The sequence below is a fragment of the Sceloporus occidentalis genome, unplaced genomic scaffold (genome assembly GCF_023333645.1).
Source record: "Sceloporus occidentalis isolate IW3139 unplaced genomic scaffold, rSceOcc1.0.p SCAF_63, whole genome shotgun sequence".
Lineage (NCBI taxonomy): Eukaryota > Metazoa > Chordata > Lepidosauria > Squamata > Phrynosomatidae > Sceloporus > Sceloporus occidentalis.
Genome location: NW_028317043.1, coordinates 1,242,301 through 1,314,389, shown reverse-complemented (window position 1 = coordinate 1,314,389; position 72,089 = coordinate 1,242,301). Strand labels below are relative to the sequence as shown.

The 72,089-nt window shown below is 40.4% G+C and overlaps 1 protein-coding gene across 2 annotated transcripts; it reads left to right on the top strand.

Annotated features, from left to right (window-relative positions):
• Positions 1–26,190: 26,190 nt before the first annotated feature.
• Positions 26,191–69,265, top strand: LOC149287174 (cyclin-Y-like). 2 transcript variants are annotated; one of them, XM_089493164.1, is made up of 10 exons: positions 26,191–26,344; positions 62,164–62,238; positions 62,592–62,626; positions 63,202–63,302; positions 64,411–64,446; positions 64,766–64,823; positions 65,334–65,453; positions 67,824–67,990; positions 68,782–68,944; positions 69,149–69,265. In XM_089493164.1, the coding sequence occupies exons 1-10, from the start codon at positions 26,191–26,193 to the stop codon at positions 69,263–69,265; spliced, it is 1,026 nt and encodes a 341-aa protein (XP_089349290.1). The 2 variants fall into 2 exon arrangements, with proteins under 2 accessions (XP_089349290.1, XP_089349291.1); XM_089493165.1 differs by lacking the exon at positions 62,164–62,238.
• The last annotated feature ends 2,824 nt before the right edge of the window (positions 69,266–72,089 follow it).

Sequence of the window (72,089 nt, the reverse complement as noted above, 5' to 3'; positions counted from 1 at the left end):
TTATTTTGACTGATATGTTTCCACTACTCAAGGGGGAGGTCACTTATGGTACACCGTCCCTCTGCTTATACCACCTCTGGGCCGGCTTGGAAACTCGAGATGAACTGGGAAAGGGTATAAAATTAAGGAGAGAAGATTGGTCAGTGTGCTTACTAGGGGCCAAGATCTAATTTTGAGTAAGTCGCCATTTTTCCTTGCCGGAGCCCTACGGACAGAAAAACTGTTACTTGACCATTCAGTGAGTAGTTAGGTTTTCTGTAATTTTCTCCTTTTTATTTTACCTGTTGGTGTAAATAATCTGTTTATCATCTTTTTTGTATGCACTGTGATTTTTTTTATTCATAATAAATATTCCTTTATTAAGTTCTGCCTTTGTCTGGTAAAGACTTGCGTTACCTGAAGAGACTGTTTTATTGGTAATTTTAAATCACATAATTTTTGGGTTAAAATATACTGTGTGGGTTTTTATAGTCTGATTCACTTGGGGTACCAAGACACCCCATTTCTAAATTGTCTTGGTGGTGGCAGCGTTATTTTGATATTTGTTATATCATTCTAGTTAATTGCGGGTGGTATTAAGGGTGGATATTTGTATTTTTATCACTATTTCCGGTCTAGTGCAGACAGATAGTGAATTTTAACCCTTTTACCACCAGAACCAAGTCACGCGCACGCTTGGAGTAGAGTGCGTTCGTGACACCTACTTTTATTAAACATGTGAGTTTTTATTATTATTTTTAAAGGTGGGGTCATTTTCGGTTTTGGCTAAGTGAACCCTGAATGTTTTGGTCCAGAATTTTCATTTTAGTTCATCCCTAGAATAAATCTAGGGAATCCTGAATTTGTAGTCGCAAAACTTTCAAGGCCCAGAAATCAGTGAGAGGAAGAGTAAAGGTTTTGTGTCATTTTACTTTATTTTAATCTGCATATTTTATTAAAGGCCATATTTTTTGTCACAGTGAAAAATGAGTGCGGCCCGCGCACGTATACAATTCTGATGAAGTGGTCCACTGCAGAAAAAACTTGGACACCCCTGGATTATGCCCTTTGTACATGCGCCCCTTTTTCTTTGATTTTTTTACAGATATGATTCAATATGTAAATTGAATTTGTTGAAAAAAAATTGTTGGGTTCAAATCATGTTTTTTGGGGGGGCCCCTTAACAGATTCTCGCACCCGGGCCCTGAGGCGTCTAGTTACGCCCCTGTCCAGGGCTCATCGTCTACTTGGTCCTTCTTGGTAGCAGACTCCATGGATAAAAGTTACTGAGTTACTGCATTTTATGCTGCTATGATCCTCTATGACATCATCAGCCATGAGATAAGCTGCAATACTCTGCTCAGCACCAAAAGCCAGTAGTGTTGCAATGCTCTGCTGAGCCTTAATGCTCAGTAAAAACCGCTGCAATGCTCAGCCTGCTGTGTCCTAATACTAAGTGTCACTCCTTACTTCCAGTACCAGTAACCCCGTCACTTCTGAGGATTACTACTCTCATCACAACAAACCAGCCTACTACCAGCGGATGAGAGTTATAATTCACAGTTATTTTCTTTAAAGAAGAAGCCAGCCCGTTGCAGCGCTCGCGTCAAACCCTCACTCACATCCGACATCACAGCCAAAATAAACAATAAATACATGAAAATCCAGCTCTAGCGAGCGGATCTGTCACTTCTCCCGGAGCCTACAGGTCGCCGTCGTTGTTATTCGCAGCGAATAAACCCGGTTACTGGGTTTACAGATTAAGCGATAGGTGAAGCAATAGGTGCTTTTAGTTAATGGATAGGAGTCAGCTAAACATACGCAGAATATATATATATATATATATATACAATAGATTGCAAAAGACCTGCTGCGCTGATTAACAGCAGAGAGTGAAAATCTGGCCTCATTCAGGATAATGCAAGGAGGTCTTGTCTTCTTGAGGGTAATAGATAATTAGCACGGCCTCCCAGCAGAAGTGGTAGAGGCTACTACAGTGAGGGAATGTAAACATACATGGGATGGCCATATGGCTCCTGAATGTAAGACAAGACCAAAGGCTGATTCATGTCTAAATGTATAAAGCCCTGACCTCCGTTATCATCTCCCGACCCGTTAACAGCCCCAGCAGCACCCCTATTACCGCCAGCTGCCTGCTTTACCCTCTTACCGTCAGCGTTCTCCCGGTTGCTGATGTGCTGCAGCTGCGGTGTACCCAGTAAAAGATTCCGTCTCCCCAGAAAATCCTCTTATAGATTGTAAGCTCTTTTGAGGTGGGTCCTCTTCAACCAAATTGTCCTGCCATGCAGGGCCGGCCCTACCATGGAGCAGAGTGGAGCAATTGCTCCAGGCGGCACTTTTGAAGGGGCAGCACTTTGCCACCACAAGCCCTTTTTTTTTTAAGCGGAGGTGAGAGAGGGGCGCCGAGTGGTTTTTGCTTATCAAGTTGTCAGTATCCGCTAGGCACCCCTCTCCTCTGCGAGCCCTCTAGCTCGGTCTCGGTGCCGGCTTGTAATGCTGAGCGCCGGAAGATGACGTCATTTCCGGCACTCAGCATTACAAGCCGGCACCGAGACCGAGCAGGGAGACTCGCCGCAGGACTGCTGAAGGATAAGTACAAAGGGGGGTAGATAATAGGGAGGGAGAGGAAGGGTAGATAATAGGGAGGGAGAAAAGGAAGGGTAGATAATGGGGGGGTGGCAGAGGAAGGGTAGATAATGGGGGGCCGCAGAGGAAGGGAAGATAAAGGGGGCTATATAAGTCAATCAACAGGGGAGTAACTAGAAACCACAGGGCCCTGGTGTGAAAATTGCCCCCTCACTAACTCACTAACACATACATTCAAATACACACGGAATTAGATCCAAGTCGGAAGGGCCGTTTCTAAACTATTTTAAATCGGTACCGGGAGACAGGAAAAAGGGGGTGCAGGGGTCACCCCCTGTAGTTACGTCAGCGTCTATCATTAATGATCCTCTGCTCTCCTCAGTGGCAGGGAGGGCAACAAAGAGTTTAAGTAACGTCATTGTTAAAAACTACTTTCATTCAACATTCAACTAAAACCATCAACAGAACAGAGATTTTTATGTAATTTAAATAAATGTCTAATCAGATACCGAAACATGAGATTATTCGCCGTCTGTTCATCTATATACAATGTATCTACGCATCCCGGCGATCATCATGAAGAATAATTTCATTCGATACACTTTGATTACACTGAAAATTCAACAAACGAGATTGCTTTTTTTTTTTGGTGGGTGAGACGAGTTGGTATTTCAGGAGCCGTTTCGGAAAGGGGGGATCGCGAAGATCAGGACCTCTTACTAACCTCTCGACCAGAGATCAGATGGCCTCTTTACAGGAACATGTTTGGGAAATGTATACTACGGGGCTTAATAAAAATCATTACTGGGCTGAATAATGCATTTGGTAACAGTCTCAGTGGATTAAAGAGTCATCCAGGTAACGCAGCCTTAAGCAGTTTCTCTCCTTTGCCCTTCTTGAGGTTGAGTGGCCTTGGCCTTACTTACCTTCCAAATAGTGAATTGTTACTTATTGAGTACTGTGTACCTAGCCAGCCAGACCAGCAGATGGCGCCAGTGAGCAACTATGTTTTTTAATTTGATCTCTTTTGCCATGATCCATATTATCATCTGTTAACCCCTTCACTGATCACTGTGTTAAGTCCCCCTGCCTTACTCTGATTGCAAAGCAGTGAGAGAGCGAGATTCTATAGTTTTAAACATTAAAATATTTCAAAATATAAACAAATACCTTAATCATATGTCATATTTTACCCTACTAACAATTCGATCTGGATTACGGTAGTAGACGAAGATGAACATGTGTTGTGTGTCTTCGTCTACGTGTTAATTTTCTTGTTCGCCGAAAAACGAATGCACAAGTCTACAAGTTACGACCCCCCCGAAGCCATTTGTGTAACTAGCGGCCTTTAAATTCCTACGTTCAGCCTCTTTACTCTAACTCCAAATCTGCGTGAACTCGCCAACACCTTCTACTCTCAGAAACATGTGAATGCCCATAAAATCTGCATCACCGTAAAAAGTTACTTATTCCCTGGATTGACCACACGGACCACAGAGGAATTGCCCTAACCCCTAACTTAACATTTATTTAAGAGCTGTTATAACAGCTTTTGTAACAACTAACTTAACAACTAACTTAACAAGTAACTTAGCAACTAACTTAGCAACTAACTTAACAAGTTACTAACTTAATTCTAAGAACAGTCTCTGTCTGTTAACAGTCTAATAACAGTCTCTCATCGAGCTGATTGTTCTTTAGCAGCCATGAGAATCTTCTGCAAAGCTTTTTTGCTCCGTCGCCCGTTAGATGTCACGGTTGTGAACATCTGTTTCAGTTTGTCAATGGTGTTACATGGCGCGAGCGTGTTTGCAGAACGTGCGGGCTCTGTCTCACGCGCACGTTTCTCAGGCTGCATCACAGTCGCACGTTGCGCAGGCCGCGTCCGCGGTTTCCGCTGCGCAGGCTGCGTGCGAGGTGTCCGCTGCGCAGGCATTGTCCATGTCGCCCGATGCGCAGGCCGCGTCCGCGGTTTACTCTGCGTGGGCATTGTCCATGACGCCTGTTGCGCAGGCTGTGTCCGTTGTACGGGTGTCACAGATGGTGTTCGGCGTGCGGGTCGCACAGGTGGTGTTGGGCGTGTGAGTCGCACGGTTGTTGTCTGAGGTGGAGGTCGCGTGGTCGCTGGCCGTGTTGGCTTTGGCCGCAGTGGAGGATATAGAGATGACAGCCGGAATGGTGGTCTTGAAGCTTTGTTACCACTCAAGCTTGGGGTGACAGCGGCTTCTTTCAGCGCAGGAGATGGGCCTCTCATTGTCTTGAGGATCCACTCACGGTAGAACTGAGTGTTGGAATACACTCCTGGCTTTTTTGATTTTCCGCAGCCCTGACCCCAGCTTGTCACTCCGATGACGTTATACGTGGAGCTGTCCGGGTCCATGCACATAAATGGTCCTCCGCTGTCTCCCTACAGTAGTAAAGTATAGAGGAAGGTTAATGACACTTTTCCTTGGTTTGTAACAAACTGCAGCCTCAGCTGCGCTTCCTCAGTAAAAGCTCTGCGGTTTATTCACTAAAGAGCGAGTTGCCCGGGGAGTTTCTAAAAGCAGAGCCACAACCACCCGATGTCTGGATATAATGACCGTTCTGTGACACGGTGGCCTAAATCCCAGAATAATCACCAGAACATGACATGCTGGCCCAGATTGTCTCTTTTTATCTATTGTTTGCTATTATATCCAAAAAATCCACAAATATTTGTATCCAGTCGGCTTAAGGGCTCTCCGATATCCCAGGGTATGGTCATAAACCCCCCACCCCCCGGATCTCTTTGTCGGAGCCATGTGACTGGTTTAACCCGTCTTCGTTCCAAGGCATATGGTCTTCCTCATCTTGGTGCCACAAACTTTTTCTACTATTGTCCTATTGAACGGCGCATGTTCCTGGGGAGAAGATCTGCGCAGACAGATTTGGTTTTATAAAGCGCACATAAATAGAGATGTGTTTTCTTACCTGGCAGCTGTCGATACCACCCTCCTCGTAGCCGGCACAGAGATTGTAGTCATGGACTTGGCCGTTATACCACGCTGAGCCGTTGCACCTCTCCAGAGGAATCTGGTTGACTTTCGCCTCTTGGAGGATGTCTGCCGTTTGGATGGCTGTCAAGACATCAAAGATTAAATGAATTAATATCACTGGCTGCCGAACGCACAGACGCCAGCTATGGATAGGAGAAGAGTGACTTACATAAACTAGTCATGGAGTCCATGTAAGAGTGATGTGTGTGCGGCTGAGTGTGGTGTGCGTGACTGGGAGCAGTTAATGGGGTGAGTTTTGGTGAGGTCGGTGTGTTTGGGTTTACATCCGTTTGGCTAGCCGTGCAACGACCCCCTTCTGAAAAAACTATTCCCCGTTTATATCCCCAAGAGGAGGATTCTCCCCTGTAAAAGACACAGAATTTCGGGACATGGGAGAGAACCAGTGACACAGGTTGGTCTCTGTGTCCTTTGCCGATACTGAAATATCAGACCATCTAGGGGTATATAAATGTTATTGCCCCTAATCTCAAACCCAATCATAGATTTATCAGGGGCAGACTTGGTTTTGGCAAGCCGTGCCCAAATAAAGCTGAGTAATATTGATCCTTGCCGTCAGATTGAAGCAGTCGGCAGAGAAGGTTCCAAAGTCCCATTGCGGACATTCCGGAACACACCAGGAAAATGTGTGTGATGCATATCAGTCTGTAAGGGGTTAAACTACCATTCCCGGGGTGTCTGGGGCTCTAAGTTACTCACATTTATCTTTGGTGACGCCCCAGCCGCTGATGTAGCAATGATCCATGGCGCGAATGTCCGTGGCGGCGCTCGGCAGGCAGGCCGGCTGCACGAAGTCGGTGTATCTCACGGGCTGGTTCAGTTTGATGAGCGCCACGTCGTTCCGCTCAGTCCGAGGATTGTAATGCTCGTGCTGAACGTACGAGTCGATGGATCGAGTCTGGACGTCACTTTGTGATGGTTCCGACAGTTGGAATCCTCCAAGTATGAGTTGCCATTTGGAAACGACCCTGGATAATGAGAGACAGACGTTAGCGGACATGCGGCTTAGCGGGAATACATCCATTATCATTCTTATCATAAACACGTTGAGCTCTATTTATAAAGAGGAATTCTGGGGCAAAGATGTGAAATCGATAAACAAGGAGGAGATGTAACATTAACCAGGCAGAAGTTTACAATGTAACGTGGAATGGTTTTGCCGGGTAATAGTGAGGGTAAAGCGATTGGTAAAATTTCTGCCCCTCGCAATCCCATTATGCACAGCCAGCATTCTTACGCCCCATCCTTACCTCTTCATGGTCTTGAAGCAGTGAGCCGCTGTTAGGACCCACTGCTCATCGATTAAAGTCCCTCCGCAGGAGTGGCGATGTCCGTCTCCGGAAGGCACTTGGATGCTGACCAGCCATGGCCAAGCACCAGGCTGAGCATCTACTCCTCCAATGATCCGCGAGCTGCCATATTCTGACATCAGCGGGCGTCTGCCGCAGGCTGAAAGAGAGGGACAAAAAGGGGCAAAAATCAACAAACCGCGTCGCACAGGAGACTGTTATGTAAGACAACAATGTGTTTAAAATATATAAAGACATAAGACAAAGGGTTAAAACCAGTATGGGGCGCGGAGGAGTTACAGGGCCATTCTCCCGTCAGGGCGGTGATGGATGGGAGTGATGGGTGTACTTACTGTTTGAGTCAGATGGATGCAGGGCGGTGAGGATTAGAATCATTAGAAGTTGGAAACGATTGATCTGTTTTGAAGCCATCGTTGCTCCTTCACTTCTACACTGAACTACTGCTGGAATGTCAGGGCCCTTTTTAGACTCCGTGACATCATCACCTATTGTGATGTCACATGTGTATTGTGACATCACACAGGCAGCAGCTGTTAGGAGCAGGAGGCTGCATACTACTGGAGTACTAATACTAATAATAGTAATAATAATATATATAATAGGTATTTAGTGTTATATTAAAGAATATACAGCCTGTATGGGCCTATATCTGCTGTATTAACCCTTTAAGGGTGAAAGCTATTGTATCCTTTTTTACCCTTTAGAGTTGAAGGGTTTTGAACCGTTTGTGATGTATTTTTCAGCCGGATCTTCCCTGTCTCCCATTTATTTTCCCACAAATGTTATATTAGGTTTTTCAGGACATGCAGGGACTTTGAAAGCCTCCATATAACGATCATTTAGTAACAACCAATACAATGAGAATCCTAAAATAAACACTCTTACATCATACATGAAGGGATTAGTGAGGATGTTAATGATAATGTTATCTATTTGGGTGAAATAAACTTAAATTCCCCTTTAAATTCAAGATTGGATCCTGTCATTCAAATTAAAAAGGATTAAAACCAGTATGGGGCGCGGGGGAGTTACAGGGCGATACTCCCGTCAGACACCTGTCTGCACTACACACAATAAAAGGATGGTTTAGTGGCAGTGATGCAGCAGGGCGGTGATGGATGGGAGTGATGGGTGTACTTACTGTTTGAGTCAGATGGATGCAGGGTGGTGAGGATTAGAATCATTAGAAGTTGGATACGATTTATCTGTTTTGAAGCCATTGTGCTCCTTCACTTCTACACTGAACTACTGCCGGAATGTCAGGGCCCTTTTTAGACTCCGTGACATCATCACCTATTGTGATGTCACCTGTGTATTGTGACATCACACTGGCAGCAGCTGTTAGGAGCAGGAGGCTGTATAATACTGGAGTTCTAATACTAATAATAGTAATAATAATAATATATATAATAGTTATTTAGTGTTATTTTAAAGAATATACAGCCTGTACGGGCCTATATCTGCTGTATTAATCCTTTTGGGGTGAAAGCTATTTTATCCTTTTTTTTACCCTTTTACCCTTTAGTGGCAGGGCAGTGATGGATGGGAGTGATGGGTGTACTTACTGTTTGACTCAGATGGATGCAGGGCGGTGAGGATTAGAATCATTAGAAGTTGGAAACGATTGATCTGTTTTGAAGCCATCGTTGCTCCTTCACTTCTACACTGAACTACTGCTGGAATGTCAGGGCCCTTTATAGCCTCCGTGACATCATCACTTATTGTGATGTCACCTGTGTATTGTGACATCACAAAGGCAGCAGCTGTTAGGAGCAGGAGGCTGTATAATACTGGAGTACTAATACTAATAATAGTAATAATAATAATATATATAATAGGTATTTAGTGTTATTTTAAAGAATATACAGCCTGTACGGGCCTATATCTGCTGTATTAATCCTTTTGGGGTGAAAGCTATTTTATCCTTTTTTTTACCCTTTTACCCTTTAGTGGCAGGGCAGTGATGGATGGGAGTGATGGGTGTACTTACTGTTTGACTCAGATGGATGCAGGGCGGTGAGGATTAGAATCATTAGAAGTTGGAAACGATTGATCTGTTTTGAAGCCATCGTTGCTCCTTCACTTCTACACTGAACTACTGCTGGAATGTCAGGGCCCTTTATAGCCTCCGTGACATCATCACTTATTGTGATGTCACCTGTGTATTGTGACATCACAAAGGCCTGCTGCAAGGAGCAGGAGGCTGTATACTACTGGAATACCTACAAAACTCAATTATTTATAGATAGTTTTTGTAGGTATTCCAGTAGTATACAGTTTCCGACTTTCATGCGCCTATTGCCTTTGTCCCATTTATTTACCCCTTCATTTTTTAAGTCATGCAGGGCTTTTGGAACCATCCATGTAGTCATGTACACCAGTTCTTATCAATGCCGCCTCCATGGACTTTGTCCAGCTAGAAGGACAAAGATTGCCCTGCATTATTGTTACTTACTAAAGTATCCAGATGTGGGAAGTAATTTTTGGTACATTGTTATATTGCGTGATAAGTGTTACTGTACATTGTAGCTTTTTGGGGGGGGGGGCAGTTGGAGTCCAGTATGTCTCTTGCCCTCCACGTTGTGTAAATTGGAACCAATCCGGCTGAATGTCCCCCTTACATTTTCAGGTAATTCTTGTGTATCTGGAGGGACTTCAGCATCAGGACATCTTATGCCGTGACAGTATATCGATCGCAGCTCACAAGGTGAAGCTACGGCAGGAGAAGCCAACAGGCGACGGTCCCGGTGGTTTTGTTACAATGGTTCCCACGATGCCGAGATGGAAGCTTAGAATTTGACGGCAGATAAGAAACACTCTGCCCCTCTTTTCTGCCCATTTTTCCTATGTAATTAGGTTCCGATCATAATCTAGTCATATCCCATGCATGCTTACATTCCCTTGCTGTATTGATCTATCACCTCTACCTTCTCAGTAATGTAGAGGAAGAAGCCCCCCGGCTCCAGCTCCACAGGTGATGTTAACGATCTCTGGAAGACACCAGCACTGCAGGTCTGCAGGTCTACAGGGCGATGGTTGGCGTGCATGTGACATAAGACGTACAGTTCAGTCCTTGGGTTCTGCTATTCCAAAAGAAGAAGAAGAAAACAGAAACTAGAACAAGATGCCTTAATCTAGAACTAGAGGGGGACAGGCTTAAATTCAATGTAAGGCTGGTTTACTTTACCGAGTGGGTGGTAGATAAGTGGAACAGCCTCCCAGCAGAAGTGGTAAAAGGTAATCCGGTGAGGGGATTTAAAAATGCATGGGATAGACATACGGCTCCTGAATCTTAGACGGGACCAACGACTGATTAAGGTTTGAGTCTTTACAGCAGGAGAAACGGGTGACTAGACGGGGGCCGAATGGGGCCGATCTGTCAGCAGATTCTAGGTTTCATTTCTGGCAGTGTCTGATTTTAGATACTGAGCCCAGAAGAACGAAGGGTTAACAGAGAACCATCTTATACGTCATGTCATTTGTCCTTATTTGGAGCCGTCTAAAATTTGACGTATTAAAGTGATATAAAGTACAATAAACAGATCTGGAAGCCGGTCCGGGGCAGTAATGTGATAATTACCCCATTAATCCCGCTGTGCTATTTAAACACAGACGGCGGAAATCAAAGAGAGAAGTACTTTTGTCCTTAGCGTTGGTTTGTGTTATGAGTCGAGTTAAACTTGAAATCACCGGACCCTGTAAACTTCTCTGTTTAGTAAATTCGTTGGCATTTGGCAAACTATAAAAGCTCTTCATTAATGAGACTGTAATAATGGAGATGATACTAATAGTGAGCTGTTTTTTGCAAAGCTGTCTGTTTCATTATGGTTTGTACATTGCATACTTCCCAAGTGTCCCGTGTTTCACCGGTCAGTCCTGATTTTCAGGCACTGTCCAGGGATAGATGCCCTCACCTGAAAACTTTTAGGCTCTACCTACTTGGAGCCCTCTCTGACTCTTGCTGACATCACTGGGCGGTCCTTCTGACATTGGAGGGCGTGGTTGAAGAGGAAGTAGGCAGGGACAACACCGGTGACCCAGAGAAACAACGCTTCACCCGGAGTCTCCAGAGAGTTCTCAGCTAGTAGATACCCCATTGTCCCACCTTTGGGGATGTGAGCACTCTGGATTATGGCAGCGTGGGGCTGTAAGGTGATAAACACCATTAACCCTTTGAAGCATGACGTGGCTGCTGAATTGCGTTTGATGTTGTTTACGGATACATCTCCTCCAAGGAACTATTCGATCCCACCAGGAGATGGCAGGACAGAACTCCAGAAAGTTCCTTCCGCTTCCTAGAAAGAACGCTTCATCTGTCCGCTGAAACCCAATGTCTTCTCTCGCTGTGACCCTCATGACAAATCTCTCCAGCTACAACGTTAACCCACCCCTACCAGATCTCTCACTCTCATGCTAGTCAAAGACCAGTCCATATCAGAAAAAGACCTTGGAGACATCAGGTGTCTTGAAGCCTTCCGGGGCGTTGATTTGGTAGCCCTTCCTGGTGGGCCGGTGATCTTTCCCTGATCTGCTTTACTGAGCGGTCAATCAGGTCAATAACAATGGCATCAATCCAAATCCCAAATCTCTTATAGGCAATTGCTTAGTTGCTTTTGCCCTTCCTCTTGTAACTTGGTAGTCATCATGAATTATCTCCTGTGACCGGACCTGGTTGCCATTTGACTACTCTTTTGATTTGCTTGATTTTGCCTGGATTGACCCTTGGACAGACTATCGGGTTTGATTCATAGCTGCCTGCACTACGGAGCTGGTCCAGGGGACTGGGGAGCAATTGCCCCTGTTTGTATGCATTCGTCATTAGCAGGGCTGTATGTGGGATCAGAGTTCAACTTTAATGCATTCAATGGATTTGGAGACATTTCAGCATAGAATGTTTGTGTGTTTGTTCACTGATGAACATGTAATAAAAGCACTGAGATTGACTCTAAATGAGAAGCATTCATAATATTTATCCCAATGTAAAGACTCAATCGTTATTCAGTCCTCGATCTCGTGTAAGATTCAGGCAGTGGAGACAGCAGGGGGGGCCAGAGGAGGCCGTGGCCACCCTACAGCATGCTGTGCCCCTCCGTATGACCCCCCAATTGAAACGCCGTCCTTTTTTTAATTGTGTGTCCAGCCGCCGCGAGGGAGCACTGATTGACGCAAAGGAGAGAGAGGGGAGCCAAGCGTTTGCTCAGGAATAGGTTTTCAGCAACCGCCCGGCACCCCTCTCCTCTGCGAGGCCTCTGCCTTCAGTGTCTTTGTTGCGGTGCCAGCATTTCATGCTGAGCGCCGGAATATGACCTCATATACCAGCGCTCAGCAGTGAAGCTGCGCACACTGTTGCAAAGCAGTGAGACAGAGGCCTCGCGCTCCCACTGCAGGACTTCTTCTGGGTAGGTAAAGGTAGGGTAGATAGTGAGAAACGGGGGTAGATAGTGAGAAGGGGGGAGAGTGGGTAGATAGTGAGAAGGGGGTAGATAGTGAGAAGGGGGAGAGTGGGTAGGTAGTGAGAAGGGGAGAGGGGGTAGGTAGTGAAGAAAGGGGAAAGAGGGGGTAGGTAGTGGAAAAATGGGCCGGTCGCATCATTTTAATTACTTAATTGATTTTCCATTCATTTATTTATCATACCTGCAAACCAAGGAACCGGCAGGGGTAACAAAAATGTTATTTTAAAAGGGGCACGCAGTTGCTGGAGGGTCCCTTTACTTCTCTTTAAGGTTATTTCTATTCCCCAGCTCTGATATAACAGGATCTGTCTCTAAAGGCACAACCAGTTAACCCAGTTACAAAACTGTAACATTCTCATAAAAAATAAAAGTAAAGAAATTATGTACAAAAAAAGCCACACGCTACTTTACCAACATGACATTCATTGACAAGAAATACATACCCAGGTTCTAAAATATCTTACAAATCTTGCGGAGTTGTACATTCTTACAGCCGTTGAGTGACATCATACATAAAGAAGTGGCATTAGTCTTATGATATTTAATATTTTACATTAAGACCCGAGTGATGGTCGGGCGCAAAACATTTTTTATTAGAAGATTCATATAAATCCAATTTAAATATCTTACAAAAATAAATGTGTTGCGTATAAAACAGTCCATGTTACATGATGTAGGAAACACTATAAAAAAATGTGCAAAGTTCCCAATTAAATAACAAAATATAAAAACTCCATATACTCATATGTAAAAAAATTTTCTCGTAAATAAACTATTTATTTATGAACAATTAAGGCCAATATATATAGCGTAATCGCTTATAGCGTGACAGCTTGGATGGTGAAAGTCTGTCGTCTCAATGGTTGGCGGCCATCAGATTGAACGACGGGCACATATGCCGTTCTCGACTCTTTCTAGCCCCTCCAAAAGCTCCTTATTCTCAATTTCCAGTAAGGCCACGAGACATTACAGGTTTCTCACATACTCGTTCTTCCTGCGTCGATACTCCTTGGCGGCTTTTCTGCAGGAATAGAAATGCGAACGGCGAATAAGTACTTGTGGAAATCTTACAAGCCGAGTCATCTTACAGAGAAATCAGATGATAATCACTCCCGGGAGCAAAGTCATGACTATTCCAGGGCTCATCGTCTACTTGGTACTTCTTGGTACCAGACTCCATGGATAAAAGTTACTGAGTTACTGCATTTTATGACCATAGAGTAGAGACTTTGACAGACGATTCACTTTAAAATAAAGAGTCACATAAAGAAAATATGGACAAAATGTGAGATTCTATGTGGTCCCTTCACCATTATATACCTTCATTTATTCTTACCGTTTTTTAATCAGCTGCATTTCCTGCTTTCGTGTGGCTTCTTCAGCCAGGTCTTTAGGGCCACGCATGTTGGCCGGTGATGTAGCCACTGGATTATAATGGGCCAACTCCGATGGGATGCGGATCTTGTATGTTGGAATGTCTCCGCTGGCAGCTGCAATATTAGAATATCTATTAATTTACTAACGTACTGATCACAGCAGATCAGCTGGGTCAAACAAGTGCAGGACACCCACAAACCCCCCCCCAGCACTAGAGAGGGGCAGCGACCGCGGACATGTGACCCCAGACTCTGTACCTACCGTAATGGGCTTCTGATTAAGTCCGAAGGTGCGATCTGAGAGGTAACTCAGAGATGCTCAGATCTGCTGTGTCGAAACACAAAATGAAGTGTTGATGTGTCCTTCAAAACAACAAGGTCTGCTGCTATGATCAGCTATGACATCATCAGCCGTGACATAGGCTGCAATACTCTGCTCAGCACTAACAGCCAGTAGTGTTACAATGCTCTGCTGAGCCTTAATGCACGGTAAAAACCGCTGCAATGCTCAGCCTGCTGTGTCCTAATACTAAGTGTCACTCCTTACTTCCAGTACCAGTAACCCCGTCACTTCTGAGGATTACTACTCTCATCACAACAAACCAGCCTACTACCAGCGGATGAGAGTTATAATTCACAGTTATTATCTTTAAAGAAGAAGCCAGCCCGTTGCAGCGCTCGCGTCAAACCCTCACTCACATCCGACATCACAGCCAAAATAAACAATAAATACATGAAAATCCAGCTCTAGCGAGCGGATCTGTCACTTCTCCCGAAGCCTACAGGTCGCCGTCGTTGTTATTCGCAGCGAATAAACCCGGTTACTGGGTTTACAGATTAAGCGATAGGTGAAGCAATAGGGGCTTTTAGTTAAACCTACGCAGAATATATATATATATATACAATAGATTGCAAAAGAGCCGCTGCGCTGATTAACAGCAGAAACTGAAAATCTGGTCTCATTCAGGATAATGCAAGGAGGTCTTGTCTTCTTGAAGGTAGTAGATAATTAGCATGGCCTCTCAGCAGAAGTGGTAGAGGCTAATACAGTGAGGGAATGCAAGCATACATGGGACGGCCATATGGCTCCTGAATGTAAGACAAGACCAAAAGCTGATTGATGTCTAAATGTTTACAGGAGGAAAATATTCCTGCAAACAAATAACCGTATACAGCCCCGACCTCCGCTATCATCTCCCGCCCCATTAACAGCCCCAGCAGCACCCCTATTACCCCCAGCTGCCTCCTTTACCCACTTACCGCCAACGTTCTCCCGTTCGCTGATGTGCTGCAGGTTGTGGCCCGTATCCTCCCTGCTGATGTCGTGCTCGGGCCGGTAGGACTCCAGCCTTGAGTGGGCATTTCTCCGCAGCTTGGGGCTGGAGGACACGCAGCAGGATGCGGTGTTGCCCATCGTCACAATTCATCCTGAAATAGGATCCGGATAGCAGGCACTCAGGGCCTGCCCAAGACATAATGCTTCCTGGGGCGAAGTTTAAAATGCCGCCAGGGGTCATTATCTACCCTTCCTCTCCCTCCCTCCCTATTATCTACCCTATCCCCCCCTTTGCACTTACCTTTCAGCAGTCCAGCGGCGAGTCTCCCTGCTCTGCCAAATGTTTCCAGGGCTGCTTTTCAGTCCCAGTCCGGCCCTGTTTGCGTGATGGTTAGATGTGAATGCAGCAGGGGAGAGGGCAGCCAGTCTTTTTGGAGCCAGAGTTTTTCCATCCCAAATTTGTGCATTTATGTGAAGATGTTGGGGAAGCAGACTTAAAGTGGAAAACGTAAGTTATGAACCATAACTTTCTGTATCAAAGCCAGTTTCTATAGGACATGTGGACATTTTTATAGAACACACATGCATTTCACTTGTAAGTGGGGAGCTGCCTTAGACAGTGACGTGCCTAGGGTGGCAGGTACAGGGGCAGCAGTCGCTCTGCCACAAACGCGGGGGCCAGATTGCCCTCTTGGTCCATCATGTCCCCCGTTTGCCGTTGCTCAGTTGGCTGGTTACAGGATAGATCTCCCCAACTAGTCCAATTACACCATGGAGGCCTGTGCCAAGCCAGTAGTCTTCTATGTGCTTCCTCTTCCTCAGATCTGGCGATCTAGGACAGCCAAGCTAAAATATGTCATTCCTACAAATGCTCTACAAAAACAACATTCACAGCAAGGCAATTCGAAAAAGTTCTAAAAACAGAATTTTGTGTTGCATCACTGGTTACAAGGTAGACCTATGATCTCCCCAATAAGTAATATGGCATGCCACCCTCAGCCTATAACTAATTGGCCTAAGCAGCTGGTTGGTGATCAGTTTATTTGAACTGCTACCCTGTAGTTTGGAGGATGCACATCGCATAATACATGTGAAATTAATACGTGTCTTAGAAGAAATGGCCAAATGATCTACCGAGGTAGGGGTAGGAAAGAGACAGGATCCGCATTCTCCTACAATGTAGGAGACACAGAGACATATAATACAGGTAGCACGGACCCGTCTTGTGTCGTCGAACAGGTGACTTTCTCGCCTTACAGTAGGACTAAAAACAGTATGAAACTTATTGTTTTCAGTTTGTATTACTAATTATTAGAGCCGAACCACTAATTATTAGAGCCGAACCATTTATTGTTGACCTTATTTGCATGTGCCTACCCAAAATCCCTTGTGGTTGCTGCAGCACCATGAGATTTCTGAGGGAAAAAAAACAAGCCTTCTGGCTTGTCTGGTGTCTGTAGATGAGTGTTTAATAATGCTTCTACTACCTAGGGTTTTGCATCACGTCTACCCACCATAACTTATGTAATGATATTTCTTGGCTATCCCGAGCCTCAAGTATTAAGCCAGTATCACAACCTCATGCTGACGAGTCCTGTTAAGGATGAAACAGCTGTCCGGCTACTGCATCTCTAACCCGAGTTTTGTCTAAAGGCTGTCCTGTACAGCGGGGCAATTACTTTCAAGGGATCTGTGTATAAAGTGGATATAGAAGCAACAGGTGATCATTGTTGACCTTACTTGCATGCGCCTACCCAAAATCCTTTGTGGTTGTGGCAGCACCATGAAATTTCTGAGGGGAAAAGCAAGCCGTCTGGTGTAGATGAGTGTTTAATAATACTTCTATTACCTCCTTAATTTTAAGTGGAAGGATTTTCCATCACCTTTACCCACCATAACTTATGTAATGGTATTACTTATATTTTACTAATGCAGTGGCTGTGCATCACTGCAAATAAACACTAGAGGGAGGCAAATAGATGGCGGTGAACAAAAAAAGTCTCTGTGTCCTTTAGTGTTACAATTGTTAAATAAACAGTTAAATGCCCCAGACAGCCTCGCCAAAGAATGCGTATATTAAAGTAATTTGTCGTTCTTTAATATTTATATTTAAAAAAAACCAGTTACTTCAGGGTGTCTTTCAAGCCTTCTCAATAGTTCAACGAAACTGGCTGCATCAGTGGCAAGTTTCATGAAGCTATAAATAATTTCACCTATTTGTATGAGTTCTAGCTCTGTTATCTTAGCCTTATCATACTGCCGTGGTAAACACAAACCTGAGAACGTCCCAGGCTAGGATATCCAAGCTCTTCCTCATCTGCGGCAGAAGCTTTGTGACGTGGATAAGCATTTTATAATCTTCACTCAGTTGATTAGCGAACCCAGCATGGTTGCCTTCTTTGGAAGAAATAAGTTCCTGGTTTTCTAAGGTTTGCGTTTAATTAAAACTTCCATTTCCTGTTCACAATTATAAGCATCAATGAACACACATAATCCAAAAATGTGTAATTAAAGTGCATATTTAAGCCTATTTTAAACCTACTATATCCCATGAATAGCAAAATATGGCCAATTAGTAATGATATATGAGATTCCTCTTTAAGTTATCTTATTGTTATTGCTAGTTTGTCATTGAGCATAAAATCCAGTCCTGTGTACAGGCTCAGCAATGTAGGTCGACTTTGACAAGAACCTGGTTTTATCTCTTTGTGTTCCAATAAACTGGAGGCTTCCGTTGTTGTCAGTTATGTTATATTTTGGGTCAGGGATATAGCTAGAAACCAATATATCAAGGGACTGCTTGAGACAAATGCGGCACAGTGTTGCTTGGTACCACCTTTGCCCCCAAACAGCTTTTAAGTTCCACCTGTGCCTCAAACAGCTTATCTGTGCCACCTTTGACCCCAGACATGCACTCTGGCACACATACTGTATATAAACACACATACACATGCTAACACATACACTTACTCATCCCACACACACACCACTTATATACACACATATGCACATACGCATCCTTTCTAAAACACTCCATCCCATGCCATTTACAATACACATACTTATAATGTACATACACGTATACATACACATTCATGCTTGCAAACACTTACACATACATGCACACACACATACAAACATACTTACACCCTCAGGATTCATCACAAGTTTGGAAAATTGTAGCTGAATGGGGATGTCATGTTAGTGGAGTGTATTGTTAAAATTACATTTTGTATAGAATAGTATGCAGTATATTTATGTATGGTATTTTCCAGAGATTTGTTAAAGAGCTATATTGGGAGATCTTACACATGGCTACTGTGTAAATACATAATAAATAATTTGCCTTCTTGCTAATACTAGTACAATACGGCATTCAACATTAGAACTGGAAAGGCACAATAACAGTAAGAATGATAAATGGGAAAGATAACAGAAAAGGACAAATCATGTCTGGGAAAAATTGGCAGAATTTATCAGCATGAAACATTGTGCAATATAATTCTAGCAAAGATGGATGATTTATACACATGTGTATTAAAGCCTCCTCACATAAACTCCATACAGGCCTATTTATCAAAGTGTTATGAGTAGCATGGGGAAAGGTCACGCTGCTCTAGCAGCTGTATATCTTCTTTGTGACACCTGTAATAAAGATTTCTTTACATTTTGTTATATTTGTTTAATACTCAGGCTGTACCACTATGGGACAAAGGGCACCGCAATGTTTGCTAGTTCCACTGTCCCTTGTATGTTCAGCGTTCCTGCATACAGAAGGAAAATGCTTGTCAATGTTGCTGCTTCCTCACTTAAGTCTGACATCAGCGGCAGGCATCTGCGCACGCAGGAGTGAAGTCATTAGGTATGGGCATTCAGATAATCCAAACACATCCTAGAAAACGGGTTCAGGATTGGACCCGTCGATGTTATTGGCATTCTACATGACTAAATGGGCTAAATTGTGGAAGGAAAAACAGGTTGTGTTGCCCATGCTGGGCACATAGAAGCTATTGGTTGGAGGGGAAGGGAGCTTTATTATTCAGGTATAAGGAAAAGCGATATATAAAAAGTAATATAACTACATCCAGTGGCGTCGCTACAGGGGGGCAAGGGGGGGCAATTGCCTCCCCAGGTTATTCCTTGCCCCCCCTGTTGCCCCCCCACCGAATTTGGAGCCACCCAGGACAGTCCCGCAATGGGACTTTAAACCCTTGACTGCTAACGACGGCATGGTGCCGTCGCTAGCAGTCCCAGTCAGGTGCTAACGACGGCACCATGCCATCACTAGCACTATCTTACCTTGATGGAGGTCTGTGGAACTCCATCACCACCTACCCCGGCGATCTGCCCCTCACACTGAAGGGCATCATCGGGGCCACCCGATCTGCCTGGTGACGTCTCGCGCAATGACGCGATGACGTCACCGCGCAACTTTATTAACAACTGACAAGTGTCAGTTAAAGAGGTATGGGGGCATGATGCTTAGATGCCTGTATCTCAGGCATCTAAGCAGCTACATACCCCCAACATCGACTCACCTTTCCAACGGTATATAGATTGTAAAAAAAGAATAAAAAATATTAAGTTAAAAAAAATAAAAATGTAAAAAAAAATGATTTGGGGGTCTCTAAAGGCAGATAAAAAAAAGATCAAAATTGCCTAGAGACCCCCAAATTAAATTATTTAAACATAAAGTAGTTTAACTTAAACATAAAGTAGCCAATGTTACCACAGCGATCATATAGCTATAAAAAGTCACATTCCCTTTTTAAAAATGGCCGATACTAATTTTTAATCCTATGATCCCTTTGATCATGGGGTTAAATTTAGCCAACGGTAGAGGGAGGCAATTTTTTAAATCCTGATGAACTGCAAATATTATTAAAATCAGCCATTTAGCCTGTGCGGTACGTGAGTAACCATCTCATCCCTGGAGCGCCATGCATTTTTACTGCAAAACTTATTTTTGCTGTAAAAGTGATTTTTTCTTCTCCCTTTACCATCATTTCTTTGGGATTGTAAGGGGAAAGAATGGTGTGTGCTTCTGTGAGTAAATGTATAGAAAGAATGGCGTGTGCTTCTGTGAGTGAATGGAGATATGAAAGGCGTGTGAATGATCAGTAATTAGGGTTTAAGCCTTGACGTGGCATTACTGCTCACGTAGGAAGTTAAATTATGGCACAAAAAGTACACATTTGCAAAAACGACATCCCTTGGCGCATCAAATGAGGGGCTGTATGTGTTTCTAGTACAAACCTGGAGTGTGCAAGACACAAATGAACATGTCGTTACGGTTAGAAAAAACATATTTTCAAGCCAAAGCGACATATTCCATCATTATTTGTGCACTCAACTTTTGTCCTAGAAATACATGTAGCCCCTCATTTGAAGCTCCAAGGGGTGTAGTTTCTTAAAATGGATGAATTGTCTGAATGAGGGAGAGCATGAGTTAATATGTGGATGATTTGTCTGAATGAGGGAGAGCATGAGTAAATGTGATTGTGTGTATCATAGATGTATAATTGTGGAAGGGCAAAGATGGCACTAGCAGGATGTTTGAGCCTTGGAGAACAGGATGGCACAGGCAGGGTGTATATGGGACAAAGATGGCAAATCTTATGTGTGTTATCTGGGTGCTGGCCAGGTTCTATGTGGGCAGCGTGGTTGGGGTGTGCAACCTGTGATCTATCCCTGTAATTTAGGGGGTTTTAAATATACCTTTAATGCCGTGTTTTTATGTGAATTCCAATTGATCTGTACCTGCAAAGCTTGGTTTGTGTGTTCTTCTGTAGATCCATATCTGCTATGCTATGTTTCCATACATTATTTATGTATACCTGCAAATACAGGGTTTGTATGTCTTGTTCAGTTGATTAATGCCTGCAATGCTGTTTCCATGTATTGATTTGATCTATACCTGCAATGCTACATTTCATATATTATTATTGTATACCTGCAAATACAGGATTTGTATGTCTGATTCTGTTTATTTGATATATACCTTCAGTGCTGAGATCACAAGTGAATTTCAATTGATCTATACATTATTATTATTATTATTATCCTTTATTTATATAGCGCCAACAGTTTACGCAGCGCTTAATACAATACATAAATTCAAGGGATATGACAAGACAAGAATTGACAGACTAAGACAAACCGATACATTTGGTGGAGAGAGCCCTGCTCGCAAGCTTACAATCTAGAGGGAAATGGGGTGACAAACATAAGGCATAGAGAAAGGGTGAGAGGTATTGTGGGGGTTGTATCGATGACAAGGAAGTTCTAGCAGCTAAGATGGTATGCTTCTCTGAAGAAGTGGGTTTTTAGATGTTTCTTGAAAGTTGGGAGGGAGGGAGAATGCTGAAGGTTCCTTGGGAGTAGATTCCAGAGATATGGGGCAGCTCGAGTGAAATCTTGTAGACGGGAAAAGGAAGAGGTGATGAGTGAGGAGGAGAGCCTTAGCCCATGGGAGGAACGTAGGGATCGAGTAGGAGAGTATTTGCTAATGAGGTCAGAAATGTACGGAGGAGCAGTATTATGGATGGCCTTATATGTCAGTACCAGGATCTTAAATTTAATTCTAAAGGTAATTGGGAGCCAGTGGAGGGTTTCACAGAGGGGGGAAGCAGAAGAGGAGCGACGTGCAAGGAAGATGAGCCTAGCAGCGGCATTTAGGATAGACTGTAAAGGAGAGAGTCGAGACAGTGGAGTGCCAACATGCAAAGATGGGTTTGTGTGTTAATGTGTTGATCTATACCTGCTATCGGCAGCAGGGTCTAATATTTATATATATATTTATATATATCGGCAGCAGGGACTAATATTAGGCCCTGAAATCATTTAGTGGAAAAGTTAAGGTATTGTGTTTAAAGGATTTCAAGGATTAGTCGTACTAAATTGTGGCTTCAGGCTTCCCATATTGAATGGTCAAGTATTGTATTGTCCAATAACAAAAGTATCATTCCATAGCACATTACTTTTGGCAATATATGTGTGTTTTTTCAGTGGTATGATTTAATGGTGGAACTTATTAATGCCCCCCCAGTTTGACTGTGGTATCTTGTGTGCCCCCGCTATATATTGTTTCTAGAGTCACCACTGACTACATCACCTACAAGATCTGAGGAGCACCGCCTGTCCCAGCTAAAGCTAGTAAAATCAGAAATCCACTAGGGGGCGCTCGTGTATCTCAACAAAAAATGAAAACAGAACAAAAACAAATAATAGTGTAGATGTAGAGATATATATTGCAATCAATATATCCCAAATTTTGCACTCACACTCTGTCTGAGTCGATCAAGGTCGTAGCTCAACCATCCACCAGGTGGGTTATGGATGCGGCATATATAAGACAAAATACATAAAAAGAGCCAATAGTGAAATATTGCTTTTAGGTGGAAAAAACCCAAGGATGGAGTTACACTTACGCTTAGGTAGAATAATTTGTGCCCGTAGTGTCAAGATGTTCCTCCTTGTGGTTGGATTCCAGATAGCAAAGGGGTTCTCCACAAATGAGGATACTACACACCGAAGATGTAGTAAAATGATATTTTATTATTTGATTTCTTCAGAGTCCTTTCACCATGTATAATGGAAAAAAATCTCTATTACAAAAAACAGCTTTTAAAAAATATTAAAAAATACAGTATGGGGCTTTTACAAAAGCCTTTTTCTAAATGAAATAGAAAAATATATATATATGATGCAATGAGCTTTTAAAAAAGCTGTTAAAAAGTCATCCAAAGTCCAGATAAGATGAAAGGTAGTCCTAGGTTTCAAACTCAACGCATTTCGCCTTGTTTGGCTTCATCAGGAGTATTTTGGAAGTATGTTGCCGGTGTCTTTTTAAATTTTCGCGCCGTCTCCACGTCCCGTCTGTCCGTGCGTCTGACGTAACGGTCCATCGGTGCGTCTGACGGCACGGCGTATCAGCGTCTGGCATAGCGGCTTCTAATCAGGAGATGCCCTACTTCCGGGTTTCGATCGGCATAATTCTCGCCGATCCAGCATAGTGAGATGAATGAAAGAAGCATGTGAGTATACAGGATGATCTATGTATATGAATTAATTAAGGAGGTTATGAAAAGATATAGTAAACTGAGTGTATATAAACGGAATCTTGTATGTGTATATATGTGTGAACTGTACTGTGTGTATATGTATATAACCTGAAAAGAAAATATATAAACTATAATTTGTGTGTTATGGTATGAAGTTGAAAAATAAAATAAATGTCTGAAATAAAGGAAATATTATGATTGTGTACAGGTCTAAGGATATATAAAATCGGTAGTGTCCATAAGTTCTATGTAGATGTATATATGTGTTTTGGGGGATCAATTGCATGAACTGAGTTGTAAAATATATTGTTCATATATAAATGTAATCAAAAAAGATAAAGGTTTGAATTGTAAGGTTGATGATTAAAAAAGATATAAAAATACGTATGAATGTAAAAGATGGCAAATAAATGTATAAAAATGGTGTTTGTGAACTTAATTAAAAAACATGTAAAAATAAATAATAAATAAATGAATGTTCAGTCAATGTGTGGTTGTCATTATTTAGGGTTAGGGTTGGGGTTATGGTTGGGGTTGGGGTTAGGGTTGGGGTATGGTTGGGGTTAGGGTTAAAAAAAAAAAAAGCTAAAGCTAGTAAAGAAAAAAAATATATATAAAGCAGGAAAAAATTTATTCCCATGTTGGGCTACAGTAGCAGCAGAAGTGTGTGTGTGTGATATTAGATACATATTAGGGGGACCAGCTTTTACCAATAACTAGGGTCTTGTGAAAAAAAAATATAACACAGGTGAAATGGTCAACGCACAATAATAATCCAACGGAAGAATAACATGGATGGTATTTATATCTGAAAAGGTGACCCTAAATGACGCAGTAAAAAATTATCTCTATCCTGTTCACAGTAGAGCAATGCGTCTTTCTCCTAATGTGTCAGACGCCTGTCGGGAGGGGGGGGGGATGCCGAAAGCCAGGCTCGATGTTCCACGTTTGGTGGGAGTGCATTAAAATACATCCTTTCTGATTGTTTAATAGAATATTCTCCCGATCCCATCCAAACTTTGCACTGTTGGATATGCTTCCTAGTGAGATTAGTAAATATACTAAAAAAACTGGTAATGCATCCTTAAAAGCATCTAAAGCTCTGATTGTGCTTCGTATTGTATGATCTAACCATATCGATGATACCGTTTATGATTTTAGCTCTAGTTTCTATGTATATTTTCTGTTTGTTATTTATTTTCTCTTATGACAGCGTAGAGACAGGTTTATGAACGCTGTGCTTAGGAAAGCTACTATATATCTGTAGTATGTACCGTATTTCTTTCTCCTTTTAAAATTTAGCGATGAGTTGCAACAACGCAGAACTAAATACTGTAACATATTATGTCTATATGCAACTTATCTCTGATGCCGACATCAATAAAATAAAAATACAAACGGAGCCTGACTTTCATAGCTTTGGCATACAGATCCGGATTTACAGAAAACATTTCTGATGCGTGCAAAAAAAAAAATCTACTGAATAAACTGGTACTTTGACAGCAGCGGCGATTCGCCAACCCAAGGCAAGTTCTCTCTGGTGCTGTTAAGAATGAGGCGAGGTTAAGGTGTGTGATCTTGTGGTAGTAGTGCGGCAACTTGTCCTGCCAGCTGTGTTAAGGACAGGCTGAGGCTTCACAATGGTATGCTAGTTTGGTGACGTGTGTGTGTGGTTATGTTAGTTTGTGTTTTTTAGTGTGTCTGTGTGGTTTGGTTATAGTAGTGTGTGCCTGAATGTGTGAGTTTCTCGTTGTTTTATAGCGTGTGTCTGGGTATCTTAGTTTGCGTGTTTGTTAGTGTGTGTCTGGGTATGTTAGTTTGCATGTGTCTGGGTATGTTAGTTTGCGTGTTTGTTAGTGTGTGTCTGGGTATGTTATTTTGCGTGTTTGTTAGTGTGTCTCTGGGTATGTTAGTTTGCATGTTAGCATGTGTCTGGGTATGTTAGTTTGCGTGTTTGCTAGCGTGAGCGTTGTGGCTGGTTGTGTTGGATGAGTGGGTCTGTGTGCCTTAATGTGGGTATCACATAATAGCTGTGGGCGTGGTTATGTGTGAGGGAGGGGCAGCATTGTATTCTTGGGCTGGCCTTGGGGAACTTGCAGTAGGAATAATATATAAATGGTTGAGTTTCATCGTATTCTGTCTGACGGCAGCGGCACCAATATGACCCTCATGGATTTTGCCTCTGGGATCTCCTCAGTTGGGGGAAGTTTCTAGAAAGATCACTGAGGAGAATAGATGGTTATTATTGATTGATATATATAGCACCACCATATTCCATAACGCTGTACAACTTGTGGACAGGACATAACAAGTCGGGCACGCAGGATAATTCCGATTTACAGAAACTGACGAGGACCCGGCTCACATGAGCTTACAATCTATAAGAGGTTTTCCTGGGGAGACGGAACTTTTTACTGGGTACATCGCAGACCCCCAGTCGTGTATTTGGGGCCCCTGGCTTTAGACACGTTGGGAATGTCTGTGTCCCTCCATATATACCGGGATCCCCGGGCTGTATGTGGACCCTCTCAATGGGCAAAAATAATGACCCGGAAACTCCTTCTGTTAAATCCAAGTCTATGGCGGCAACATCACTGCTCTCCGAGGCTCTGACAAAACCACCCAGCCGCCAACACAGGAAGGAGCGGAACTTCAAAGAACCTGAGCAGAAACCTCCGACCGTCACAGTATCGCTAACCGGTTCCCCGTCCAATCCAGGCAGTTGGTTGTCCCTCTTACATCCTTCCTCCTCTCTGTTTCCGCCCCTTTGAACCGGAACCTTTTGCAGGGAGCAGCCCCGGGCTGTGTGCGGATGGTGCTGGGGAGGAGGCGGCTCTGCTGTGTGGGAGCGCAGAGAGGCTTCATTAATAAAGGGTCGGGAGACAAGATGCCCGAGTGCTATCCCCGGGGGAGAGGCTGCCATTCCCGGACAGCAGGATATAAAGGGGCTCCATCCCTCTAATACCTCACCTCTCCGTGTACCGCCCCATGGATCTGCCCCGTTAGCATCCCACTCAGCTCTTCTATCGCCCTTGCACCCTGACCGCTTGGAGCAGCGCAGGCAGGTGGGTCTGGGGCACGGGGCAGCACGATGGGCAACACCGCATCCTGCTGCGTGTCCTCCAGCCCCAAGCTGCGGAGAAATGCCCACTCAAGGCTGGAGTCCTACCGACCCGAGCACGACATCAGCAGGGAGGATACGGGCCACAACCTGCAGCACATCAGCGACCGGGAGAACATTGACGGTAAGAGGGTAAAGGAGGCAGCTGGGGGTAATAGATTGTAGTGGGCGGCAGGAGATGCTGCTGGGACTGTGCTCGGGCTCGTAGAGGGGGTGTAGGGGTTTGTTGATGTTGGCAGGAGATGCCCAGCCCCCCCATTGCTTTGAAAGGTTGTAATTAGGAAGCGCTGCTTAACAGGGTGGATGCTGTGGCAGCCCGACTGCCTCCTTTTATTATTTACCAGGATAAACCCCATTGATCGGCTCCCTGACTATATAGAAAGGGTTAAAGCAGCACTGGGACCTAGAAGCTGATAGCTTTGATTGACTCTTCCAGGCTCTGTGGCAGTTAAAGGGTTATCCAGCTGTGTGCGGTTTCTTTTGTTACCCAGAGGCTGCTGGCGTAAAGATCTTCCATTAGAAGCCTCTCCATCCCTGTTTGCCTGCTGCTGGGATTGGGGTTAGCGGCATATAATAATATAATGCATTAATATACTGCTGGGCATTGTTCAGGGGATTGTTAGAAACCCTAGATTGCGAGCCGAGCCCTCTGTTAGAAGAGCTGTGGAAATTGGGGCTATATAGCATAGCATGTAATGGCAGGTTTTGCGGTATCTTTCTGCGTGTTTGCTGTCATACGTTGAGTTTTTGATCTCCTTATTGTTTATGGTTCTCGTTCCTGGCATCATGTATTCAGTTTCGCTGCCTGTAATGCGCATACTGTACTAGAGGCACTAAGGCACCGTTAACCCATACAATAATTGAGATGACCTGTAATCGATTTGAGTTCCTCGCCTTTTTGTAACCTAGATCATTGTTTTACAGCAGAGCGTTGTTACCTTTTTTTTCCACACGAAATACAGAATTTGCTGAGACCAGGCACTCTCTTGTTCGGCCAAATATTGCTGTGTTTTAGTGACCTAGAAAAATTGCCTTTCAGATTTATTAGAACTTGGCAGGGATCCACTGTTTCTATAAAACTATAAATCCATAGTCCGCAGAATCCTACAGAGTCAGTGCAATAAAACAGATCCGTATATTACATCATACCTACTGATAATGCTGCAATATATGCATTTACCGGTCAACCCGGGGACGCCGAATCAGCGGCTCGGTGGACTGTTCTCAAATAGATTCTTGAAACTTTGTTCAAAAAAATAAACAATAAAACGCAACCATTGACAAGTTTTGCAACAAACTCAAAATATTTAAAAAATATTCTTGTTGCGTGTCAATTTAGGTTTTCTTATTACTATTACTAGTGCTGCTTTAGGGTATTTTTTGAAAGGGTCAGTTTGCTGTCCCCCGACAGCTCCACTCTGGGGAAAGGGGCAAATCGTTTATGGGGGGGGGGGGATTTTGCAGACCCCTCTATACATTTTTGTAAAGGGATACCCCAAACATTTGAGGGTTCTATTTAAGCCCGTTGGGACGCTTTCTCCATATGTGTGTGGGGGGAGTCTTGTTGGAACTCTTGTGGTAGTGCCTTAGCTGGCTGAAGGTGGGCAAGAAGGGGGTTTTCTGGAGCTGAGGTTGGGGAAAGCGACAAATGTTGGGGGGGGGATGGCAAATGCATGATAGAGGAGGTGGGGGGCTATTCTCAAACAGTCCATGTATTTGCATGAGGACATACTCCGCTATCATATTTGTGATTGTTGGGCTGTCCCTTTAATGAGACATGTCATGTTTTGTTTATGGCGTGTTCTGCCTGTAACCTGTTCTGTTCATCACAGAGAGAGCTCCATCTGTCCAGGAAGGAGGAAGTAAAATCACAGATGATGAGCGCAGATTTAGCTGCAGGATCTATCAGAATTTAATTCCGAGTAATTTAAGATAAAATAATAGATATTTTTCCTCTTCTGCACATCATAGGTGATCCCTTCTCCAGATCTTCTGATTATGTTATAATATTTCGAGTTAAGTAGCCAACACTCCCCATCTTTTATACTGTTATGTGGGCCAAGATATTAACACACATTTTTACAAGCCGTATGGGCTTCGGTCACTTTAGTCTGAAAGGTCCCTCCAACTCTGATCCTCATCGCTGAGCCAACCCAGTTTATGTTCTTCATCTTGTTGACAGGGGGTAGGACAGGCGTGATCAAGATATACTCGGCTCTTTATCTTTTGAAAGGCGGTATATTCACTCCAGTTGTTCTGTTTGTGCCCAGGCAGTGGTGTTCTAAATTGCCTTCAATGTCTCCAAAATAACAAGGTTTTGTTTGCTTTAGAACAGGCCTATTCATGGTCTCCGAAGTACTGAGCCTAAATACTCTGTTATTCTTGACAATGTTCCCGAGACACCATGGTACGACAGTTATATTAGTTTTATTCTTTTAGTGATTTTGTATTGTGTGCTTTCTTTTTTGTATTTGTTAAATGGAAAAATACATGTGTATACAGGAAATAAAATAAGTCTAGAAATCAAATCTCTAATTGCTGCCCTAGTTGTGTCTACCAGTAATCGAGCAACATCGTGACAAGTTTTGTAGAGATTTTTACCAACATCCATTACTTAAAGCCATATAAATAAGATGGAAAGAACCTCGTATTTTATAATGTTTTGGGCTGTCGTGACCTTCTTATTGAGAACATTGTTTCTCGTCCTAGCTGGTCATGGTCGTGTGGTGGAAGCTGATTATTGGGTATGGGCCATCGGGAAGTTGCGATTTCCATTCTTGATATAGCACTTTTGCGTTGGCTGATGGGGGAGGCATGGCTTTTATCAGATATTATTATTTTTTATTCTGGGAACTTCCGCTTCTCGCAGCTGTACGGTTGTATCTGAAAGCTTTTAGCGCTGCACAGCTGCAGTTAGCATTGTTAAAAATTTCAATACGTGGAAATTTGAATAATAGCGTTGATTGCGATACTGTACATTCCACTAATAGCCGTCTCAATGAAAGCAACGTAGAGACTAGAGAATATCAACAAATGTGATTAATCATTAGTTACGGTTGTCCACGGTGTGTGCATTTTAATACAAGCATTTTTTTTCTTTCCTCCAGCGTTGGATTTATATTCTGTTATGTTGTGATTAATGAAATTTAGCATTTCATGAACAATGTCCTTTTTAATTGTGGACCATGATTTATGTGCTTGTGAGATATAATATTTTAGAATGTCTTCCTTTTTGATCCACCTAAGAAGATGAAAACTATTTTTTTTTCTCTCTTTTTAGCACAATAACAGAACTGGGTTTTGCTCAGCATGTGACATCATTTTTTGCCCATGGTATGTCATGATGTCACACCTTCTCCACCTATTTCTGCATTTTCCATACTGCCCTGTGTGGGCACTGTATGTAATACAACGCCGTCTTTCAATGAATGTTACAGCTGAAGAATACATTTCTGTACTGGCTTTAAAAATTGCAAATGAAAAACTTTTTCCGGATAATGCTAAAGGGGATTCTATAAACCATTTCCTTTGTGAGACTTCATTGAACAAGCGATGAATCAGATGACATGGGACACAAATGAAGATGAAACTATTCTTTTCATGCTTGTCTGTTTGAACGTTTTTAATGTGTTCTGAATTCCGAGGACCAGCGTTACTCGTTCACAAATGGGTTGTCTTCTTGAAAAATAGAATCTTTTTATCTGGTGAGATTAGCTGAATGACTGATATATGTATGCTATATGCTCAGAGTTATCAATCATGGAACCGTAGGTGTCTGTATTATGTTGCTGATACACCAAGGCTTGAATACTAAACCAATTGGTAGGGTGTCGCAGAAAATAAAGTGGTAATGTAACTTAAAAGGTTACCATGCCTTTTGTAATATCCCAAATATAGTCCCATCTAAAATACATTAACAGAATGGAAATAGAGCAGCACAGAAAGAATCCAGGCATTGTGTAAAATGCTACCTAAACGGTTAGTTTCTCTGGACCCCCTTGTGGCTGTAAGTGGAATTGCAAGTAACGCATATGAAGGATCTCGCCATAAGCTTGGTTGTCATGAATTCCCCAAAGCTACTGGGTCAACTACTCAGGAGGGTCAACTACTCAGGAAGGTCAACAAGGACTCAATTCTACAAGCTTTTCTGAAAGCTTATGGGAAAGAAGAAAAAAAAAACAGTCGTTTTGCCCATGTTGGCCCAACTTCAACCAAATGCTCCATTTTCTTTTGGGATAATATGGGAGTATGAATTTTTCTTTTTGAGTAAATGGAATGGCTTACTATTTTTATTCTTACTGGTATGTATTTGTTTTCAAACCTTATTGGGTTCTTCATCCCGACTTATAGTCAGGATAGCCTTTTGCCTATATCGTTTTAACACCCATGGGATAGGCAGGAGAAATTAGTGCGTTATGATCAACCGGGACTTTTCTGATTCAACGAGACCGCGGAATGCGAGTGGCATTTCATGCAGAGTCCGGTAAGAGTATAGCGCGGGCGCTACTGAAGGCTTTATCGATCCATGTACATGATTGGAGACAAGACACCACCGGGGATGAAAAGAATACCTTCTCTGATTCAGCTGATAAAGCCTCTGAACGCCATACATTGAACGCTTGTGTCTTTGGATGTACCAGCAGCGTTAAAAATTACATAATGAATCAAAACAATATATGAACCCAAATCCTTGTATTAAGAAGGATTATTGGAAGTCTAGTTTGTTTCATTCCCTGTGAGTCTTAATAAGGCCTTTTCGTCTAGCAATAAGGGCAACCTGTGAACTCAGACATTTTATTTTAATTAAAAAAGGCTGAAATATGATCCACGGAGAGAGGGATCCTGCTGTTCTGCAATCTGTAGGGGGGCTTTAAGGCTTTTGTTCAGGAACCTTTTCCCCCAAACCCTCATGTAGCTGGTTCTCTGTTGCTGAACCATTTCATACGATCCCCATGGTGAACATTTGTCTGGCTACTAGAGTAACCAAGGAAGGCATTAATTTGTGTGCAGTGAAATGTATTGTAGTCCGTTCATAATGGGCTCCAAACATTCTACAGAAATATGTATGACGTTCTCCGTTACACATGTTACAGACGATCAAAATGGTTCCCAATTAGTCCGTAGTTGGAATTTTTTTTCCAGATCATAAACGGCCCTCGGGCAATTATAAAGGAAGGGGCCTTTCTCCGGATTTCTTGCCTTTTTTAAAAGCTTTTTTTACCCTCTCTATTTTTTTTAATCTGCTTTCTGCCTCCTGTCATTTTTCCTTCTGTTCTATTCTTTCCTCCCTCTTTAGATGTTTCCATTTTCAGTATCATTTGCTGACATCTTTTTCTCACTTTTTTTTGTTCTTTACCTTTTTTTCTTGCTTGTCTGCCTTTTACATATTTTCATCTTCTTTTTTTAGGCATACGAGATCTCAGCAAAAATATAGGTGTAAATATTGCTGTGAAATTGTCATATGGTGTACTAAAAATACTAACACAACATATATGCTCTGTTGATTTATGGCAAGGCTTTTTTTTCTTAGGTGGTGGGTGCCTTCACCAATTTGTCTGTGGTTAAAGGTAAATCAGGTAGTCCTTTGCATATACACACACATTTGTCTTTTTGTTGCCCCCCCCCCCCCCCCCGAATGTTTCTCTTGTGAAATTTATGCAGGATTGTTCTTCCAGTACAGCTGACATGTTTAATTTCCTTCTTGAAATTGTACGTTGCTTAAAATTTAATTTCCTGTGCTAGAAAGTGACGATGAGGTGGCCAAGTAACGCTTTCCCTAATCTGCTTTAGAAATTAGATTCTTAAGTAGGATTTTTAATCATCCGTCCTGATGCAGAGGATTCCAGTATGGTTCATTACTGTATATTAATACCAGCAAGGAATACGCGATAAAATAGACTACTCTAGAAATAGAATTCTTTTTTTATTAATAATAAGAGAATCCAATATATAAACTTAAACTTGGTATAGAAAAAGCTTCCGGGGGATATTACATCTCCTAGCCTGCCATGGGCTGGTCACAGATATTAATCTTTGCTCAAGTAGGTTTTTGTTTTTTGAAGCTGAAGAGCATGAGAACTTTTTGCGTTCCCATCCCTTAGTTCCTGTTTCCCGGTGTGACTTAAGACACTTAGTCCAGTGTCTGCTACCGTTGGGTGTCTTTCCAGATTTTGGGCAGGTTTGTACTATCCTGAGCTCTGTACGTAAGGCCAGAGTATTGTCCCGGATAAAGACTTGTTTGATATTTTTGTGACCCGATTAGTGCCGCGTTCCGAGAGGGTTTCAGGTTGCGAGAACTTGCAAACAGCGGAGAACCAGGAGTAGGTTGAACATAGAAATAAATTATAAAGGTTTGTGAAGATCTATAGAACATTGTCCACCGTAGACCCCAGTAACTGTCCACCGTGTGCAATGTTGGTGCCAACCCCTTGTAACGGATGTCTTACCTGGAATGGTTTACTATTCATGTCTTGGGTCTCGTGTGGATTTGCTGGTGGTGTCCTCATAGCTAGTTTTTCATTTTACATTGTGTGTCTACGTTAATTTACGTTTTGGCTGCTTTCAAATTCTCCGGTGACTCTTCAAACTGTGGTTGATATGTAGGATTCAATTAGTAACCTAAGATCTCCTTCTAAGCTCCTCAAGCAAATTATAGGAAAAAATACATTTTCTTGGTTAGATTGCTCGTTCTAAACTTTGACATGCATAGAAAAAGATGTAACGTTACATATGCTTTTGGGACCTGAAAGGTCTCTTCTTCATATGGGTTGCACGATTTTTACATCTGTATCTTTTATTTCATTGAACACAAGACATCTGGCACAGCAATTTCTCTTCGTTATCCTCAGTCTGGGTTATCTTGTTAATAGTAATCTTGTTACACTAATGCTAGAAGCAGATGCCATTAATATTACCGAGATAAACACAATTTTCTTTTACTTCTGCTAGTAATCCGGTTAACATGAATGACCCTGTGGTGTTGCTTGTGGGGATGTTTTACTGTGTATTAGCAAAAGAGGTATTTTCTTTAATTATTCCAGGTTTTTGTCTGTTTAGTTAAATCTTTCTTTTTTCCCCTAATTGTCGCTTGCGGAAAGGCTCCAGTTTTGCGTCTGTTCAATGCATGACATTGACTTGGTGCCACTGTTCTAGCCCGAGGCTGACTAAAGCAACTTTCTCAGTTTTGGGTCAGGATAAGGGCCATCTATGCCATCTATCATGGGACCTGTACGCTTGTAATAACATGGGGGACATGATCACCCCAGAGTTAACGGACACGGTACCATAACAACAAAATATCCAGCAGGATTTTTTTTTTTGTTTACTACCAGCTCATTAGGAGTGACTTAAAGTGCCCGTCTACACGCTCCGCTCACCACGTGACCGCGAATGGCCGTCTCCCAGAGACAAAGAATTTCTACAAGAGTGGGAACCTAGGAGAAAAGTAATGACTTTCCTTTTATTTTTGCGCCAGAGGTCTATAACATTGATAGGATTCTGTTCTGTATTTTTTTATGTCTTATCATTGTTTTTGTATAAGCACTGTGATTCTGTTCAGATTTAATATAAAACGAATAGGTTCTGGGTTTGTGCCTATTTTTGAACTCCTTTGTTGCCATTTTTACTAATTGGAAAGTTTTAACTTTTTAACTTTTTTTTTTTTTTTACCTCCTTAAGTATTTATTTATGTTTAAAATCTTCAAAAAAGAACTTTGTGCTGGCAGTGAATAACGGTTTTGGGGTCACGGTGTGAACGGGTTTGCAGTTAGTGTAGTGGGTCTCGGCCCTGCAGGGAGAGCAGAAAGTGAGCCTTTGGGCTGGTTTTAACCCTTAACCCCTTCATGCCCAGGCCACCTTCTTACATCCCAGTCATAGTCGGCAAGTGGATGGCGTAAAGCTACGTGTTAAGAGATACAGGTAGATGACTATGCTAACTCTTTGCTTTTGGGGCCCCAGTCATCTCCACCTGTGCTGAGCCTCCATGGTGTAATTATGCTGGTTGGGGAGAGCAAGAGATCTCCATTGTAGCCGGCCCATTATACTGGGAATAACGCTCCTATATGTGAAGAGGTAGATGCCTATGTTTGGGGATTGGGGTTAACACATTCTTGTTGATGGTCATAACCAGCTTCTCCACTGACTAGTTACAGTATGTATAGAGACAGGGAAGGGGTGGAGCCTATCCTCCAGGAGGCCAGGCCAGTAGCAGGCAGGCGGGTTTATTCTAATTAAGTGGGAAGATGGGATGGGTATAAATAACAAAGTGAGTGGAGCAAGCCCTACCCCTAAATCAAAGTCAGACAAAAGTCTTTGCCCATCCATGCCAGTAGTATATGTTTTTGCACATGCAAATGACGAATACAGTTGAATGGGTAGGGAATATACATTTCACTGTGGATTTTTCTTTAATTATTATTATTAATATTATTTGCTGATTTTATTTGTCCGCTTATGCAAATACCATTTTTCCCCCCTTACTGACTTGGATGTGCTAATTGAAAGCAATGTATCTGGATAGCAATGAGTGTTACTAACAGGTTAATGTCACTTCAAGGATATTCATGCTGGGTCTGATGTTATGTTTTAGAAATACATTTTCTTTGTAAAGATCTCATTAAAACCTTTAAAATCTCATTATTAGTCATAATTGCTACACTACAGAAATATGCCATCTTATTATTTTAATAAGTTACGTGGGTTTCTGAATATTCCTGCTATATCTGTACAGCGAGTATTAAAGTGCCATTGGGCTTCTTACATTCTTTCATTTTCATACACATTGAGCAGAAGACAAATTACCAGCCGGGAAGACACTTCCAGCAATCTGCATTTCAATATTTTATTGATTTTTTTATCAAATACCAAAGTAAAAAGCTGCGCCAATTATTTTCGTCTGAGTTATTTTTGCCCCACGGTGGTTTAAAAAAAAAACAAAAAACCATCCGTTTCCCGTCCCTGGTTTATGTGTTGATTGTCATCTTTCGGCCCACATAAGCACCTGTTGTTTAAATATAATAAAATACTTATTACCTGAAAATCAAAAGAAGTCTCGCAATATGTAATGGAGAAAATGTTTTTCTATATTTTTTATGTTAAAGATATAAGGTATTTAATGCGCTTGGTTTTTTTTCTTACTTGCGTTATTCGCATAAATGTAGGCCTTGCTTTTTCCCTAATTTTTCTTCTAATCAGAATACTTTGAAGCATGTTAAAGTATCAAATGATAGGGCAGTGAGAACTTGAATGACGCAACAGGCATCCACCGTACCTGGTTAAACCAAATGTAAGGGGTTCATTCACTAAACCTCAACTGTGTATTGTAGAGTATTTCTCCCACATGGCCTTATGGAGGACAGATCCCATCTTCTGTGAGAAGGGCTCATCTGGCCCTGCCTAATGTGCACCTAAATCAGGGAGATGACGTCTCTATATAAACATCTCGCCTCATATCAACCATGCATTATATGGGGCCACGTCTCGCCTTCTTTTAGAGATATCCGCTGTTTTAGACCCTTCATAATGTTGAGTTAAAAAGTTCAACTTTTTAACTGAATTGGAGGTGTAATGAACCTTTTTTTTTTTTTTTTCCTTATAGCACTTTGTGTCCATTTTGAGAGTGTGGTAGAGACCTCGGAGGTCCCAAAAACTTATAAAACTTTAGTATTACTTTTTTAAATGTTTTTTATATTCACAAGAAAACTATTTTTACTATATTTTCTAAGCTTTATATTCTATTTATATCCACCTTATGTTTGATGCTGAGATTAAGTAGCAGCCATGCATACCATATAAGAATTTCTCTTCTATAGTTTTACAATTTCATTTAATACATTTAAAAAGCATGTATCCTGATTAACCTCTGACCGACGTAACTGCATTTCCTTTATTGCAAATCGATTAAAAAATAATTAGATTTTCTATTTAATTAACACAATACATTGAGTAGAATGAGAAAAAATACTGAATATACAACATAGTGCACATTTTTTATTTTAAACCATGAAAAGTACAGGCTTCTGGCTTTGATATTTGCTGTGATCATCAGAACGGATTTCAATTGTAGTTTTGTTGTCTGAACATCCGCTTGAGATCTGTGCTGTGCACTTACACTTAATAAATAATTGATTTTGATGGCTAAAGAAGACACACTTTTAAGTTGAAAGGAGTTATATCTACAAACATAGAGTGAAGCAATATAAATCATTTCAACTTTATGACCCGAACTGGTTGTGTTCCGCCCTTCCATCTGTTCTTAGAGGTACAGAAAAAATGTTATGTTATTTTTTCTTCTTTTACAGACATTGAAAGGTCCCATAGTGCAAAGATATAAGAATTATATTATATTATTATTCATTTTATGAATATAAACACAGCAAGTTATAGTGACTGCTCTCGTAGTAAAGACGTAAGGTTTCTAATAAGAGGAACCAGGGATCTTCAATGGGATCCTTGGATGTCATGGCCGATGTCCTTTTGGGAATGATCCTACAAAGCATCCAGTAGAAGTCTTCAGTAGTATAAACAGCCACACAGGGGCGTAACTAGAAACCACAGGGCCCTGGTGCAAACATTGCAAACTACCTCACCAAGCAACATGTGCCACCTTTGTCCTTGTGACGGCTGCCTTTACCCCAAACATCTTATCTGTGCCATCCTAACCCCCAAACTGCTTGTATGGGCCATTGTTGCCCCCAAACAATTTCTGTGCCGCTTTTGCCCCTTCCATCACCCTCTGACACGCATGTAAACACACTCACACAAATTACATACGCATACTAACACACACGTACACATACTTCAGCCCACCCCACTTATACATACATACTTACACACATACTGCACATGTATGCAGGGTCACATGATGTAACGTGACCCCAATAAGTTCCTGTCTCCCCATGCCGGCTCGATATAGGGCCCTTTTCTAAGCAATTTTCAACCAGTACGAGGTTAGTTGTGCCACTAGAGTCATATTCTGTGAAGTGCCATCCGTTTTTCCCACACCATAAAGCAAACTACTTGTATTAATGTAGCGGAAAAAATATGATTTCAATTAACCATCAGAACCAACGCACAAACTAATTGCACATCCTATAATGCCTCCTCTGTTCTGCCTCCATTCCATGATAACCAAGAAATGAATGTATTGGTTTTACTAAGTAACATTGGGTGTTCCTTTGTTCCTTGTGAACCCATAACCCTTATGTGTAGATTGGATCTTGGCACGAGATATAATCACTCTGGGCATGTCATCTATCTGGTAACTGCTTCACTGTATATATTTTCTGTTTTCCTTCTATCGTCGTCGCATTGTACATTGTTTGTTTTATTAGGGATGGAAGGACGTTCGCCGTGGCGAATGATGAATTACCCTCGGGGAGAGTGGATGCTATTTCTGGCCGCTATGATCTGGATTCGCTTGCATGTGACACTTGTGTCTTATCTCTTACCCCTTTTACATGATTGCTGCTCAATCTGTTTTTGCATTTTCTATGGATCTGCTTCCATTATCTTGAATAATGAATGCGGAGTGCTTGTTCTTCCGTCGGTTACCTCTCTTTTGCACGGCAGTGATTAGTATTCCTAATCCCGGTTTTATGTTCCGTGCAGGTGAACACGTTCACGTTGTGCAATGAGGCGACCGTTCTTCCCGTGCCGTCCCCTCGTATCATTTGTTCCTCTCTCCATGTCGCCTGGAACATGCAGCTGACACTATTTTAATCTTTGCTCAAACTGATAACGTGATTCATTTGCATCTGCAGGCAGTGAAATCTGTCACTACCTCGGCACCTCATCTGCTATCTTCATGGAACAAAACAAACGAAGACATATGTGCCATCTGGCAGTTGGTATTTTTACTTGATTTTAAAGAAAAATGCCAGAAATACTGTCTTGATCCTCCTTCAGGCGAAAGAAATCTTTGCTTGGCAAGACAGCTTCGGGTAGGAGAACATTGTGTTAATGTAAATAGAAACAGCGACGCTTGACATCAGAATGAATATTTAACCCACTGGTTACCAAGAGAGCAACATATGTGGTTTGGGTTAAGTCTTATTTTGGCTGAGGCTCACGGGGGCTCGTTTGGCAGCTCAGGGACACGTTTTAGACATGCTTTGCGGAACTTCCAAGTACACGCGTGAACCTGTATTGTATTAAAAGCAATCTGAAGATTAGGTCTCATTCTGATTACCGATGGCCTGGCCTTGAAATTTGCCCCAGCCTGTCCGCCAGTGACTAAATCATGAGCAGAAAATTCAGACTTTATACCTACCTTTGACTACAATGTATCACCTACTTTGTCTGGGGTCTATTCAATAAAGTAGGAGTAAGGGGCAACACAGTGAGAGACTCCCACAAAAATGGCCGAGGTAGCCCTGTACAATCCATATCTAAATAAATGAATGAGGGACGGTTTGGGTATCCCGTCTTGATCAGAGGCATCTACAATTAAAAATAAATAATAATAATACTAATAATAATAATAATTTGCACAAAATGGTCTTTTGGCATTCCTTGATGAGTTTTGCCCCTCCGCCCTTGATAATGATGTCAGGAAGTCAAAATGCCCTAGCTAGCTTCGTCTTTAGTGTATAGAAACTTCTTTGTCTTCCTGATTTCTATACCACTTATAGCTTTAAAACCCTTATACAGGCTGATGAAGAACTGAGTCATAAGTACTAGAGACAGGCAATGTATATAGGAGTGTATTATTAAATAATATTAATTGTGTCGGGTTGATACAATGTTTTGTCACCACATGGAAAGATGATATGATAGCGCTGATAACTTTCTGATCCTTTTTCTGATTTCACTTCCATTATTCTATATAAAGTGATTTTCTTGCACCAAATGAAATGTAGTTTTTTTTTTATCTCGGAAAATAGCATTTTCATTTTTTTTATTTTTTTTTATTAATCCCCAGAGCTATGAAAATGATAATTCTGTGCTAACTCGCAGTGACCCTTATTAACCTTGCCAAGAAATGCACTCGTGGCCGGTATATCACTAGGTGCACTCGTGATTTTGGGTCTCTGACGTCAAGCTCTTCTGATTTTTACGATTTATTTCTTAACATGTATTAGCGTTCATTTTTGAATGGTCGGCATGCGATTGGACGCACTCCAGTTCATGAAAAATCTGTTCTTTTTGCAGATATTGCGGGGGAGGGGAATCAACAATTTACTTTAGGAGTATGAACATTGACCCAGACTTTACAATGAATTCTGAAATAAACCGGTTTAAATAATTCTGTAACCCTGATTAGCTACTGCACATCTGTGTTAGCTTTTTAAATGGGAATTCCCTTTTTTTTTTTTTTTTTTTTTTTTTAAGAATTAGGCTAAAACACGTTTTCAATAATATTGGGCTATTTTTTTTTATTTTTATTTTTATGATTTAGTTTTTTTGCATAATGTTTTTAGACAGTTGCCTATTAACCATTTGTATGTGTCGCTACTCTGTTATCTTAGTCCAATCTACTATTCAAACACTCTTACTCTCTATTGTACTGACTTGTTGCAAACAATAGAATGGCTCAGTCTAAATCCCTCAGTGGGAAACTTTAATAAAACTTTATGGTGGAACTCGTATTTTGGTTTTGATTGCTCATTGAATAAAGTAGACAAATCTCCAAATTTTTTTTTTTTACTTTTTTTGCAAAGTCCAGGGATTCATTTTGAATTTGTGTGGTGTCTTGACAGATGGTGTAATATGTGGTAACTTAAGTAGTTTTCTGCAATTTGTTCTGATTAATTAAATGGTAACGCATAGGATGCCACATCTGCAAGTCGAGTCATTGTGAAAAAGGGACATTCTTTTAGCGGTTAGCTACAAAAAAATATTCTCTTTCTACTGGTCATTAATTGCGGCGTAAATCGGGAAAAGCAAATCTTCCACGTGAAATATATTTCTACGTTTTCTCTAACTCTGAACTTTGAAAGTGAAATGTTTTAGGCCGTATTATTTTTTTGAAGTTCATAGGAGTAATTTTATAATTTTATATGAACAATAATAAAATATGGGGAAAAAATTGGTTTAGGATCTGTTTAATCTCTAACCATGTGTGTATATACATTCACTTCTATTAACACAACTTCAAGATGACCACTCTGGTGGATTTTTTTGTGAAATACCACATTCAATACTCTGCTTCATCCCTTGAAAGAGGTCAGCAAGACTCCCAGTCCTTGAAAGCTAAAAAATAGTTGTCTTCAATAAGCTGCAATCCTTCTGCGGCCTGATGACGTTTGAAGGCGTTTGGGATATGTGTTGGGGGGGGAGGGGGTCATCAGTGCCCTCCCCACTACAATATATACCCATTTCGATGAACGCTTTGACATTCAATGAAAGCAACATGCTCTTTGTAGATTCATCTATAATTTTATGTCCTATGAGCAGTCCAAGAGGGTGCTATAAAATACAGAGTCCTTGATGGCCGGCTGTGTAATATGATAGGTAGACATGAAATCAATGAACGGCGGAAATCCCGGGTTCTGGTTCTGCCTATCCCCCCCCCCCCTTCTTAGTGTCTTGAAAATATATCTATTTTGGTTTGTGCCTGTAACCCTAGATCTGTCCAAACCAGTCCCTGTATCTCTAGATCTGTCCAAACCAGTCCCTGTATCTCTAGATCTGTCCAAACCAGTCCCTGTTAGGTTGACTCTACTTGCTTTTTATCTCCATCTGTCCATAGAGAGGATTTTAGAATAAACAAAACAGTTGTATTTCCATCTGTCCCAGTGAGAAGCTGCCGGGAAAGGGCTATGTGTGATGTAGAACCTCCATCATATTTTAGAATCTTCGTAACAATGTTGCTTTGGATCCCATATTAAAACATTTTCTTCAGTTCCGTAAATTTAGGAGTTTTCACTCCTTAGAATAGATCTATTTTATTTATAAAAAAAAATAAAATCTGAGATCCATTAATTCATTCTGTGTTCCACTATTGTAGAGAATTAAACGCAATTGGTATATTGGTTTATGGAGCACGTCGTTTGCTTTGCTGCTATCTAGATTAGCCGAATCCACTGTTCCTCATATATATTTTATTTGCTCTGCAATCAATATGACTTGTCTGACACTATCTTGCTCTTGTGAATACATAAAACAGATAGTGTAGAGTGTAAAACCAATAATGTGTGTGAATTTAATATTGCACTCACAGAAGAAATGGATGATTCAAGCCCATCTATGTTGAATGCAATATATTCTTTAATATTCTTTGTAGATTCTAAAAAATAAACTTGAAATAGTGCAGTATCCGAGAGACTGTTAAAATAGCCAGCAGAAAATCCACTCACATTTTGTTTGTGCACCAAAGTGCTTGAAGAGTGTCAATAACAAAGTCCACCGGTTTATAGATGTAAAATCGTCCAAGAAAAATACTTCTAAACGCGTTTCGCCGACCTGGCTTCTTCAGTAGAAGTATAATCCATAAAATAGGTCAATGATCTTGTCTCATTCGTTTATTTTTTTATATAGAAACTTCTGTGTATGCGTCATCTCACGTCGTCTCGCGTCATCTCGCGTCGTCCGTTGGCGTCATCTCGCGTCGTCCACCCTCGTCGTTCCGCCGTATATTAGTATTTATTGTTATTTTTCGCTTTCAGTACGTCACCACGCACCCTCGCCAATGCACCGTCGCGGGTGATCTTTATTTTTCGTTCTTTCTCCCATTGTCGTCTGTCTTCTTTCTCCGTACGAATAAAGTTTTATTTTTGTGTGTCTTCCTTGCTCCGTACAAATAAAGATTTAAAAATTTAAAAAAACAGTGCGATATACATCTTATATTGTCGGGTTCCATATACCCACGCGAAAGCTCGGTGTGCGGCTCAACTTAGAAAGGTGCAGTCATCTCAGAAGTGGAGTTTAAACAGATATACGGTTAGGATCAATTGAATAGGTAAGTAAGAGTGTCTTTATCAACTCCGGATTAGACGAGGACACGAGCAATAAACGTGAGAAGGACGCAAAGGAGAAAAAACACCCAGAGAGAGAAATATCCACCTTAGACAGTTTTTTATGTGAAAGTGAATTTTTTAAAGAAATTGTGAACGAAAAAAGTGATATTAAAAATGTGTATTTTATTCAGAAATTATAATAATAATTCTATCTCTGTGTCATTTTTCATTATATAACATACATTTGTGTATTGAAATATGATAAGGGATGTATTCAAATGTGAATGAAACATTGTGTAATTTTATATCCATATAGATAGAGACACGAATTAGAAAGGAAGTGTAATAAATAAACCTACTGTGTGTTGTGAATGTGATAAGGTGTACTCTAACTATATATGTATGTGTTTATCTAATAAATAAAGATATAAGTGTGAAGGGATAAATTGGCTATCAGACAATTAAAGATCCATAAAGGGAATTTCTTCTCTTAAGACATAAAAGTATACAATATGTATTTCAATGGATAAAAAATAAAAAATAATAATGTTATGTATAAAAAAAATTATGAATCTTAATTGTGTCTACAGTGTTTTTATTGATAATAAAAAAAATGTTATTTTTATTTTATACTTATTGATAATAAAAATCATGTTCTGTATAAAAATAATAAAAATTGTGTCTAAAGTGTTATGATTGTATATGATAAAATACCAAATAAAGGTGGTTGTAGAGATATTATATTTTTTAAAAAAAATATATATATATATTTTTTTATTTTTTTATTTTTTTTAAATTTATTATGTTATTAAAAATTCTATAATCAAGTGTAAAAAATCAATAAAAATAGATAAGAGTAAAATAGGGAAAGAACTAATCCATAAAGGCTAAAATGTCAAGTTCCATATTTAATCCCCCTTTTTTATGTGTCTGGAACTTGTATATCCACTCAGTTTCTCGTTTAGCGAGCGTTTCTTTAATGTTTCCTCCGCGCCAATGTGGAGTGACGATATCTATCCCTATAATTTTAAAATTCTCAAGGGAAAAGGCTTTACAAGTGTTTGCATGTCTGGGCACACTGTGTTTAGGGTAATTATTTCTAATGCCCCCTATATGTTCCAATGCTCTGATTTTTAGTTTTCTAGAGGTTCGCCCTATATATTGGGCGCCACAGTTACATTCTAACATATATATAACATTAGTGGTATTGCAATTGATAAAATGTTTAATTTTGTATTCCTTCCCCGTATTAGTGCATCTAAAATCTGTACTTTTTTTCTCTTGTGCACTGCATGTCTTGCATAATTTACATCTCCCACATTTATGGTATCCGGGGGTTTTTATTGAGAGAAAATTCAGATTTTTCTTTTCAATCTCAGGTAATGCACTAGGTGCCAATATTGCCTTTAAGTTATCTGTTTTTTTATAAATAATATTGGGATATTCTGGTAAAAACTCTTTTAAAATATTATCTTGTTTTAAGATAGGCCAACATTTTTTGACCGCTCTTTCAATTTCAAAAGCCTTATCGTTATATCTCGTACAGAAGGAAAACTCAAATTTCTTCTTAGGGTGTTCTGGATTCTTAAAAAACTCTTCTCTCTTTTTTTCTTTAATCGACTTAAAGCTCTCTTGCAGTAAATCCTGTGGATAGTTTTTATCTTCAAATTTCAATATAAGTTTTTGACTTTGGGTTATGAATTCTTTTTCTTCCGAACAATTCCTGCGAATCCGGCCGATCTGTCCCCTTGGGATATTTCTTAACCAGCTTGGATAATGACAGCTTGAAAAATTAATATAGCTGTTTCTGTCCGTTGGTTTAAAGTATGTTTTTGTATGAATTTCTTCTCCTTTTTATATATAGGGTCAGATCTAAAAAGTTTATTTCTTCTTTGTGTATACAGGAAGTAAATTGTAAATTATAATCGTTATGATTAACATATGTGATAAAAGAATTCAATTGTTCCAAAGGACCATCCCAAATAATGAGAATATCGTCGATATATCTACGCCAGAGGACCAGATTCGCATAGAAAGGATTGTGAGACCAAATGTGTTCTAATTCCCAGTCTGCCACATATAGATTGGCATAACTGGGTGCGAATCTGGTCCCCATGGCTGTTCCACATAACTGCAAGAAAAATTTAGCTTCGAACCAAAAATAATTGTGCGTGAGGATGATAAGACACTCTTACTTACCTATTCAATTGATCCTAACCGTATATCTGTTTAAACTCCACTTCTGAGATGACTGCACCTTTCTAAGTTGAGCCGCACACCGAGCTTTCGCGTGGGTATATGGAACCCGACAATATAAGATGTATATCGCACTGTTTTTTTAAATTTTTAAATCTTTATTTGTACGGAGCAAGGAAGACACACAAAAATAAAACTTTATTCGTACGGAGAAAGAAGACAGACGACAATGGGAGAAAGAACGAAAAATAAAGATCACCCGCGACGGTGCGTTGGCGAGGGTGCGTGGTGACGTACTGAAAGCGAAAAATAACAATAAATACTAATATACGGCGGAACGACGAGGGTGGACGACGCGAGATGACGCCAACGGACGACGTGAGATGACGCATACACGGAAGTTTCTATATAAAAAAATAAACGAATGAGACGATCATTGACCTATTTTATGGATTATACTTCTACTGAAGAAGCCAGGTCGGCGAAACGCGTTTAGAAGTATTTTTCTTGGACGATTTTACATCTATAAACCGGTGGACTTTGTTATTGACACTCTTCAAGCACTTTGGTGCACAAACAAAATGTGAGTGGATTTTCTGCTGGCTATTTTAACAGTCTCTCGGATACTGCACTATTTCAAGTTTATTTTTTAGAATCTACAAAGAATATTAAAGAATATATTGCATTCAACATAGATGGGCTTGAATCATCCATTTCTCCTGTGAGTGCAATATTAAATTCACACACATTATTGGTTTTACACTCTACACTATCTGTTTTATGTTGTTTTTTTTTCCTCATATGTATTTGCGCCCCATTCTTGTTCGGTCTGTTGAGATTTTCACACCCTGAGGAGGAGTGTCGTTTTTTTGGGTTGCTGCAGTCTTATCAGGGAAGTATTATATCATTTGTTATATACACTACACGTGATTTGAGGTTTATTTCACGTTTTTCTTGTGAATACATGCTGGCTTGGTCCTTGTAAATGATTAAACTTTGGATATGCACCAGGTAGAAGAACAATATCGCTTAACCCTTTGCATATGATAACCATTTATATACTTTGAATTTATATAGCGTAGGAACAGTGTGCTCGTTCACATGTATCGTTTCATAAGCTAGGTATTTTTCTCTTGTATTTTTGCACACGTATGTATGTAGGTTGTAGTGATGACGTGTTTTCCGGTTCTTTCCCTGTAATGCTATGCCGATAGCATGGAGAGGTTCTCGTTAATAACCCTGATGCCCCTTCCCGATGCATTTTGGAGAATTTTGTTGTTTGAAAGCTACAAAGCATCAGCTGCTTGCAATTTCTCGTATCCGCACGATTTGATCTATCTTTAGATTGTAAGATTTCCTACGGAAATTCCTTTCTTGTAACTACTTCTCTTTTAAATGCGATGGTATGTATAGTTCTCATTGTGAAGAACTGCAGAATATCAAATGTATATAAATAAGATACCAATATCTGGTTAAAATAGGAATTTATTCATAAAAAGCGATTTATTGGTTTATATGAAAATGAATTGATGAAAATATCTTGCCCTAGCCATATAGACGAACAGAAAAGCATACATTTCCGTCAGCGGAGGTCTGTATCTGATCCTGATGCTTCGCGAAGCCTCCAGACGCTTCCTGGTTCTCAGAAGAATGAATCTCAGGAAAGGGTGTTGTCGGGGTCCCCATTTAACAAAACTGCATAGCGTGTAAACATGGTATCTATACATCAACAGGATAACAGAAACACCAACATCTAACATACAATGATTTCTTAACACGGATTAATCATATGGAGCAGATACTCTTAAAATATCCCGGATACAGAGGCAAAAAGTGCCAATGAACTGGACATTGTATAAGAATTCTCCTTTTGAATAGGCGCTAATCTGGTATAGTCTATGCGATCAGATGTGTTTAGCGATGTTGAAAAATAAGGGCTGTCTGCTTTATCTCCTTTTTTTCAGATTTTATTTTGATACATTATATCCCCTTTAGGGAAAGAGGTTTCCTAACCATATTGCAACAGCTCGTAAGATTTCACCAACGTCATCTATTATTTGTTTTGATATTTTATACTGATCTCTAGCGTAACAAAAAAATAAAGTAAGGTTTATGCTCTACATTGTTTAACATGGCTACAAAATATATGATTGCAAGCTGAATATATATATATATATATATATATATATATATATATATATAACACTTATATTGAGTTCTTTTTCTCTAGAGTTTTCCCCTACTGATATTTATTTCGAGCTGAACGGGTTACCTGGTAATGTTGTTACATTGTAATTCTGAAAGACACGTTGCGACTTTGAACGCGGCCCCCGTTCTGCTCACCTGGCTTTTACTGATGTAACAAACCCCCGCTGCTGATGCACTTTAGTCACTCTGCATTTTCACTTTCTTTGTCGCGTATCCCAGTCAATCCCCTGAGAGATTGTAAAATTGTATACATTTTCCTACGATGAGTCACTTGTGTTTGTTACCGAAGACGCAAAGCTTTCTCATTCCTGTCTAGGTCCTCCATGTTGCTTTTTAGGACTGCTGGCTTTAAAAAAAAAAAAAAAAAAAAAAAGTTATTTCTTAAAAAGTGCATTCGTTATGGTGTCACCATGCTAATGACCAGAAGGATGGTTGACTTTATTATGAAATGCTAACCCCAGTGAGCCTCTGCTGTAGGAGAAGATTAGCCCTGTATAATGTATAGCTAAATCGGGAAGATGTCTCCAGAGCCTCCTTGCCAGGGCTTGACAAACTCTAGGTGCCGGGTCGCCATGGTGACTAGAAACCACTTTCAAGGAGTTAAAAACTCAGGGCTGCCATCGTAAAAAAAAAATAAAAAAAAATTAATAATAATAATAAAAAATAATAATAATAAAAAAAAAATATATATATATATATATTATACCAAATTGAGCAACGCACAACCTAAAAAGTATAAAATGAATATATACAGATTCCTGTGCTGCTTCTAGAATAATATCGGGCAATACGTTAACCCGTGGCACCCACCTCGGCACCCACTGGAGCCAAGCTGCTTCCCAGGCACTAGGTCGCCATGGCGCCAATTACTTCCTGGTGCTCAGGAAGCTGCAGGGGTTGCTGCGAAGGATGCACGGCATCTAAGGCCCGTGTTATGTGACCCCGCTGCGGTAGAGCGGCAGCTGCAGCAGGTAGCAGACAGGTGTCCATATAACGTGTGCTAATCTATAAAATGATTACATATTTATAAGCACTCACGTGTTATATTGCCCTAATAAACATAATTTAATTTTGCAAATAAAAACATGTAGAAAAAAAAAAAGCTGGCTCCCAAATCCAAACCTAATTTGTGGAGACCTGCGTTATGCAGGGCCAGCTCACCCCTTCCTGCTAGAAGAACAGACCATGTTAGCTCTTCGTAATGAATAGTGTAGTAGAGAGCTGCTACCATAACCCTCACGCAAACTCTCCTGCCAACTCTCCATTTGGCTACTTTATTAGGCAGCCACCATGATACAAGTTTCAAGGCATTGGGCTGTAACCTGCACACGTACCTAATCACGCTAACACTTCTTCTGTGACTTTCAGAAAACAGTATAAAGTGCCAAAATTGATCGCTTTAAAGAATTAAGGGTACTCCCTGTCAACCTTTCGGGGTACATCAAAAGTAGACTTTGGGTCCGGATGCTAGCTTGGGGTAATCCATTATACTCAAATTTCTTTATGGATTGACGTTCACTCTCGGGTGTTTCCTTTTGTAACCATTTTTATGTAAGCTGTAATGTGTTTTGTTGTGATGTTTGAAGCTGAAAAGATCAATAAGTGTTCATTTATTAAACATAAGTGGTTTTAACCGTATCCCAGAAGGAATTGGTGGGGCTTGAAATGCCCTCCTCAGCAGTTAAAGCAATTTGGGAAAATTAAGAGAGTAATGGAAATGTTTTTTTCTTTTCTTAATAGCTCTCCATCCATGCCCCCCCCCCCCACTCCAAAAGAAGGTGACGTACAGGGCAATAGAGTTTTTTTTCGTTGTTTTTTTTTGTGGCATGTAACCTAATCTCCAGGGATAAGAAATAAATTAATTGAATTTCCTTATTATCTGTATTGGAAAACTTTGGTAGAAAATGCATAAAACGTTTATAAAATTGTGTGCTTTTCTTTAATGTGGATACTACCGCAGCTTCTACTTTTACATCAAACCTTTATGACTTTACAAATCTTACTATTTTGCCTTTTAAAATATTTCTGAAAACTTTTCTAAAGCATTCTTCTAGGTTTAAATGAGGGTTTGCAACACTGGGGTTTAAAGGATCAGTCAACAAAGGGTAAACGAAATTTATAAAATACATTTTGGGCAGAACTGTTCCTTTAAAATGTAGGATTTTAGAAAGCGTTGAGCATCTCGCAAAGGTCCAGGTTCTTTGTATTCCGTAAATAAGTACTCGGGACCACGGGATTCTGCATAAAGTGTCCTTTTAGTGCTTTAGAATTCTTTTATAATTCCTGAACATACCCAATATCTGTAACATAAGTAATTCTGGTTACAATGTGCAGAAACGCGCTTTGTGGCTTACAGTATGGAGCTTGGATGGCAATACAGGAGTAATTACTATGTCGTAACTCGTAGTTATACACATGGGTCTTGGCAGAGCTAGGAATATGGCAGTGCTGTTTATTTGCTTGGGACTACTTAAATGGTAGCTTTAGCTTGTATAAAACGTTGTTCCCAATGTATAAAACCACCACGCTGAGAATCCTTTTAATGCTCTACAATAATTACTAAATAAAGGACTCTAACTGTAACGTTTCGTCGTATTGGCTGTATAAGTTCAACCGAATTGTCCACAAATTCTTTTTTTTTGGCTAATAAGAGATGTTGGTATAGGAATATCTTTTATGTGTTCTCAATGTATGATTTGCAACACGGCTGTGACCTTTCACTAGAATGTTAGCACGAAGGACAAAAAACATGGATTGTTTCACGTATAAACATAGTAAAAACTTTATGCACAGTGAACTACTGGATATAAAAAAAAAAAAATAGGTGCGTGCACCATTAAAAGTAAGGTACCCTTTGGAAAAGGAAAAGTAACTTGAAGAAATAATCATCTTGCTCCTGAGAACACGCATACAAAAGAGTTTGAGAACATCTCAGCCAAATGCCTGCACTACCGCTCAGGAGTTTTAGGTAACTTGTGCCATTACAAAGAGGAAAATGTCCAGTAACGTATCAGTCTGATCCTGCACACACAGGTAGTCCAGAGGCAAAATTTGGGGTGCAAATTTTCTCTACACACTGGAACCAATAACCAAGCCTTCATCGGCCTTGTCAGTGAGGTCCTGTTGGTATCCTTCTAGGCATAAGTGATCAAAGAGGTCCACGTCTGGATCTCGTGAGATTACATTCAGCCATTCTCAAACTTTTTTTGGTATGGGTTTCTGAGAACAGTCTGAACATAACTTGCGGCTCCAGAGGATGTATTGTAGCTGTTTAATGTATGGTAGTGGGGTATTTACAAATACCCATTTCTTTATGGGTTCCTTTTGCTGCTCTCTCATGCTCTGATATGGGCGGTGAGGGGCAGTCTGCTGAACTCTGAATGTAGAGAGTAACAAAATGACAGATATGACAGTCTATTTAACAAAGCAAAAAAAACATATTGAAAACTCTGAGTTTGTGTTAATTAAGGCTAGATCTATAATAACGAGTTACAAAAACTGTGGTTATTGAAAAACATTTCAAGTCCTCTTTTAGTTATCGCTGACTAGCGCCATGGCCAACAACAAGCTTTCTTTGGAATATTTAAAAATACAGGGGGCAATGTAGAAGAACGAATGCAACTTGGTCCATACAAACTGCCACCAGTTTTAACTGCTTAGATTCAAGTGCTATATGCCTATTCTATGCCTATTTAAATTCCTTCACTGTATTGGCCTCTACCACTTTTTCCGGCACTTTTTATCTACCACCCTCTCAGTAAAGTAAAACTTCCTTACATCATATGTAAGCCTCTGTATTATGGGCGTATTTTTACTCCATTGTCCATGTATAGATGTGTTCATCTTGTATAGAACCCTCATTGTGTCCTGTGGGTTCCTATTGACTCACGGATCTTTGCGTTACACACCTGAATAAGCTGATTTAGCCAAAGTGTTTATAAGATGGAAAGGAGACTTGAGTCCTGTGATTTGATTAACAAGTAAAAAACAATATATACAGATCGCCTCTATGTAATAAAACAATTACAGCAGGCCACTGTTATAAACACACAATGCCCTCAAAAACATCAACTTTAAAAAGTGACTTTAAAGTGATTTTTGCCTGCATGATCCCATTTTTTTTGATCAGATAGAGAGCTGCAGATGAACAAAAAAAATATTTTCCTAACTTTTTAATGTATGTTCCAATAATGTCATTTTAATTACGTATGACTACTGACAAATCACTTCTTTAACGAGACAACCATTGTAGCTGAAAGAAATGACTTTTTCATCAATATTTTGATAGACCCGGGATAAACACAGACTCCCCTACGACCTATGTCAGAGGTGGAGAAGTAAACATATGGAATGTTAAGGCGATGTGACGTCCTGCCAAATTCTCTGGAGAGCCTCTAGAATCCGACGTACAGGGCCAGTATTTGGGTATTGTAAACGAAGCCTGTAATCTCTCATCTGCAGGTAGCTCACACGAGTGCAAACAATAGGTTTGGACAAATATCAAATCTGAATTGTCAAACAATTTTCTCCTGTCAAACAAATAGATGAAAGGAATGAGAAGTTGCGTACATGTTGAATTATTCATCCAACTACCAAAGTTCTGCTGGAATATTTGACTTCATGTCAAGAGCTGTCAACCGTTACTCCTGTTCATCGGAGAGCACTGTTGGTGGGCTGAAGGTTGACCAGTGAATCCGCTGAAGGGCGAAAGGGAAATGTTGAATATATGCCCTATGACTCGCACGATTTTGAAGAGAGGCATTTGACCTCCATCTGCCTGATGTGAATGCTCTCCAGACTCTGTTATCCAGGGTGTAGTATTCTACTGAATTAAAGAACATAGAAAGTGACGGCAGATAAGAACCAGTAGGCCCATCCAGTCTGCCCAACCTCTGAGCACTTTCCTTTTGTACCTGCCCTTATCCTATATCTAGCTTGGCCTTATGCCTATCCCATGCTTGCTTAAATGCCTTTACTGTATTAACATCTACCACTTCTGCTGGAAGGCTATTCCACGCGTCCACTACCCTTTCCGTAAAGTAATATTTTCTGATGTTACCATTAAACCTTTGCCCCTCTAGCTTATGACTATGTCATCTTGTTGTGGTAGTATTTCTCCTTTTAAATAAACTCTCTTCCTTTACCTTGTTGATTTCCTTTAAGTATTTAAATGTTTCTATCATATCCGCCCCCGTCACGTCTTTCTTCCAGGCTATAGAGGTTAAGATCCTTTAACCTGTCCTGGTCCAGGTTTATCCTGTAATCCATAAACCATTTGAGTCGCCCTTCCCTGAACTTTTTCCAACATTTCTATATCCTTCTGGTGATCCGGTATCCATTACTGTACACAATACTCCAAGTGGAGGTCTCAGCGGTCCTCTGTACAACGGCATGAGCTCTTCCCTCTTTCTACTGCTAATACCTCTCGCTATACAACCAAGCATTCTGCTAGCGTTACCTGCTGCTCTACTGCATTGTCTGCCTACCTTTAAATCCTCAGAAATAATTACCCCTAAATCCCTTTCCTCGCTCGTTGAGGTTAGGACCGTACCAAATATTCTATACTCTGCTCTCAGGTTTTTATTCCCCAGATGCATTACTTTGCATTTATCCGCATTAAATGCCAATTGCCACAGCTCTGACCATTTTTCCTGTTTACCCAAATCATTTGGCTTCTCCCTCCAGGAACGTCAACCCTGTTGCAAATTGGAGAATGGGTCCGGGTACAGATCCCTGCGGTACCCCACTGGTAACAACACCTCGCTCCGAATATCCGCCATTCACTACAACCCTCTGTTTTCTGATCCATTCAACAACATTGGGATCTAAACTCAGAGATTGCAGTTTAGATCATGCAGACCTTTTCTGATAATATACAGTGTATATATATATATATATATATATATAATGATCATATAATTTTATTATATAACACATACACAACAGAGTAAAAAAGTTTTGAAGTTGTAAGTGCAACATATTTATTATTTAATGGACACAGACAGTAAGAACTGGAATATTCTTGGTCCGGATCTTTCCTAGGTCTGGCGCAGGCTGCCCTTTTCCTCAGGTTTGCGGTTTCTATATCTGTAGATAAGGAATCCAAGCAGGCAGCAGCACAGGCAAAGTGATAGAACTACCGCTAATCCGATAATAGCAATCCATTTCATATCCAAGCCGTCCCGGCTGTTCTTCGGCAGCTCTTTTGGTACAGTGACAATCGTTAGCAGCTTGCCGTCATCATCATCATTCCGACCAGCAGGCAGCGGAGCGGGGCAAACGTCCGGCAACAGCACAAATAATATAAAGATCAGCAACATTTTGCTTCGTCTATCGATCCAGCAAAGTGGTGATCTGAGCCTGTGTCCTGCACAGATACACGCAGCTTCGCCTTTATTGCATCACAGAGCTATGATGTCACAGCCGCTGCTGTTACTGCTGGAATCTGTGCACCTGAGCTGAAGTGCAAAAATACCGTTTTATTTTTAACTATATGTTTGGTTTTGTAACCAATTATAGGATTTTGAATGCAGTCATCAATATAATATTACTGCAAATACAAAAAGATAGTTGGGAATTAACTGTGATATATGTAAGAACCAAAAAAAGATTTATTTCCAGTTCTGAATTCACTCCGTTCTACTCACCCCACAAAGGCTGCCTGAACCATTCAACAGCAATCAGCAACTTCACAGGGCAGAGATAATGAGTAGGAATCATAGAAATTACGGCAGATAAGAACCATTTGGCCCATCCAGTCTGCCCAACCTCTGAGTACTTTCCTTAGTCCCTGGCCTTATCTATCATATCTAGCTTAGCTTTACTGCCTACCCCCCATGCTTGCTTAAATGTCTTTACTGTATTAACATCTACCACTTCTGCTGGAAGGCCATCCCATGAGTCCACTACCCCTTCTGTACAATAATATTTCTTGATGTTGCCTTTCAACCTTTGCTCCTCTAGCTTAAGACTATGTCCTCTTGTTGTGGTAGTATTTTTTCTTTTAAATAAACTCTCTTCCTTTATTGTGTTGACTCTGTTTAAGTATTTAAATGTTTCTATCATAGCCCCCGTCTGTCACATCTTTCTTCCAGGCTGTATATGTAAAGATCCTTTAACCATTTTAGTCGCCCTTCGCTAAACTTTCTCCAACATTTCTATATCCTTCTGGAGATCCGGTCTCCATTACTGTACACAATACTCCAAGTGAGGTCTCAGCGATCCTCTGTACAACGGCACAAGCTCTTCCCTCTTTCTACTGCTAATACCCCTCGCTATACAACCAAGCATTCTGCTCGCTCGTTGAAGAACTACGCATTTAACCCAGAAGTAGTTACTTGCACATAGCACCTGATATAATCTGATCTATTCACTAAAGGGAGACGTAATAAGAAAGCATGCAGGAACGTTTCAACTTCTTGGCTTCACCATACGTTATGAAGGTCCAACTCCAATGAGCTTCTGTTTCGGAAAGACAGCGCTTGACCCTGCGTAATGTGAAGTCATGACAGCAAGAATTATCATCGCTTGTTGAATTATACATTGTACAGGGCTAGTGCAGCCCTTGGAATTGGAAAAACTTGCCAGTGTTGGCCCTTCATCGAGATTAACGCTACAACTCTCCCACAATACTCTTCCCAACTCTCACTTTAGTGAATAAACTCCATTATTTGTTTTGAAGAAACTTCTACAGAACAGGTAGCCAGTGCTAACTTCATTAAAGATCAATTTAAACGAGCAGTCTGGTCTTTGCTATTCCCTCTAAATAACGATGGAAGTAAAGCACCATATATTATAAATTATATATGTTTCCTTTAAGGGAAAACTCTGTTTACCTTTCGGTGGAGGAAAAGATTTGAGAAACACTAGATCATCTGTGACATTGTTTTTAAATCTTTACAAAGAAAGGCTTTGCTTTCCGCCAATCAGAGCTGTAAACAAAACTTTTACGAGATTACACTTCATGCATAACTCAAACATCCCCGAGGCCTGTGATTGTCAGAGGCGGATTTAGCGAGCTATGAAAATAAAGGCAGTTGAGTCTGTAGTGATCCTTCTAATACCCAATGTTGACTAATTTTGACCTAAAAAATATGTTTTTCCCTACTACATTTGTGTGATTAACGTGGCTGCACTACTAGCGTATTGGGGCATGGGGAAAAAATGTGTGGGATTTAGACGTGTGCCACTTAAACAATGACATATTTTACAACCAGGTATTTTTTTAATTTTATTCACAAAAATCAAGACTTGCATCAAATAATCCAAATATCTAAAATCCAAAGAAGCGAGTAGGAATTGGTACATTGATGAGCAGGAACACTTTAGCATCTCCTTTTGTCTATTTGTGTTAAATTGTGGGGTGGATTCTCAGGGTAGAGTATTGAATAGGTGAACGTTGTTCTTTCTCACCTCGGGATCAGAGCCGGCCTTCGGTGTTCAGGCGCCCTGTGCGAACTACTCCTCTGGCGCCCCCCTCACTTAACCCCCCCTCTGCCCCTTCAAACTACCCCCCTCTGCCCCTACAAACTTCCCCCCTCTGTCCCTTCAAACTACCCCCCTGTCGCTTCCAACTTTATCGTGGATATAGATGGGTCAATTTTACCATCTTGGATCAACTTATCCCTTGGTAAACTCGACACGATGTCCTCATCCTTTCCTAGGTGTCATACATGATATCACCAAATGCCCACAGCTCTCTTTTTTTTTTTTTTTTTTTTTTTTTTTATAGGAGAGTAGCTTAATAAAGAAGTGGGGCTAGCCAAGAGCATGGGTGGGATTAGCTAAGCATAGGGCAAAGGTAGTAAGATTTAGGGGTGGCCCAAACGCCCTCTAATTAGAAGGGAATAGGCCAGTGGAGTGGGTTACCTGCCTCTACCCCACACAGAAAAAAAGAAGCTGATCCAGGTATGTAGGTCTCTAAATACCTTTACAACCCTTCTGTGCACCCTGTCACAAGATGCCTACACCATATCTCAAATTATAAAATGTTGCGTGACGTTTCTAATAGCCGTGACGTTCCTAACCGTCTGTAATTCGTCCGTTCTGATATTACACATAATTACACATTGTGTATGTCAACGACAGACAAACTGATGCAAGAGGGCCATGCAAGCGGGCACTCTCATTTCTCTCTTCTGTGAATGTGTGTTTAGTAACATTAAATTGTCCCCACGCTTGATCCTTTAGAACCAGAAGTCTCCACTAAAATGTTTTATTGTTTGACCGTATCTAGTGCCTTGTTAACCAGGGCCATGCAATAACTGTGCTTATCTTCAACATAGGTTTAGAGGAACTTAGCTCCATGTTAATCACTTTCAGGTTTTCTCGGGCCGCCGTACAGTGTGGAGGGAAACTGTGTAAATGGACAGGGGTCTATGATCCTCTGTTATTTTAGAGGCTAGTCCTTCTCTTGGAGATCGGAACTGGGCTTTGGCTACATCACAGAATGTAATCATGTAAATGGTTATACCTCATTATCATGTAATGTTACCCGGGTATGGTTTCAGCTCACGCTAGAACTTCTATCTAGGAAAAATGACACACAACCGTAGCGAACATGAGATTTATTGCGGGGAAATCGCACAGAGAAACAGGAACTAAGGGCCACCGACGCAAAAATTAACATAAGTGTTCATGCTCTTCTGCTTCACATAGCATGTTAGATAATGGCAATATAAATGAGGCCTAACTAAAAGAAAAATAGCGAGTCCCCTTTAAGAATAAAATAATTGGCAAAACGTCTGATTTTTTTATTTTATTCATTTTTATTAGATTAGATTGGCGCACTAGTCAAACTGTGAAGATTGAAAATCTCCCATTCTCCCAAAAATACAAAAAAAGACGAAAGTACCTACTACATATCATATGAATTTTCAATACATTACATGCCCCATTTCCAAGCATACGTTGTCACTGCCTTCAGTGTTTCACAACAGAGCCGCTGATTTTAAATGAAATCATTATAAATTGTGGTTAGTGTTTTTTTTTTTTGTTTGTTTTTTGTTTTTTTTTAAATCAGAATGCAAAAATAACATAAAATAAAACCTAAATAGTGAAAAAAGGGTAAGCATTCCCAGCTTTTTAGCATAACTAAATTTAATTTCTTAAACTATACTAGTCTGCAGAATAATATATAGTATAGATATTAGCTATTCAGTATAAACTTAACCCCAAGGAAAATTATATTTCAAATTGGGGCATATCTGTCCATTCTGCTCACCTCGTCCATACAAAGCCTGGCTGAACCAACCCACAACAATCAGCAATTTACCACGTGGGGATAATATTGCAGATCCTGAGAAGGGGATCTAATCGCACAAGGTTCGCATAGGTTCGTTTAGTGTATAGAGCGGTAATACGACAGATCAGCTTTAAATAAGAACAAACAATCTATGTGCATGTGTCATACCGCTCAGAATTATTTGTGTGAGGAGCTGTAAGATAAAGTGTTTCTATTTTCCCAACTTCGCAGACAGGTTTCTCATGCTGAGCAAACCCCGCATAACGCATTTCAAATCTAAGATTTCTTGAGTCATTTTTAACCGCTTTATTATGTTTGGTATAATATACGTGCCTAGCATGTAACTAAATATCAAGCTAAACCCTATGTACACGGCATATGATTTTGTTATAATATAGACCCCATTGTGTACTCTTTACGGGTCTGGCCAGCTCAGCCCTTGCATGAAAAGCTCACTTGGTTTGGGTTCTTCATGTGCAAAATGTTTCAGGTCACCTGCAAATTATTTTAATACTTTAAATTAAATTAAACCAAGAATAAGCTCGTTGTCCTGTTGATATTTACTTGCTCTTGTCTGAGGCTACCTCTTCCGCGTTCCCGAAGGAGTCGCAGCGATATTGTATTTTAATTGACAGAATGCGGTGGATCAAAACATGTGAAGCAGGATTATGGCTGGGCGCGAGGCTCTTTGGAAGAAAATCCTTTGATAATACAATGAACCTGTCCCGGGGGAGATGTGATTATCACTGGCGATTGAATGGGTGGATAATATTGCACAAGGAGGGGTAATTAGCATTTATTTGTTTGCCGTCCGAGGCGGCTCTCCATCAGAACAAACAATCTTTCGGTTATTCAACTGTGCCATTTAAATTATAATCATCGCTCTCCTCCAGACACTCGGCAATTTAATATATTCTTTTTATAAAGTAATTTGTTTTTTTAGAATAGGAGTTAGGTTTTTTATTTTTTTTTTTAAATTAAATGTTACTTTTTTCTTTTGTGATTTTTGCCGTGGAGGAGTATAGTTGATATTACATCTGTCTATAAAATATGTATCAAGATGGGCAAATGCTAGTCAGGTTTGCAGTTATAATATCTGGACACTTTATCTCTGAATGGTGCCCAGAATCATACCCACCAACACCTGTGTTGGAGGTATCAGAAGAGGTGGGAAGGAGTGGGCCAGAAGTGGGCCGGCTGGTGCTGGAATATGGCTCAGTCGGAGGAGAGGACATCAATCCACCTGCTATACACCCTCAGGATTAATATATTGCCCTCTTCTCTAGTTAACAGGGGGTCCTGCTACTGCCAACTTGCAGCAAACCCACCGCTTCCCGTTAGCTGCTACTTGTTAGCTTTTTGTGAGGAATTAGTCTGGTTAGATGAATACCCAAAAATGTGTTTTAGAACAGGTATGCTAAAAAGCTGGCAAACTGCTGTATAGGGAGTTATTAAAAGTAATACCCCACACAGTTCCAATTTTTTGATCAAACAAGTTAAGTTCAGTGACTTTTGTGTTCCGGGGCTCGAGAAACCCCTGGCGCCGGGTCACCATGGCAAATGGAAACCACTTTCTGTGTCCCAGTGATTTGCAGGGCTGCCATCATGTAGCGGATGCCCAGCAGGATCACATGATGCAGGCAACGTCACGCCACTGGGTGCCTCATGTGGCTTGTGTCAATGTGCGCCCGCAGTAAAGCATAGTGTGTGAATTTACAGTGGCAAGAGATAGGCAGTCGCATGGCAAGTGAGGGGGGAGTGTAGTGTCTGTGAGTGTGTGTGTATGTATAGTGCTGGAGTCAGTGTGTGTATACTGTAGTATCTGTGTGTATGTGTGATATATGTATAGTGCTGGAGTCAGTGTGTGTATACTGTAGTATCTGTGTGTATGTGTGATATATGTATAGTGCTGCAGTCAGTGTGTGTATACTGTAGTATCTGTGTGTATGTGTGATATATGTATAGTGCTGGAGTCAGTGTGTGTATACTGTAGTATCTGTGTGTATGTGTGATATATGTATAGTGCTGGAGTCAGTGTGTGTATACTGTAGTATCAGTGTGTATGTGTGATATATGTATAGTGCTGGAGTCAGTGTGTGTATACTGTAGTATCTGTGTGTATGTGTGATATATGTATAGTGCTGGAGTCAGTGTGTGTATACTGTAGTGTCTGTGAGTGTGTGTGTATGTATAGTGCTGCAGTCAGTGTGTGTATACTGTAGTATCAGTGTGTATGTGTGATATATGTATAGTGCTGGAGTCAGTGTGTGTATACTGTAGTATCTGTGTGTATGTGTGATATATGTATAGTGCTGGAGTCAGTGTGTGTATACTGTAGTATCTGTGTGTATGTGTGATATATGTATAGTGCTGGAGTCAGTGTGTGTATACTGTAGTATCTGTGTGTATGTGTGATATATGTATAGTGCTGGAGTCAGTGTGTGTATACTGTAGTATCTGTGTGATATATGTATAGTGCTGGAGTCAGTGTGTGTATACTGTAGTATCTGTGTGTATGTGTGATATATGTATAGTGCTGGAGTCAGTGTGTGTGTATACTGTAGTATCTGTGTGTATGTGTGATATATGTATAGTGCTGGAGTCGGTGTGTGTATACTGTAGTATCTGTGTGTATGTATAGTGCTGGAGTCGGCGTGTTTTTGTAAATGTATAGTGCCAGAGTGGGTATGTCTACTGTATTGTAGTGCCAGATTCAGTGTCTGTGCCCATAGTGTTAGCGTGTATTTTTATATAATTTTAGGGTTTTATATAGATCCAAACCAACGTTGACCCCTGCTCTGAGGATGCCCAGATCTTAGGAGGTATCCCATAGCACTAATGTATCTTGTTTCTACCGATTGGAACACTTTCAAATAGATAGGATCGTAGTTTAAAAAAAAAAAAATATATATATATATATATCCTTGTTTGTTTTGAATCCATCGATCAGGGAAACCTTTGTTGACCCCTTTTTTTGGCGATAAAAGCAGCAAGAGTTGCCTTCAGTTTTTAGGTGAAAGGGATGGTCATATCAAAAGAGCTCTTGATTCTGCCTATTATGCTGGAACAGATGTACAAGGAAAGTAACTTATTGCTCTTATTTAGTTTAAGACTGTAATGTCATTTCAAAGATACTTTAGCTTGAACTAAATTGCAATAACAAGCCGTGGGATAATTTGTAGCGAGGAATGAGTATATCTGATTTTATTCAACATAAAGTGGTCTTGTTTGACATTGGTTTTGAGGGCAGCCAAGTGCATATTTAATTAAGACAGCAGAGAATCCATTTGGAAGCCAAGTGATGTTACTCTACTCGTACTGCCGATGTATTCTGTACTCTACATAATGTGTCCGTTTCACAAATGTTCACAGCCGTGGAATTCCTAGGATTCAATTTGACCCCGACCACTAGGGGGGGCTACATTTGGGTCATAGATAGCTATACTACTAGTGCATGTGAGCCCATAGGCGCTGATGCCTGGTAAGCGGATCATCTGCCCCCGAGCTGCTATTAGTGTAGGGCAACACTGGAAAATTATTTTGCATTTTACCTGCAATTCCACAGGCAGAATTTATAGAGGTGTGGATGTATGTATTGAGCATAACCTATAAAAAATCTGCTTTAGATATCCCTAGGTTAACCCCTTTGAAAACAATGCATTTTGAGCCCGTACATGTACGGGCTGTGTCATTAAGGGGTTAAATGTTGACAGCCTTCCCCTGATCTCTGGGCAGAAAATGCATGACTTCTTGTTTTTTTTTGCAATTTCATATCTCTGATTTTCATGACTCCGAGGACGTGTAAAATATTGCAATGATAAATAGATAATGCAAACAAGGAGAGAGAGAACACTTTGTGGAAGTGAAGGATAGTAATCTAAATGTGAAATGCAATATACCGTATTTGCTCGATTATGAGACGACCCTGATTATAAGACGACCCCCCAAATCTGAATATTAATTTAGGGAAAAAAAGAAAAAGCCTGAATATAAGACGACCCTATAGGAAAAAAGTTTTACCAGTAAATGTTAATTCATCTAAACTATTTTTTTTTTAATAAAAGCTATGATTGAGAAAAATGTTTCGGTTTTATTTCCTTCTATTTTCCAACCTGCCCCCCAGTTATGCACATCTGCCCCAGAAATGCCTTATACCCCCTATATGCCACTGTGCCCCTTGATATGCCTTTTAACCCTCTAAATGCCACTGTGCCCCATGATATGCCTTTTAACCCTATATGCCACTGTGCCCCATGATATGCCTTTTGACCCCCTATGTGCCACTCTGCCTCCAGAAATGCTTTATACCCCTATATGCCACTCTGGCATTTAGAGGGTTAAAAGGCATATTATGGGGAAGAGTGGCATATAGGGAGGTTTAAGGCATTCAGGAGGCAGAGTGGCGTATAGAGGGTTAAAAATGCATTTCTGGAGGCAGAGTGGCATTAAGGGGGTTAAAAGGCATTTAATAGAGCACTCTGCCTCCAGAAATGCTTTATGCCCCCCATTTAATACTCCCCCGCTCCCCCTCCCAAACTTACCGGTGCTTCTGACTTCCCTGTCATGTAGCCGGGGCAGCGTGTAGATCCCACGCACTTACGCTGCAGCCGGAAGGAGGCGTGGCTAGCAGCGGGGGTTGTCTGCGTCCATCGCGGGGGATCTGGATCTTAGTCGTCTCATAGTCAGACCTATTTGAGGTCTGATTATAAGACGACCCCGATTATAAGAGGAGGGGTATTTTTCAGAGCATTTGCCTTGTAAAAAAACCTCGTCTTATACTCGAGCAAATACGGTAATATTGCTGATGTCCAAGGAAAACTGAGCTTTTTATCTGTTGGAAAGATATCAAATTGGGATGTAGTCTGTTTATTGAAGGTCAGAGGCTGGAAGGATATATATATAAATTCCAATAAACAAAATATGCCTCTGTCTGGCAAATCATCATTAGCCCTTTCCCCTTGCATTTACCTGGCAGAAGAGGTTCTCCTCTGTGGACCATCGGTGGTGCAGGTGTCTACAGCACTTCTGGCACAGATCCCCAGCACTCTCTCTGGTGGCCGTCCAGTGTTTTGCACCGACAGGAGATCTCAGGTCTCCATTTAGCGGCTGGGGACGATTGCGTTAGAGACGGATGCGGCACCAAGCCGGGTTCCATGTAATCGAGTGTGTGTGTGTATATTGTTACAGCTGGCAGCTCCCTAGTCTCCCGTTTGGTGACTCTGTGATAAAATAATTCAAACACAACCATTTTCCCTGCTTTCAGTTTTACAAAACAACATTAAAATAATTAATTTTGTTTTGAAAACATATTTCAGTAGGTATTTTTGGTCCTTCAAATTTAATATTAAATATTGTGCTTAAACTAATAGCTGACCAAATTCTCCTTTTTTTCTTTTCCAGATATGAATATGGAGTTTAACCCTTCTGATCATCCAAGGGCGAGCACAATATTTCTCAGTAAATCCCAAACAGATGGTAGGAAACCATAATTTTATGTATTTATTAAACTCCTAACTTTTCCAAGCGGGTTCTCTACTCAACCTGCATACCGAGCCCTGGGATATGATCGTTCCACGGGATGATCTGTCCCTGTTAATGTTGGACTTGGGCTGTCACCCCTTGCTGGCCTAAGCCTAGTTGGCCTAGACCAGAATAGACTGCTGCGGAGAAGACTGAATATTCTATTGCCTCTAAGTTTAATGTTGCATTGGCGGTCTCGGTGCTTACTGTCTGAGCTTCGTCACGTCAAGAACTTTGGCCTGAATATCTTTTAGGGAACTTTAAACGGCAAAACCAAAAGATTAATTTTTCTTTTCTTTGTCCTGCAGTGAGAGAAAAGAGAAAGAGCCTCTATATCAATCACGTAAGTAACTTATATGCACCAAAACATTGGAGGTGTAATTGCAAGCAAAAAGACTGCATCTGCGACTGCCCTGCTGGTTTAGATCACAAACTAGGGCCGGAATGTGTTCCCAGATAAAATCACAGAAGCCCCAAGGCAGATCTGTGCAAGCGATAGTAACACTTATTGACTTATTGTATCTGCAAACTATTACACTGTTTGCAAAATAAAGTCCAGTAATTTTCGGTTGGCTCTTGCTTAACCGTGTTTTGATTACTTATTAAACAAATAAAGCCCTGGATCTCTGGAGATGGCCAATCCACCTCTCGGAGGAGGCACACAGAGCTCCGTAGGGTGGGCCGTGTTTTCAACCAGTTTGGTCTTATCTAGGGTTCTCGCCCCGCCCCTTGCAGGCCCAAGCCATTTTTTTTCATGGCCCCTCGCTTTATTTTGCCTTTGGCGGCCGAGCAATTCGGACAGCCATGCCAGCATGCTGGTCAGACACAGGTGAAACGCATGGGGTATATGTTGGTTTGATGTGAACATTTTTGTTTATTTCTGGTGCAATAATTGTCTCTTCTGCCTGAACCCTTTAGCACCCTCCAGGACAGCTCAGAAGAAAGTATAGCTCTTGTTCCACAATATTCCTCGATGACAGCACGGTCAGCCAACCAAACCTCAAGTATACAATTAAATGGTGGGTGAGATCCCTTTAAATCATTACACGCTGTGGATAGTTAAGTGTCTGGCACCCGGTGCTTTCAGGTACACAAGTGGTTAGTGCTGGCACATGGAAGACCTTCAATTAGGTCTTATTAGTAATATTAAAATATTTGTATCCCCTGATGAAGTGAAGTTAAGACATGCTCTTAGTCCATTTCACATACAGATCCCAACATTTCGGAACGTAGATGTCGGTAATGAACCCGATTTGTAATACAGCGAATGGCTTCTTTTAGTTCTAAAGATCTACCGTATGATTACAGAAATTAGCCTCTGTAAGCATGAACCCATCCTTTCCCTGATCTGAAAAAGCCTTGAGATCAGTGTTCCCTCTAAGCTGTGCGCTTGTGCGCGCGCACATAGCTTTTTTTAGAGAGCGCACACGTCCAAAAATTGTGCGCACAACAGTTTTTCCCAAAAAAACAAAAAAATAATAGTTTTTTTGAAACGTTATGCGGCGCGGATATTGTGCGCACAAAATTTTTGCTCTGTGAAACTTTTTGCACAAGAGAAATTTTCTGCGCACACAAACTAAGAAAAATTAGATGGAACATTGCTTGAGATGATTCTGAAAATTGATAGAATGCAGATTTCCCCCCTCCTGCCAGCAGAAACAGATTAGTTTTCGATGATCAAGGGTCGATGTAGAACTCGGTTACCGTGAGTTCTGTACGCAAATGTTCCATTAACCTCTTATTGCGGTGTGTTTTTCATACCAGCGATCCGTGTTTTATTAGTAGCGTTGTTCACTCCTGCCAGAACGCGGCTGTAATGTTACAACAATTGTGTATTTGTGCCTTTGGTCTCTACTTAGATTCAGGAGCCGGATCCCGTATCTACTACCCTCTCAGTAAAGTAAAACCTCCTTGCGTTATGCAGAATGAGGTCAGATTTTCAGTCCCTGCTGTTAATCAGCGCAGCGGCTCTTTCGCAATCTATTCCTTTTTTGTCCTTCGGTTCAGCGTTTAGTTGGTTGCTCCCTTCAAGACGTTCCCGTCCCATATATGTCACTGATATGTTGCTGGCGTGTGTTACATGTGAGGTATCCGTGTGTTTCATTCTCTTTCTATGTTTTCTTACAGCGTAGCACTCGCCGTATATTATCACATCAGAAACAGGTAAGAGCCGCCGCATCTTGTTCAGTCTGGTCTGTAAACATATTTAATGTGACGTTACCGTATTTAACTAGACAAAACTGGAAAATAGATTGTTCCACGTAAAATCCCTGCTTTTATGTAGTCACGCTCTTTTTTAAAATCAAAGTTCTATGTGAAGTTTGAAGAATGTAGACCTTGGCCAAAGCAACAGCAAAGTTAGTTAGTTTTTTTATTATTATAAATCTGATTATACGTCTTGATTTAATAACTAAAAACTTGCGTAAGTGATCTACCTGATATGTTTTGGAGAAACTTAATCCGAGATGTTCTGTTTTTCTAGAGACGGAGACGCGAGGTTGCTTTTAGATATTTTTGATGAGAAACTTCACCCTCTTTCTGTAAGTATTTCACAATCTACTTTTTAATTCATCTCCAACGCCGTTACGTTGAATTGGAGTTTTTCTAGACCAGTGTTTTTGCATGCAGCCACCAAAATATCCACATGTAGCCACCATAATCTACGGTCTCATTTTGGATCTGTGCGGGGTCTTGTCATGTGTTGTTTATTTTACATGTTGCGCATGTATGTACCTACATCCCTGGGCTGTGACCTCATCGATGGTGGCCAGAACACAACTATGGCCATAGAAAGAAGTCCTCAGTCCTAGACCAATAATTAATGTGTACAATCCTTTCTTTTTTGAAGGTGCTGGTAGAATTGTTTTTTTGGCTTCCTAAATTGATCATTTTTGGAGCTGCATGCCAACTGTGATAAGACCATGTAATGCTTATTATCCCATTTTAGAGGATTCATGCCACTCCCCGTTCTGTAATAATTGGAGCAAATACTGATAATGCGAACATTTATGTCTCTTGATGTGCGTTGTTGGGAATATTTTATGTTTCAGAAATCCGAAATACCATCTGATTATGAAAAGCATGACCCAGAACAGAAGCATATTTATCGTTTTGTCCGAACGCTCTTCAGCGCTGCTCAGCTGACTGCAGAATGTGCCATAGTGACCTTGGTGAGTAGATAACTGTGTTTATAAGGGACCCAGCTTGCTGTCAGGCCCAGGGCTGTGATCCTTCTAACTTTTTTTTTTCTTCTTCTTCTAACTCAGAGAAGTATTTTTCTTCCAGTTTTTATTGGGCTTAAATCCAACAGAGTAGATTTTGTCAAAGTTGAACCGCACCTTTAATTTCTGTGTTCAGTTCAGTTCAATTCCATGCAATTTCAGATAACGTGAGGAAGGGCTGTTTTTATGTAGAAATGTGTAAATTTCAATGTAATCAAAATGTGAATATTTTATTCAACTCGCTAATGTTGTAAATCCCTTTTCAAATGCAATAGTTTAAAAAAAGTGTAATTTTTTTTATACATTATAATAATATATATATATATATATATATATATATATATATACACACACTCATTCTGCCCCAACCGTAAGATACATTGCCATAGTCTTGTGTTTAATCCCATTATGATTGAATTGGCTAAAAAGACTTATTTCTAGAGTGATTAATGTCTTTACTCCAGCACCTGCGGGCCCTTTGATTCCAAAGGCTTGAATAATTATTCAATATCGACTTGGTTAATGTAACACGATAGACCGTATCTTAATGCATTTGCTATGGAGCCTGGGATAGCTTTCATGCTTCCCACACACTTGTCTGTTTTCTAGAATTTGTTTTAAAGCCAGATTTTGTAAAGTCTTTTAGATGCCTGCTAGCGTACATTTCAAGATCTATCGCTAGCTTCTGGAAGTCATGCAGCCATCTGGTATTTCTAACAGAAATAAAATCACAGAAAAGAAGGATAACTGCTCAAAAAAGTGAACTTAAAAAGAAACTTAAATTCTAATCACATCAAGAATTATACTGTGGTGTTGTAAACAATTTCAAAGGTGTAGTTTTTCATTTTATTTACCTTTTTAGGGAGTCTTTAAGGATTTTCTTAATACAAAACTGTCCATTTAACTGATAACACCCCCTTCTGCTCTACATTCCTTATGGGTGCGCCATCTTGAATTTGTGTTCTCCTGGATTAAAAACAATTGCTCAAAACAAAGCAAGAATTAAGCGCACATCTAGGGAATACCAGAAAAAACATAAGTAGTGGGGATTCTGTCCCAATATATTGCTTCACCATATACAAATTCAGATTCCCGGGTTGCTGCTAGAATAATAATGACCAATGTGTACACAAAGCAGAGCAGGAATTCAGCACATGCCCAGTGAATACCATTCTAAAAACACCTATCTAAGGAGTAAATATTGGGAATATTGAGTAGTAGCCCCCCCACAATATTAAATTACCCCAATTATTTATGCCTGATTACTTGTGAATTATACCTTTTTAGTAACCCCTAATTAAGCTCTGTCAGGCCTCGTGGATGTGGGGGGCGCAGAAGGGAGCGATTCACTGTCACGCTTGTTATGCCCTCACTTTTAAACCAAAAACCTCCCAAACGATTACGATTGACAAAGAAAAAGCCCAAGCGACGGGCCGCTTCAATTAATGAAATGAGTTATCCTGCCAGCCGTGATGGCAACAGTTGCCCTTTAACCCCTCTCTGCACTTCAATGTATTCTCCTCTGCTGGTTACATTACGTTCACTGCGGACGTCTCAGCATTAATTACGTTTTGTCAGTCGCATTACTTAATGAGCTCCTCGGGGAAGAGGGGAGATGCCGTTTTCATTACTGGAATAGACAAGATCATTTAGGACAGACACTCAACGCGTGAGAGCCGCAACAAAGACGCTGACTAAATAGGAATGGAACGTCTTGAGACCGGAGACCTACAGATAGTTTTATCATTATACATTTATTTTTTTTTGGCTGCGGCCCCTCTATAGCTATTAAACAATCTGATAAAAGGAAATTAATATTTATTGTTTGGATATATAGAGCCAAGATTTTATTTGGAACAATAGTGGTATATAGAAGGTTTTAGTGACCGATAAAAGCGTCCAACAGAATTGGGGCAATGCAGTCCTAACAAAAGAAATTTTAGTTAAAATATGTCTCCTGGGAATCACTCGCACAAGCGGCTGCTGGCCAGGAGCTGATGAAGCGCTGTCACCGTGTATTAATAGTTATAGATTTATGGTTCTGTTTCTATTTAACCTTTGGAAATGTGCACAGGAGCTGGGATGTAATAGACCTCGAAATCGAGTTTGTTCTTCCAATTTTTACAGTAAAAGTTAGTTGCCAGCGTTTTATTGAGATATAAGAATTAGATTAGGATCATAGACGGTGTATGGAATCTGACTATTCCACTTTAAATGGTTTGTAGCTCGGCTGCAAACCTGGAAATCTTGGGCTGATTGTGTATAAGCGTTCTACGGTGCATCCGTCTCATGACCAATTTGCTTATTCGATCCCTGTAGGTGTACCTTGAAAGACTGTTAACGTATGCCGAGATAGACATTTGTCCAGCCAACTGGAAGAGAATCGTTCTAGGTGCAATTCTTCTGGCATCCAAGGTCTGGGATGACCAAGCCGTGTGGAACGTGGACTATTGCCAGATTCTGAAAGATATCACAGTGGAGGACATGTGAGTGTCATTGTATCTGCTTCTGGGTGTCCTTTGTCCTTCATCATGTGTATGGAATCTAAAATAACTCGTATAGTCTCGATCCAGTTAATATGCCGTCCTGTTTCCAGATAAATATTTTGTTTTTGGACAGTTTTTAAATGTCTTGGAAATTCTGCCACAGCTGGATATCTACTGTACCTTCAATGGGTCTTACATTTTTATGATTTGTCCCTGAAATAAAGCCTAGGATTTTCAATACTTCTATCTATATATGTGTAGGCATTCTAGATTAATTTCAGCTTGGATGTATACTAGGCTTATTGGTTGCTGTGATTTTGATTTCTAAAATGTAATAACGAAGATCGTTTCAAGGTAGATTATTTGTATGTCTTCAGAAATCGTGTGGAAAGATGATTTTTGTACATGCCATAAATTGTAAAGAACTGTCACATTTGCATCATTTATCATAACTGTGTTAATTTATTGTAATTATCTACAGCTTGTACTTTTTTGCTTGTCGCTCAGTGTAACTGTTTCTTAGAAATGTTACATTTTGTTAAATTTGTAAGCTTCCTTTTCACAACTTAATGGGAACGACGACTCATATGATGGTCATGCCACTTTTTGTCACAAATCTCAGCTTCCGAAAGACAAAATAGTCTTTGAATTCCGATATTATCAAACAAGTACACTAACTGCAAAATATCACAAATTGAAGTTTTTGTCATTAATACATTTGCCAACACAACATTGTGTTGGCGACACAATAGATTATACTCTTTAAAGAATTTGCTTCTTTCTTTTTCTAGGAATGAGCTGGAGCGCCAGTTTTTAGAGTTGTTGCAGTTCAACATCAACGTACCGTCCAGCGTCTACGCCAAGTATTATTTTGATTTGCGCTCTTTGGCAGAAGGAAATAATCTGAGCTTTCCACTGGAGCCACTTAGCAGAGACAGAGCTTGTAAACTTGAGGTAGGCTTTTTTATGTGGGATTAAACTGATTTATCTAAATGCTGCTTTTCTTTTTGGTAAACTAGTAGAGATTTGGATTGTAATTATTTTTCGTAATAAGAATTTTGCCCTGTTTTACGTAAAACATGAAAATTTAAGTATATATTTTTAATAACGTACTTACATCGAAAGAGCTGACTATTCTGAACATGTAACTTCTTACAGGCCATCTCTCGATTGTGTGAGGATAAATACAAGGACTTCCGAAAGTATGCCAAGAGACGGTGTGTGAGCCTTGATAACCTGACAGCAGTGCGATGGTCGCCGGCCATTTTATCTTAACGGCAGCTCTCCATGGCGGTCTCCAGTACAAAAAACTTGTACTGTTTTTGTGCAAACTATTGTTTTCTTTTATGTCTTGGAGGAAGAAGACATGCTTCTTTTGTACTATTTCAGATTTGGTAAGCCTCCCTTACAGTGCCTCCCTGTCACAAGGATGGGATAACATCACTCACTTTTTTGGAACCATTTCTAAGCCATTTCCATATTCCCCATTGGTTCCCATCATAATTCAGAAAGACATCTTAAAAGGATCAAGAAATGGGAAACCTATACGAAATGGCCCTTGCACATCTGAATCTATATTGTTTTCAACTTGGAAATTCTCATCTGGTTTAATACCAAGAAAATCAAACGGCAGTGTTAAAACTTTTGTTGTGTTTTATTATGACTTTTGTTTATGTTGTGAGCTACTTGCTCTGTCCGGACCCAGGTTTTCACCATACGCAATGTAAATATTGGGATTTGTAGTCTTGTATGCCTCGGATTCTCGGAGGAGACCAAAACAAGTCAAACACGGAATGTTTTGTAGTCGTTTAAAATTTGCCAAGGATGAGGAATGCAAGCTCAAAGATAATTCTTATTAATCTCTTCACCTGATAATATTATTTCACAAAATGTTTAACTACAAGAAATTTAACATTCCTTGATCTGGAAGTGCTCTGGGCTGCATTGCCAATCTAGTCATTACAATCTTAATACATTGGATTGTAAGCGCTGGACGGGGCCATCGCCCATCACTTCCTTTATTTGTATGTTTAAAATGTGTCTGCCAGAGCAACTCAATGGTATGCTTTGGAAGTCAATCTTGAACATTCTATATCTTATTATTTAAATTGTAAATGTGTATGAATGAGAGAGTATACAAACTTTGATCATTCCTTTTGCCCACTCCTTGAAAATTTAGCGAACAAAAGAGATCCAACCTCTTGAAATTGCTATCAAAACTTTATGGAACCAAACACCAAGAGACCATGATGTAAATGACGGACCATGCGGTTTACTGAACATTACCCATTTTAATATGAAAAGTAACACATTTTGTAAAACTTAGATTTTATATCTCCCAATGAGTTAACTCCTTTGCAGCCTTGGCCCATTTTGCAAGCAATATACTTAGTCTTTCTATGTTTACCTTTGACACAGTATAAACTTGTTTGTATGTGTATATACAATATATATGTTAAAAAAAAACAAGGTAAACTTAAAAAAAAAATGTATATATCTATTTTTCCAGCTTAGCTCTTTCATAATTCCCATTGATGTCTAGAACTCCTGTCAATGCATTTGGTTAAAGTGGGAAACAAGCGCAGAATTATGTATAGATTTTAGTAATAAATGGGAATTCATTCTCTGGAACTTGCACACTTTGATGAATGTTGAAGCTCTGCTAAAATGTGATTTATTACAGTATTTAATTTTGGACATTTAAACCCCGCTTAATGTATTTTTAGAAGCTCAATGAATGGGACGTAAGCGTTACCTTTGTACAAATGAGCCTATCATACATACATACATTATTATATTTCTAAAGCATGTATACTGGATATATGAAGTAAGGACAATAATGCTTGGGAGGTGGGCAATGCCTCTATGGCTTAAGATGTACATCTCCTGGTCATTTGTCACAGTTGAGTGGTATTGTAGGGTCCAGAAGCTTTGTATCTTTTGTATTCGCTACACATCTGACGGTTAGAGGCACCTTTTTTTTGTTTCAGGATATATTTGCACTTTAGCTTTTTTTTTTCTTTTTTTGTGTTTAGAATTCAAGAGACTGACTCCCTTTTTGTTTAAGGTAAAATGTTAACGTCCATGGTCATCCAAATACAAAGTACGCAGTCAAAAACATGATAGTAACATGAACGTTATGTATTTGGTGTATTGCCAGATCAGTCACAGCTCAGGAGCCGAGGAGGTTCCTTACTGTTGGGTTGCCCTATTTGATCCACATGCTGTTTATTGATGACCCCAGCTTCTTCTGCTGGGCACTGCTGGAGTCTTCGCTGTGTTTAAAGAGACCAGAAACGTTATAACAAGTTTATTTAAAAATAACAGAAAATGGCTTTTTTAATGCATGGATTTCTTGCTTCTTTTTTTGCTGACATCTGCTCTTTTGATAAATAGATTATATTAACCATGTAGGAGATGCACGGTTTCCCTTAAGTTGCAGCTTCAAGGTGTGATGCTTTGCTGTAAGAGCGGTGGGTATCTGAAAAATATTGGCAGTGAATAAAGAAGCATATGCCAGTTACAGGGCTCTTGATACACATCCATTGCCAAATAACATCAACACCCCCCTCTACAGTTTTTTTGTGATTTACCCTGTGATTAGTATTATCTTTGGCAATATTTAATGATTTTATTTATTCCTAACTCCATTCTGACTCCATACAGCTAAGCGTTAGCCTATTGGAATATGGGGTAGTAAGATAAATTATTCCATCTAGTCTGTACACCTTTACTTATTTAGTATTTAGTTTCTGTGATAGCGGCATATGTATCCCAGTCATGCGTGTCTGAATGTGTGTATATATGTGTGTATAATTATTTATAATACACACACACACACACTCACTCTTCAGTGTGTAGAAGTCTTCCAGTGCCCACTTTCAAATCGTACTTTTTTTTTTTTTTTTTTTCTAACCACTTTCTAAAATGTTTCCCTCTTGAATGTGGTTGAACCCTTTAATATAACCCCCTCTAGCCAAGGAATACATATTTAAGTCATAAGGTGTTCCTGGATATGTTTTTTTTTATCATTATTATTATCACCTCTGTGGACATTTTGTGTTTTCTACTGAAACTGAATATTATATTGGATTCTTTG

Coding starts and splice junctions, on each gene's coding strand:
- LOC149287174 (XM_089493164.1), top strand. CDS start 26,191: ATGGGCAACACCGCATCCTGCTGCGTGTCCTCCAGCCCCAAGCTGCGG. Junction 63,303..64,410: donor CTCAAGTATACAATTAAATG/GTGGGTGAGATC, acceptor GTTTTCTTACAG/CGTAGCACTCGCCGTATATT. Junction 68,945..69,148: donor ACAGAGCTTGTAAACTTGAG/GTAGGCTTTTTT, acceptor AACTTCTTACAG/GCCATCTCTCGATTGTGTGA.